General features: G+C 32.8%; 2 protein-coding genes and 1 non-coding gene across 3 annotated transcripts; 1 reads left to right on the top strand and 2 right to left on the bottom strand.

The window, feature by feature from the left end:
* Nucleotides 1–17,100: 17,100 nt before the first annotated feature.
* Nucleotides 17,101–35,793, bottom strand: LOC113861370 (uncharacterized protein At5g03900, chloroplastic). The gene is made up of 12 exons (XM_027494150.1): nucleotides 35,238–35,793; nucleotides 35,063–35,166; nucleotides 34,892–34,975; nucleotides 34,196–34,268; nucleotides 34,025–34,090; nucleotides 33,749–33,838; nucleotides 27,229–27,294; nucleotides 26,761–26,897; nucleotides 26,585–26,671; nucleotides 26,434–26,497; nucleotides 17,929–18,072; nucleotides 17,101–17,526 (listed from the first exon to the last, which is right to left on the bottom strand). Exons 1-12 carry the CDS (start codon nucleotides 35,691–35,693, stop codon nucleotides 17,383–17,385), a joined length of 1,515 nt encoding a protein of 504 aa, XP_027349951.1. The 5' UTR covers nucleotides 35,694–35,793; the 3' UTR covers nucleotides 17,101–17,382.
* An 11,785-nt stretch (nucleotides 35,794–47,578) lies between these two features.
* Nucleotides 47,579–48,392, bottom strand: LOC113862336. The gene is made up of 2 exons (XM_027495425.1): nucleotides 47,914–48,392; nucleotides 47,579–47,636 (listed from the first exon to the last, which is right to left on the bottom strand). The coding sequence occupies exons 1-2, from the start codon at nucleotides 48,390–48,392 to the stop codon at nucleotides 47,579–47,581; spliced, it is 537 nt and encodes a 178-aa protein (XP_027351226.1).
* Nucleotides 48,393–49,539: 1,147 nt separating this feature from the next.
* LOC113864144 lies at nucleotides 49,540–49,646 on the top strand. Its single transcript, XR_003504747.1, has one exon. It is a non-coding gene; the product is annotated as a small nucleolar RNA R71 (small nucleolar RNA).
* Nucleotides 49,647–56,331: the final 6,685 nt, after the last annotated feature.

Below are 56,331 nucleotides of genomic sequence, written 5' to 3'. Positions count from 1 at the left end.
TTGACATAATTAATTTTTAAAGTGAAATAAATTAGATAGAATTTTTATTTTTTAAAAATATATATTTTATTTAAAATATAATTTTTTAATTAATTTTAAATAAATTATTTAATAAAAATGATAAATAAACATATGTATCTTTTACTAAAAAAATATCATAATATTTATTTATTACTCTCTAAACTAACCCACCTTTTTTTATGTATTAAGGTCTATGACATGTATAAGGCTTAAAAAAAGTGAAGTTGTATAATGGGTTAGGTAAGGTGGCTGAGCTATAGCCTATATTGACAACTCTAACCATAGAAGAGAAGTATATTGTTGCCTCAATTGCTGCAAATGAGGTCGTTTGGATCATAAAGTTCATCACTTAACTTGGTATGGTTCCATCATTATGGACTTCATAAGTCTCTATTGTGACAATAACGAAGTTATTACATAAGCCAATGAACTCAAATCTCATCAACAATCCAAACATATGTTTAGGTGATTTCATCTCATCCAAGAGATCATTGAGAGGGGAAATGTTAAAATATGTAAGGTGTATACAAATGATGATGTAGTTAACTATTGTACAACAAAAGCATGATGGTTACACTTAATTGTTAGGCATTAAGCATATGTTTGATTGGCTCTAGTACAAGTGGGAGATTGTTAGTGTTTGTACTAGGAGCCTATATGTTTTAAACAAATATTTGTATCATGTTTACAATTTAATAAAAGAACTATTTCAATTTAATATTTTTTTCAGAAAAATATATTAATATCCTTAAAATAGTAAATATAACTTTGTAGAACATCAAGTAAATGACTTGATCATGAGATTCTATAAAGAATTATTCTTAATTGTGTGCCTAGTCGAATGTTAATATTACAACAATAGATTTCTATTTAGACTAATATATGAGTCGCCTATGATCAAATCTCACGAATTATAGATATGAGATAACAATTCTTCACACAAGTACACATTAAGGGTAATAATGCATTATACTGACCTACCATGAGAAAGTTGCATGTATTGCCTAAATGAGTGTCATAGCTGGTTCTCAATGTGATGATGATATATGTAGTCTTTTGACCTAAAGTCACTATAATTCTTACATAAGAAATGTTTTACTTTAATGACATCAAATGTTGCTTGTAACAAGGTGATCAGAAAAGCAATAATTTGGTTTAGTAAAAATCATGTGAAGGGATGTGAGTGTTGCAGAAGAGATTTGTTCCTCCTATGTAATGAGAGTAATGTTTACGACCACTTGATAAAGTAAGACTTTAAAATGTATGATCATGCTCCGAAATGGTAAATATGATATATTTATTGAGCATGATCATGCATGTAAATCACTCACATCTTTTAACCTGATTTTTTTTATATCTGACTTCCAACTTTATGATCACCTTGCTATATCTGATATTTGATCGAACTAAAATATAATTTATTACGTAAGAATTGTAGTGGTTTCAAGTCAAAGGACTACATATACTACTATTACATTGAGAATCATTTTTCCTTTGTCATTTCAATGTATCATTACTCCTAATGTGTATTTATGTAAGAACTTAATATCTTGTAGCCATGATTCAAGAGACTTAATCATTAGTACACTCATATATTAGTCTCAACACATTATATTGTACTAATAATAATAATAATACTTGACTAGAGATATTTTAAGAATAATCCTAAGTAAGTTATCATAATCAAGTCATCTACTTGGTATCATACAAAATTGTATTTACTATTTTAAGAACATCATCTTGTTCTTATAGAAAGAATTTAATTTGAAATATCTTATTTTTTAAAATAAATTTGTGATATAAAGAAAGTATGTTCATAACATAAAAATTCATTGTCTATGTACTAACATCCAAAACTTGCTTAAACAATCAATTTATTATAGAGACTTCAGTGACATATAAATTATTGAAAATATTGATATTATAAGATTTGTAATTCTTTCTAACTTAGATAATGTGAAGAATATATCTAAATTTTTGAAAAAAAATAAATAGTAACATTAGAAATTTAAGTTTATTTATACTTTTTTCTTTTTTAGTTTATCTTTCAACCAAAGTTATCTTTTTAATTAAATTTTTCCGTAATGGTATTTATTGCAACTATAAATGATATATTGCTAAAAAATAGTTGATATTATATTTCTTTCTCCTTTGCAAGAAAAAATTTTCTTTCATAACTACAAATTTCAAAGCAAAGGTTCCTATAAGACGTTAAGTACCTAATAACAAGGTAATCACTTTGTTAATATAGTTCTAATTTTAATATTAAAATTAATTAAATTATATAGTATTTCTTTAATTTATATACATTTGCAAGTTTTATCTTGAGCTTGATGTCAAATGTTCTATTATTCATCTTACCCCTATATATATATATATATAGGCTCAAGAAAAATATTAGTAATCATAATCTTGATCCTTCGGTTGAAGATCAGATTAATAATCTTCTTATTGAATCTTCTTATGAGGATTCTACTAAAGAAACCAATGAAGATATTAATCAGATCCAACAGGATGATCAAGTTTCTTTCTATGATAGTGATGAAACTCCTGAAATCAATGTTTTAACAAAAGAACAAGATCTTTTTTTAAAACAATTAATTCTATTTCTGATCCATAAGAAAGAAAAGAATTTCTCAGTAAATTCAAAGATGTTTTAGAAATAAAACAAAAACCTAAAGAAATCTTTAGTGCTAATAAATTTGATATTACAAATATCTTCAAAAGATTAGAAAACAGTTCTAGTATCAAACCAATTACTATCCAGGATTTTCAAATTAAGATTAATACTCTCAAGAAAAAAATTCGTGAAATTAAAGATCAACAACAAATTTATCAAATTATTCTTTCACAACTTGATGATTCTGGAGTTGTAGAAGAAAGAGTTCTTCAAAAGAATGATTCTGAGAAAAAAGATTCTGGTGAACCAGAAGAAATTTTCATGAATTTGATCAACATAGTCAAAATTCAAAAAATTTATATTAACATCAGAATCATTATTGACAATTTTATTCTTGATACTTTAGCATTATTTGATACATACATACATACATACATATATATATATATATATAGGCAGGCAGGATCTTTTCATGCCAGTATAAGTCTAAAAACTCTTACATTTGATCTAAGTCTTTCATTTAACTTACATCTAACAGGTTATAATTTATTACTTCACTGATGTTAGATGCAAGTTAAACGAAATGCTCAGATTGAGTGTAAAAATTTTTAGACTTATATTGGTATGAAAATATCATTCCTCATATATATATATATATTATGTGATACTTTTTTTATAGGATGATGGTGATAATTTGAAGTTACCTTCATAATTTTTAAATATTATAGACACTTCATATATTATTTAAGTAAAATTGAATAGTTACTTTGAAAAGTGTGAAAGATAAAATTTTATAACAAATACAATTTTGGAGCTAGTAGTGAATGTAATAAATAAAATAATATTATAATTTTATTATTTTTATTGTTTTGATAATTTTTGAGTTGAGATAAAAGAGAATTTGAACAATTTAAGTATCAAAACAAAAGAAAATATCTTAAATATAATAAATTCTTCAAATGAAGCTCCAGCTATAAGGATGCCAAATTTACTAAAAAAAAAAGAAAAAATAATGTATAAATTTAAAATTGATAATATATTATAAAAATTTCTTAAATCATATAATAATTTATATTTTATATTTTCTTTTACATTATACCTTGAGGAAGAAGAAATGAATTATGATGAACATAAGGCATTATAGGAAGATGTAGAATGTTAAAAAATATTATTGTAAAAATATTTTTATAGTTTTGTAAAATTTTAAGATATATATATATATATATATATATATATGTTTAAATTGATTTTGTTCTTGAGAGAATATTTATCTGTATTATACATGACTAATAAATTGTTATAATTTTAATTGATATAAAAATAATTATGTTAAATAACATATATTTTCTCTTTAGTTTTTACGTAATTTATAATTCAAAACTTTTTGAACTACATATTTATTCTCATTTTATATCATAATTTTAGTGTTTTCAAAAAGAAAATAATTAATATATGATAATTATGTATAATCCATTAACGTAGATAGTATTTTTGTACTATTTAATATTATAATTATATTAATAAATTAATTTTTTTAAATAAAAATAATTAATAATAGTTTATATTTGATGATTTTGTGGTAATATTATATTTGTTAGTAAATGATAATAATAACTATAAATTCAATAAAACATGTTTATTGAATAGATAAAAATAAATTTTATAAACTTTGACACACTGCATACTAAGATATTTTAACTTTCTTACAACATTTGTTTAGTAACAATTGAAAGAATTTATTATGTTAACTCAACATCTTCTTAAATATATTAGTTAAAAAGTTTGTTAAATATTATTAAAGATTGAAAAGTTACAAGGAAATTAAGAGAATAGAAAGAGTGACACATAAAACTTTTTAAAAAATATGTTATGATTTTAGCTTTCTAAACAAAGATAAAGAGTGGAATGATATACCAAATGAATCAAGTCATTTCGTGTTATCTTCTTAATGAAAGAAAATTATTTATTACAATTTTTTTTTTGATGATGTAATAAATGGTAATAAATTATAGAATAACTATTAATAAACATTATAGGATGATATTCTTTATAATAATAAAAAAGTTATTTCATTACTTTAGCCTAAACTCACAAAACAATAAATCTAAACTTGATTGAATTTAGCAATATTAATTGAAATTGAAAATGTGCTCTTTGACTTTAATGAAATGCCTTAACTAAGTAAGTCGTGAGCATAATAGACTTGTTAAAGATAATATTAATTATAATATTGACGAGTTAAAAATAAAAATATTAAATATATTTTCTATTACTAAATTACTAACAATAAAAAATTATATAATAAAGTTATCAATATCATCGTAGAAAGACTTTATTTCATGTAAAGGGACACGAAGGTGCTGAAAAAAAATTTCTGTGTTAAATTATGATTTTTAAATTAAGAGAAGAGAAAAGAATAGTACTTATAATTATTCTCTTGCTTACACTCAATTTTATGTTTTTATTAACTATATTTTTTATATTCAATATGTTTGTACTTGCAATAAATTTTTTTACAAAACTATGTGAGTGTATACTTTTTTTTTATAGGCAAAATATATATTATTAGAGAGAGTTCAAGGGAAACTCAAAACCTATATATACAGGAAAAAAAATTACTACCTTAGAGAAATAAAAAGCAAAAAATACTTATACAAAACTAAGACGGATGCAATTTTGTGAATTCAAATATCAATCAGCTAACAAAATAGTTTAGCCAAACAATTAATAAGCATATCCATTCTCTTTTACTACAGTCAACACCAACCTAAGAAAGCAAGTGAGTCGATATATCTGAAGGCAAAACCAGTGAGAATCCAAGCCAGCGCGCAGTAAAGTACTAGATTTGAGATGAAGCTGAACACATTAAAAATAAATGAGTTAGAAATTCTTCTAAACGATGACAGAAGCAACAAGTTATATTATCAATTTGAACACCTCGATTAATCAGCAAACCCTTACAAGGAAGTGCATTCAACAACAATTGCCAAGAAAATACCAGACACTTAAGAGGGACCTTTCCTCTCCATAGCCTTTGCAAGACATCTGCCGTACACTGATTTATACTATTAGGACCACTAAAAAGTTCAAATAGTCATGAATACGCAGATTGTACTGAATAACAACCTGAAGAATTTGTCCTTCATACCCATTTATCTTCTTGTAGTAACTTAATAGAAACTCCATCCACAAGCTCCAACAAAAGATTAAAGCTTAAGATCTCATATTGAAAGAGTCCTCTTCGCCAACTAACATTCCAAACCCACTTAGTGCCATCATGAAAACCATTCTCCAATACATATGATTCAGCATTCCTCGCCACCGCAAACAATCGCGAAAATGCCTCACACAATCGCACCTTACCTGTAACATCCTATGCTTTGTGTCATGCCTGTAGTATATTAATGAGAAAAATCTATAGTACTTTGTGAGCAGAAAGAAACTGTGTATGTACAGTAACCCCTAATGTCAACAGTGACATAACCCTGATGTCATCGGTGACATCATCGCTTACATCACGTTGACGCTGACATCATCACTTGCATCATGCTGACATCATCGCTTACATCACATTGACGCTGACATCTTCAAAAAATTTTCTATAAATAGGGGGGCTTCACATGAAATTTTCATTCCCACCCAAGGTTCTCGAAGGTTCTAAGGTCATATCTCGCCATTTTCTCCTATACTAAACCTCCTAAACTTAGATTTCTCTTCAGATCTGTGATTCTACGTCCGTTCTAAAGGATTTCAAGTAAGTTTCTCTAAGTTTGAAGTTAGATTCACCGTTCGTTTCTCTTCTTCTTCTTTTTCTTATAGATGTTCATGATGTTCTTAGGAAAACCTCTGTTCTAGAGTTAAATCTTCGGTTAAATCCTTATAAAAGCTCTGTTTTGAGGTAATTTATCATTTTGTTATGTTTATTACTTGTATTCTCATAGATTTTGTCATGTATGTGATTATATGTGAAATAATCCTTGTTTTATGAGAAATAATCGGTGAAAAGTGAGAATAATTAGTTGTTTATGTGATTTTATGATGAGTACATGGTGAAATTGGGATATTATGTTCAAATAGGGCATGATAAGGTATATTGAGGATGGTTGATATGATTTTATGATTTTGTGATATAAAATATACGAAGAGATGGATGTTTCATATTTGAATATATTGTGTTTTACGTAAAAATGATGTGTATTGTGAATATGCTATGGTTTGATGTATATGATGAAAAGTATGTGGAAATACAAAGAAAAATATGTGTAAACATGATAAATGGCATATGTGAACATGTGAATATGCTCAAAAGAGTATTGAGATGGAAAAAGATATGATGTAAATAGTTACAGAGATACACTGGGGAAGTGGAAGATGGAGACGATATGGGATATCTTGGGAAAATGCAGGATGGTGAGTGACATTCGGGATTGTGCACGGAATATTGTGTTCGAATGCACCACATGGCCACACACTCATTTCTCGACTTGACTCCTGACCATTACCTTTGCTAAGGGGCCGTCTATTGCATGCGTTGTATCCGTATTGCATTGGGCCATCCGGCGACTATTTACATGAATGTGTAAGACCTCGGGATAGAGGCATCGGATAACTGTGGCCACAGGGCGCTGTAAGCGCGGATGAAAGTAAAAGAAATTTTGAATCTATGGAATATAATCTGTGTTGAGATGAGAATATGCTATATATGACTGTGATATGTAATGCCATGATGTTTTCTTTAATCGTGATAAGATGTGTGTGATGAATATGTGTTATGTATGAGTGGTAGGGTAGAGACTCACCCTTACACAACATTTTTCAGGAAACCAGGACGAATAGTACCAGGCTCACAGTGCATGGATGGATGAGAACTGCTATAGGACTTAGTTATTTTGAGTTATGTAATGAATAATTTCAGTTCTATAGCATTCTTTTGAAACAGTTGTAAAACTATTCTTTCTTTTTATTGCTAATGAAAATTCTAGAATCTTTTTTTTTCTAAAGTACTTATGAATTAATGAAATTTTACTCTATGAACCTTATATCATTTCCATATCTGTTTCTATTTAGTGAGTTTTTGAAAGAAAAAAAAATACTCTACTATTTAACTTTTTATGAAAATTTATTATATATTGAGAAAAGAAATATAAGGCGTTACACTACCTACCCACTTATCTCTCCAAAAAAGAGTGTATAAACATGCACCCACACTCATATCAAACTTCTCATTCAACCAAGAATTCCCGTGATGAATAACCTCCATCAAATCACGCCACCAAAAAGAACATTTGTTATGGACTGATGGATGCTGAATAGAAGAAGCTAATCTTCTATACCTAGATTCCAACACCCGCACCCACAATGAACTAGAACAATTAACACTTCACCACAACCATTTACCAAGAAGTGCTCAGTTAAACCACTGCACATTCTTAATGCCCAAGTCACTATTCTTTCGCGGTCTACATACCGTTTCCTATTTCACCCAGGGGATTTTAGATCCATCCTTAACACCCTTCCATAAAAAATTCCGTTGGATAGTGACAATCTCCTTTATCACTGACTTCGACACCTTAAAAAAGGATAACGAGTGTAATGGTATAGAATTAAGAACAGCATTAATCAAAGTCACCCTGCCTCCAATCGATAAATACCTATGCTTACATGACGCTAACCTCTTTTTAAGGGCATCTAACACACCCTTCCATGCACTAGGCTTTCTCGGGTTAACACCTAACTGTAACCCGATATACTTTAATGGAAAATTACCAATCTTACAATGGAGGAACTCCGCAGCCAAGTTTTCAAAGTCATCACCAGTATTAATCCCCAATACACAACTTTTATGAAAGTTAATTTTCATACCTGACATTAATTCAAAGCTACGTAATACTACTTTCAAAGTGCACAAGTTCTGAACCGAAGCCTCTCCCATAATCAATGTGTCATTCGCAAGCTGCAGCAAAGAAATATCTGGTCCCTCTATCCTAATCTTCACACCAGAGAAGAACCCACAAGCCACTGCCTTCCGCATAAGAACTCCTAACCCTTCCGCTGCCACAAGAAAAAAAAAAGGGCAAGAGGATCCCCCTATTTTAGGCCCCGCTCAATATGAACCTCCAATGTAGGACAACCATTAATCAAAGCTAATAGGCTACCCCCACTCCACTGAATTATAAGCCTTCTCATAATCAAGCTTTAACACAAAACATCTCTTGTTATACTGCCGCACATAATCAACTGCTTCATTAGCAACAAGCACACTATCTAACATGTTCCTTCTCGGAATAAAGGTTGATTGTTCTTCTGAAATTATTGTATCCAAAACCCCTTTCAACATATTTGCTAAAAAGCTTGGAAACAATCTTATAAAGACAACCTAATAATGAGATAGGCCGAAAATCATATATTTGTTGTGGGCAAGACACTTTTGTCACAAGTGCTACAAAGTAGGATAACAAAGACCTAGGTAGTTTCTCATTTCTAAAAAAATCAGTAAGCATTCCCATCACTTCTTCCTTGATCACTCCCCAAAACTTCTTAAGGAACACAAAATTAAAACCATCAAGCCCCAGACTTTTATCTCCCTCACACTCCAAATTCATCCTTCCCACTTCCTCCTCCGAAAAAGCATTAACAAGCCCCTCATTCTGTAGAACAGAAACTCTCGAAAAATCATTAACATCAATAGTAGGTCGAAGCTAACCTCTACTACTAAAATGAGCTGCAAAATAGGACATCATACCTGCTTTAATCTCATCAACCTCTTTGACACATCTCTCCCCAATTTGAAGTGCATATATATTATTTCGTCACCTCCTCCCATTAACACACAAATGAAAGAACTTTGTATTTAAATCACCCACCTTCCCTCATCTCACCCGAGCTTTTTAGGTTATGAGACTCTCCCTATTCTTCCTAGCCTTCCAAATATCCCTCACTAATATCTGTTGACACTCCTTCTCCACATTGGAAAGTTCCATCATAGAATTTTTATCATCAATCAAACTCAACTCATTTGTCAAATCAGAGATCACCTTATCAACATTTCCAAATACCTCAATATTCTATTTTTTTCAATGCAATCTTAACACTCGTCAACCTCTGGCTAGCTCTCTGGGCAGCCCATGGAAGAGTAATATTTCTTTTCCATGCTTCCTCCACCACCTCCACAACTACTTTACGAGTCAGGCAAAAAATTGTTAAATCGAAACGGCTTTAGACCCCAGTTAACCACTTTGTGTTTAAGAATAATGGGACAATGAACAGACACATCTCTGCTCAGAACCTGAATGAAACCATCTCCCCAGTAATCAAGCCAGGAACTAGAAACAAGGACTCTATCGAGTCTGCTCATCATAGAAGCATCTCTTTTTATCCACGTAAATTTTTTACCCACAAGTGAAAGATTCACAAGTTCCATTTCCTGAATGAAAGAATTTAAGCCATCCATTTCAGAGATACCATGGTTTGCCTGACAACCCTTCCTCTCTTTCACCTGTCGCACAGCATTGAAGCCACCCAATATACACCACATAAATTTGCCAAAACCCCTTCCTATCATGAGCAAATCATCCCATAACTTTCTCTTCTCATTTAGTCAAAACGATGCATAGACATTCACCACAACACATAGGTTTCCAGTAGCCAAAACCTGCAAGCAAACACCTAGGAATCCAGTACCAGAAAAGGAGAAAAGTATTTTACCTTTGGAAATATCCCAAATTGAAAGTATACTCACGCTTCTGCCAATGGAGGGCAAGGCACACCAATCAAAATCCACAGAACCCCACAGACGCGCACATAAGTTACTATTACATGTCTCAAGTTTTGTTTCCTGAATCGCCAAGAACTCCAGACCTTCAGAGCGAACAATCTCACACACCTTCTTTTGCTTTACCTCGCTCCCCAGCCCTCGACAATTAAATGAGCCAATCTTCATTTAGAATCAGAGCGAACCCCATGTTCTTTCGCAATCATTCTATCACGTACCTCCATCTTAATCAATTTCTCTCGAACCTACCCATCGTTCCCATGTACAACCAAACCATCCTTCTTGCCAATGTCTAATAATCTCGACGCTATTGCCTCATCATCACAATCTGTAGTAGCCATTCACTCCCTCACCTTCACTGAAGGATTGGAAGGATGCGAGTTGTAGGAGCTCTTGGAAGCATTAGCTGAGACTTCATCAGTTAGCGATACCTGTCTACTAAGTTGCGATGGCATTGACGCTTCTTTACTGTGATTCCTAAGATTATTTTGAGGGGTTTCTATGGAAATTACGCTCTTATGCCCCTTCCCTCCTTCATTACCTCGACTACCTTTCATAAAGCGTGCCTTTTGAAGGGATTCACGCACATTAACCCTATCTTTCTCAATTCTGGATTGAAAGGGGTTGATTTGCGCTGTCCCAATTGTCTTCATATCCCGTGATTCTGAATTTTCCCAAATCAATGCATTTAATTCAAACGGGTCTGATAAATTCAACCCATCTCTTACTATTGGGACTCCTCTCTCCACATTTTCAGAAGGCTCATTCACAGCATCACAAATAGCCATCGTCAAACCCATAACATCCACACCACCAGCCCCCAAACCCTCATCCACCAAACACCTTTTTGCTGACACTTCACCCCTAATCACATAATCAACCAGACGACCCTTACTTCCGATATCACCTTGCAGCATACCCTCCTCCTCATTAGAATAGTTATCCAACGCTTCCAACTCCATTGAACCAACCTCAGATGAGTCATTGACGTCCTCAGAAGAGTTAGCCACGCCTTCCTCTATTGCGACTACTACATCACAGGCATACTCTTCAAACATGGATATTGAGTAAAAATGATCATTGACTTTCACTATAATGTTTTGCTTGATAAGCTCAGCAATGGTAGTACCTAATTTTATCCTCCCATAATTCAATCGTCGCCTTTCTACCGTGACTTGCTCTATCTGGATAAAATCACCAAGCGAAGAAACCAACTTACAAAAGAATAATTCACTCCAAGCATGCAAAGGGACCCCATAACAACATACCCAAGTCACCCTCCGCGCAGCTATTATACTTGGGTGCCACTCTCGTAGATCATAGAACCATTTCTTCCACCACAATTTGTTGAGCGATACTGTATCATCTAAATCTACCCTCGGATCAGATTCCACCAATACTATATCATCACCCATGGTCGTGAGATTAATATTCAACATACCTTCTCACAGGAGAGCCCATCGCATATTTTTCAAATCCTGATTTCTATGAAGGCGACCGACCATAGCACCTCTACACTCCACAATTCCTCATCCACCTCAAACTCAAGGTGAGCCCAAGGTTTCTTCTTTTCCACCCACTTCTGCCTTATTCGTGTCTCAACTGGACGGAGTGCTTTAAGCTTGTCCGCATACGTATTCCCTGACGTCTTTGTAGCTCATATGACAAAGGAGTGTCTCATTTCACTGCCCTCCATAGACACCTTTGTACCCACAGTTTTCTCCCTTGCATGCCTCGTCAAGTTGATAGACAAGCGCATTCTGCCAATAACAATAGATCTAAGCTTAGCCTCCAAACTCTTGGCATCCACCACATCCACAAAATGCATAAAACCAAAGCGACGTCCTAATTTATCACGCTTTTGAGGTATGAAAACATCAACCACCTTTCCCCACCATTGAAATACCCGCCACAAGGCTAAGACATCAGTAACAAGTGGAAAATTCGTAAAAAAGTAAGACATGGAATTGCTAAGAACTTTTCCAAGATGCCCACCAAATTTACCCCTTTCCCTAGACCTCCATTCCACTATTGAATTCTCCAACTTCTCTTTTGCGTTTCAAATTAAGAAGAGACAACAAAATTGAGTCTGTCGATGAAAGACTCAAACTGATGAACAAAAAGCGACAGCGTGTTCAGATTCAAATATTCTCCGATCAGTAGCGACAAAAGCAATTAACACTCCTCAAACTTTCCTTTTTCTCCCTGCAACCGCGTCGCCATGGCTGAGCGCCGCAGCTCTGAAGCTCTCCCAGCAGAAGCTCCGCAACTCCATCCAAAACCAAACGATTCTCAAGATAAAGCAGAAAACATCAAGGAACGAGTCGCTGAATCGCCGTCTGCCGCTAAGTTGCAACGCAATGAGTTACCGAGTCCTGACGAACCTCGTACGGAGTCCAATTTAAAAACCCTAGCTGTCGTTCCCTCTTTAGTTGAATCCCTTAGCTCAAAAAAAATACATCAACAATCTGTTTGATGAATATAGTTAGATTTGAAAGAATGAGATATATGTGAGTGTATACTATTAGTAAGTTTTGTAGTAACTGATATTTAATTTTAAAATTCAAAATTTTAATTTACAAAAAAACTTTCAAGAGAACTGTTTTTCCCGGGACGCCATCACAATACAAATTCGCTGCCAACAACTGTTAAAAAATAATAATAATTTGGGAATAAAGTGAAAATTAAATACAAAGCAAGAAGTGAATTCGTGAATTAAGAAAAGCCTGAGAAACAGAAAGAAACGTAAAGTAGAAGTGAGAAAAAGATAATGGAAGGTGATTAAAAAAGTAAGTTACTATTTAATTTATATAGATGAAGAATTTTACTATCTTAACTAATTAATTATTTTGCTAACTAACTCTAATATCCAACACTTTTCGTCTTTGTTATGTATTTCTTTTCTTTTTGCCAAAGACATATATCATCTTCGAAGTACACAAACATGTGGCTATATTCTAACATCATATTTCTCTCAAATAAAAAAAGGTTTTGATAATTAAATTTTTAACATTCTATCTTAATTCTAAAATGATACAAGGAGGGGAAAATGATAAAAACACAGTTTGCATAAATTTTTAAACCAACGATTAACATAATGTACTGCAATGGATCATTAGATATTTGAATGAAACTAAATCATTAAAATTGGAAATGGAAAAAGGAGAAAACATTATTTTGAAAATTAAAAAATGACATGATGGCCTGAAAATCTGTTGCAAGTGCCGAATGTGAAGCAAAACGTCAAGTATATTCAATGTCTTGAATGAATCAAAATTAGAAGGGAAAAAAGTTGTAAATGACAATCTGCTCCCTTCCAAAACAAATGTTAAAAAGAAAACTGAATTATTAAATTGTTTAATTATAAAAGATTTTTTTATATTGAACATATGCACACTTCTTATAATAAAATTTTGTCATGTTAGGGAAGATTTTAATTTTAATTTGATTATTGTCAACTAAATTTGAAATTTTTAATTTCATTATTAAAAATTACAAAAATATAAAAGAGAACCGTTGATTTAGAAGAAAAGAAAAAAAGTAAGATTTACCTTATTTTTGTAATTTTTAATAAATTTTAATTAATAATAAAGAGTGTGTAAAAAGAAAGAATGTCTTCAAGTGTATTATTAATATTTATTTTTCTTAATTTTTATTTATATAATATATATATATATATATATATATATATATATATATATGTTTAGCTTTCATTTCATCTCACTCTCTATTTTGAGCGTGGGTTAAGTGGATTGATAGAAACTAATTGTACTTTCTTTTTCATATTAACTTAAAAGTTAAACTTAATAATATCTAATAAATTTTTTGTGTTAGGAAAGCTTCTATTTTTTTTATAATATTTTTTTACTTTTTTATTTTTCCTTTTTTCGTTAATTTAGTTTTATTTTTGGCTTAAATATATTTTAACTTCCTCTAGATGTAAGTGAAGAAGATAATTTAATTCAAAATATTGTCATCAAACAAATTTTTATGTAAAAATAGAGCAAAGTTGTAAGAATACATTGACATGCAAAAAACAAATTAAAGTACTAATTAAATGAAAATAATTAAAAAATATTGATATGAAAAACGAAAATGACTAAATCGAATAAAAAATATTTAAAAGTAATATAAAACTAAAATACAAATTAATATTACAACTAGAAAATTATTTTACCAGAACAAAAATATCAAACCTTTTTCGAACTGCAAAAAAAAAAATCTTAACACACTTGATTATCTCAAATAATGAGACTATGATAGTTTAATTATTTATATAAAAAAAATCATGTAAACATATGGCACTGTAAACATAAACTAGAAAGCAAAATGCATATATTTTATTAAAAAAATATACAAGCCTTAATTATTTGTGGTAGCTTTTCTCTCGAGAAACATTTTTTGTACCTCTCAATAGAACACCTAACGGTGTCACTTTACAATTGTGTGTATTTTTAAAATGCGTAATACAGAAATAGTAAAAAATAAATGAGAAAAATAGTTATATTTAATATCGTATAAAATATCAAATTTAATGGTTGAAATAACAAGATTCTTTTTGCAACTAAATTAGACAATGATTTAACAGGCATGTTGAATTGCGTATGTTGAAATGAACGACCTTAAAACTTGCAAGTATTCTCAACAATTTTTCCGTACCTTCCATGAATTATTTTTGTAGAAATAAAATTTTAAAAAATAAAATATCATTACAATAAATAAATATCTTAATGAAGAATGAAAATATAATTAGAAATAATGACATTATTAATAATGTATATATTGGTTATTGTATATAATATTAAAGAAATAATTTAAAATTGAAAATGTGAAAATAAATTTTTAAATCAATGCACATCATTTACATATTTTAATTTAATATGGAAATTAATTTTCAAAATTGAAAACATAAAATAAAATTACACTAATCTTCAATCTAATATCTTTAAAAAATCTTTTTGATTTAGAAATAAATTCAAATGTAAATTGAAAATAAATTTAAGAAATAATATTGAATAAAATATATAAACAAAAAATAAGATACTTAATATAAAACATCACGGAACTTGATAAAAAAATAAATGATTCTAGAAAATATTTTTACAATTAGATACCCAAATATAAAATGACAAGTGAATCTACGAGTACCTCTGTAAGTGCTTTGAATCTTAAGGCATGCTAAATACAAACACAGAGTAGCAAAATAGACATACAATAAATTTAAAAAATTGTTGAACATAAATGATACAAAGTAAAAAATATAAATTTAATTTTAATATGTAAATATAGAAAAATTATATTGTTAACTGATTAAATATATTTAAATATAATTTTATATTAATTATTATAAATTTAATTATTTTTTAATATAATAATTCAATAATAGTATAAAAATATTTATTGTATCTTTTACCAAATTTTAAAACCAATTTTAAACTATTTAAATTTTAAAAAATAAAATAAATTAGTTTAAAATTTAATTTATATAATTAAATTTTAAATAGATTTAAATTAATTTTGTCAATTTATCCAAATCCAATCTGTACACATTCTTAATTAGACACTAAATATAATACAATACATAAAATTATAATTTTTAATCGGTGACTTAACATTATTAGTTAAAGAACCAAGTATAAAAAATTTATTAAAAAATATTACTAGTACATCTTTTCCATAATTTTCAATACATTCAAATAGATCTTTTAGTATAATTTTTTTTATATTAGAGTACTAAAATAATCAAATATATTTTTTCCATATTAATTTATTTAGTATTTATCCAAAAATGTTTGATAAATGAGTTATTTTGTTAATTTCTAACTTTTGTTTAGACGTTAATTCATGTAAAATTTTGAAGTTATAATTTTTAACCTAATCCCTAATATTTTTTAAAATAATACTAGTAATATACTTGTGAATACATACACTCTGCTGTTAACTAAAATGACGTGAATCTCATTTTTCTTCTATTTTAAATTACTATTTTTTAATAAATTTTAATTAATCATAACGTATGTATTAAAGAGTATATTGTTAATATAATATACTCATTTCTCCTTAAGTCACCTTCACCATATCTAACACCACTATTCCTTGAAGCCCATGTGGACTTTAAAAAATATTGAATCTTTAAAATTAAAAAAAAATTATTACTCCATTTAAATTATTTATTTTATTTTTTATTAAGATATTTAACGCTAAAACAAAAATTGTAGAATTTAAAATTAACTAAAACAACCAAAACTATAATTTTCTAAGAATTCACACAAACTCTAAATGTTAAATTTCGTCAATTTAACCAATAAATAATGTGACATTAACATGTTAATTTTATGCATACTAAGTTATATTAAATCAAATGGTTGTGAACATAATTTTAAATCCAATATTCATTATATTTTTTAAAAGCATATTATACATTAAAATAACTTTAACAAAAATATATTCTTGGAACAACTTTATCTCCATCCATAGGTATGTTATAAATCTAACTGTTGAATTATATGATACTTGATTATATAATCTTGCACAGAAAATTTTAGATAATTCCAACATCAATAGGTATGTTATTTTATAGTCGACATTTGCTTGTATTTTAAAGTGCATAATATCTGGTAAAACGAAAATGATTGATGAAGCATTAATTGATTCTTAAATTATTTGAAATTTTTAAGACTTGATCTACAAGACCATTCAATTTAAAATTGGATTAACAAAATTAAATGTCTATAAAATGTTATCGAACAGAATAAGTTTAACAAGACTTGCTCCAAAAGTAAGTGCATCCCCATCCTATGTAAATATATATACATCTTTTTTAGCTAATAGATTTCAGCTAAAAAATTGTAAACTTTCAACCCTGCTATTTTTGCCAAACAAATCCTAAAATGCAACTGCCATCAAAGTAACAAATTAAATACATTCAAATAGAACTTATGCAGTTTACCTTTATGACTGTTTACCCTTCTCAATCAGATCTCTCAAGTTCCCGAAACTTTTTATCCCATTCGCGAGCCTCATACTCTTGTTCAAGCAAGTCCTTGTCAGTACTATACACAATTTGATCCTGCCCTATGACCGTCTTTTGGGCCATGTCCCGAGCACTAAAAAGCTGAAAGTAATAACAAAGAATTGTCTCAGGAGATTAAGCAGAGTAAAAGCAATATCCTATCCAACCTTCCTTCTCTCCACCCAATCAGACAAGGGAAGAGCCCGAGAAAGCACATAAGAGAGAGAGATAAAGCCATAGCTGAACTGAGCAGTTGATAGTGATACACACTGAATGTGATGAAGTAAACCATAACAAAAAAATAGAAACGAGATTAAATGCATTATTGTAATGATAGACAACTCATTCAAGGAATCATTTCCAAAATCAAGTAACATGTTTACATGGTCGTTCAATTTAAATAGTAAAACTTATAAACTATAAAAAATCATTTCCAAGATGATGACTTTAAAAATCATACTCAGATTCTTCTTATTTTCACAGCAGTAAAATAGATCACCATACCTTCTGCCTCAGTGAAGTATCAGGCAATTCAAGAACTTGTGCATACTGCTTTCTAACTTTGTTCCTCTTTTCAATGTCAGCATTCCTTTTCCGAATAAAAAACCATCGAACAAGAGGAATTGCAAAGAAGGAACCGGCATAAATCTGCAAATATTACCGCACAAAGTATGAAGACAGTGATGCTAAATATTTGTAAAATAATTACCATTAATGCAAGTGCAAAATATTTGTAAAAGTACAAACATATTTTGATCAATAATTTTATATTTCTCAATGCTTTTGTTTTATCTCAAATTTAATTAAATGGGCATGGCAAAGAAAGAGAAGCATCAATCAGATGATGTATTGATCAACCCTCTTTTATTGATTCACTTTTTTTCTCATCCTTTAGGATCAGACGTCTGTTAAACTTCATGTTGATCTGTATGTCAGTAATTAGTTACACATTAGTGATTACAATATCTTAGTTACCCTACTTCTTCCCCTCCTCTAGCTTGTGTTCCTTTCCACTATCTTCCACCAGAACCATCTCATGCTTCTACAAAACTACCTTCTTCGCATCCTCTGCAAGTGTATCACCATTGCAAGCCCCTCTCTGTACCACCAGTGTTAGATGGGCCTACCTTTGACACGCTTCCGATGCCACTCACCCTTTCTCCTCTAGGCTTGCCACCTGAAATTGAACTTCTCATTGCTCTTCATAAAGGTACATACTCTACCTGTAATCCCTCTCGTTTTTTATGTTTCTTTGACTTATCATCATTTGTCTTCTTCTCATTATACTTGTTTGTCTTCCTTGTCATCTGTTTCTATTCCTCAATCTACAGGTGATGCTCTCTCTCATCTCGATTGGAAACAAAGAATGATTGATGAAATGTTTGCTCTTCATAATAGTGGTACTTGAGAACTTGTTCCTCTTCCTCTTCAGAAGTCTCTTGTTAGTTGCAAGTGGATCTATACAGTCAAGGTTGGTACTAAGGGTAAGATTGATCACTTTAAAACTTGTTTGGTGGCCAAAGATTATACACAGACATTTGGCTTCAACTACGGTGACACTTTCTCCCTATAGCTAAAATGACATTTGTCTAGCTACTCATATCTATAGTTGCTATCTGTCACTAACCTCTTTCTCAACTTGATATCAAGAATTTTTTCCTTCATAGTGATCTTGCAGAAGAAGTCTATATGGAGCAACTTCTTGAATTTGTTGCTCATGAGGAATCTTGAAGACTTGCTTATCATCTCCGATAATCCCTTTATGGTCTCAAACAATCTCTAAGGACATGGTTTGGCAAATTCAGCATGGTGGTTATAGAGTTTGGTATGACTCAAAGTGGAGCAGACCACTTTGTTTCTTATCTTCATTCAACCTCATGTGTTTACTTAATTGTGTATGTAGATGACATTATAATTATAGGAAGTGATCATAGCATTGAATGGGTAAAGCAACACCTTTGTCAGTACTTCAAACAAAAATATTGGCAAACTTTGTTACTTTTTGGGGATTGAGGTAGCTCAATCCAAGAGTATTGTTGTGATTTTCCAAAGGAAATATGCAATGAATATCCTTAGAGAAAATAGGATTGATGGGGCCAAAACTTGTTGATACTCTCATGGATCCTAATACTAAACTTCTGCCAAGTCAAGGGAGGCACTTTTAGATCCAGAAAGGTATTATAGAAGACTTGTAGAAAAATTAAACTATCTGATAGTAACTTGCCCAAACATTTCTTTTGCTGTCAATGTGATGAGTCAATTCCTTAACTCTCCTTGTGACGAACATTGGAATGCAATAATTCGCATTCTAAAAGAAGGGAATAGATGGGAAATTCAATAACTAACTGTTTTAGTGGTTATGACCATTGTTGTTAAAATCGCGAGATTGTACGATTTTACAATCTTATACCCTTTACACGATCTTAATCAGGCTTGGGATCGTTTATATGGAAGATCGGATGAGATCCCGATCTTTTCCATCAGGATCGCAGGATCTCCAATCTGATCCAATCAGAGGCCAAGTTTTTTGGGTCAGTTCTGGGTTGGGCTTCTAGGGGGTTTGGGTTTACTGGTCGGGTTTTTCTGACCCAGTTTTAAAAAACCTATCTAGGTTATTTTTCCCCAAATTTTTTCCCACTCTCTTCTTCTCTCATCAGCGTGCCACCCATTCTTTCCCGACACCCATTCTCTCTTCTTCTCTCGTCAGCGCACCATCCATCCTTCCCTGACACCCATCCTTCCATTTTCTCTCTCTTCCGCAACACTCATCTTTCCATTCTCTCTACATTTAACCGTGCCACCATTGGAGAACTTCTCAAAACCCAATCTCTCATCTTCTCTTTATTTGGGCTCTAATTTTGCAACGTCTACACTGTGGCTTTCAGATTTAATTGGTTGGTTTTTGTTGGTGTTTGCTGTTCTGATTTCTTCTTCCCATTAGTTTTGTATTGTTTGGTGGCTGGTTCTACGTGGGTGAGACTATCTCAGTTCTGTGTGGGTGAATTTGTGGGTGTCTCGATTCTACATTTCCCCTTTGTTTTTGTTATTTTCATTGCTGCATAACGAATAATATAAGGAAGGAAGTTGGTGGCTGTGGAAAAGAAAAGGGAATTCAATTAAGTGGAGCTGCATGGAGTGGTATTGTTGGTAGAAATGGAAGTTTAAGATCAAAATCAACCAATACTGCTCCAGGAACAAGAAATGATGTGGTGTGGAACCATGCCATTTTTGTTTTTAAAGATGTTAGACAAATCAAATTCAATTATTGCGAGAATGATTATACTGGAGAAGTTTATCGATTCAAACATCATTTGACAGGAACAGAGCAAAATGTTGGAGCTTGCATGGCTATCCCTGATGATGTTCGAAAACAAATGTGGGACATTGCTCTTAAATTGCAAGAAAAATTTATAAAAAAAAAAAAAAAACACAGCAATAGCTTGAAGGAAAGAGAATAGAAGGTGATGTAGGTGAATTTGAAAATTTGGGCAAAAGAAAAATATAAGGTGATGTTGAGAGTCCAACAACACTTTTCAAGAAAAAAGGAGTGACCACCCAATCTACAATTAATTCAATTTTTAAGCAAGATTTGAGAGAGGATGCATGTTTAGAAATTGCTTCATTTTTTTTACAATAATGCAATTTCTTTCAATGTTGTAAAGAGTGAGGAATTTAGAAAGATATGTGAGGAGATTGCTCGACATGGTATTAGATTTAAGCCACCATACTAACATGAGATTCAGGTAAAATATTTGAAGCAAAAAGTTGAAGAGACCAATAGCATCTTAGAAGAGCACAAAGCTACATGGAAAAAAACTAGATGCACCATAATGAACGATGAATGGACCAACAAAAGGAGGATTATACTTAATTTTTTGGTAAATAGCCAAGCAGGAACTGTGTTTTTGAAGTCTATTGATGCATCTGACATATGCAAAATAGCAGACAAAATTTTTAAGATGATAAATGATGTTGAAAAAGTTGTAGAAGCAAATGTGGTACAAATTGTGACGGATAATGCTGCAAATTATAAGGCAACAAGAAAAATGTTGATGGAGAAGAGAAAAAGGCTTTATTAGACACCTTGTACTGCACATTGCATTGATATTATGTTGGAGGATTTTGAGAAGATATTGTTACATAAAGAAACTATTGCAAACGAGAAAAAAATCACAACTTACATCTATTCTAGAATTGGTCTTATATCTTTGTTGCATACCTTTACTCAAGGTACAGATTTAATTAGACCTGCAGCTACACGTTTTGCAACTTCTTACTTGACTTTGAGATGCTTGAATGATAATAAAGGATCATTATTGAAATGTTTACATCCAAAGAATAGAAGGATAGTAAGTTTGCCAAAACGAAGGATAGAATAGCTGTAGAAAATCTAGTCATAAATAAGGATTTTTGAAAAGATATTCTAAATTGTTTAAGGGATGCTTATCCCTTAATTAGAGTGTTGAGTTTGGTAGATTCAGAGGACAAGCCAGCCATAGGTTTCATTTATGAGAAAATGGATCGAGCCAAGGAGAAGATTCAAACAAACTTCAATGGTGTTAAAAAAAGGTATATTAGACTCTAATTTAATTTGATAATTTATAGCTTTGGTTTGAAAACTCTTTTTTTTTTCATTCTTTAATCTCTAGTTTCATGCCACTGTAGGAGATAATTAATAAAATATGGGACAACCAATTGCATAGACCTTTGCATGCTGCAGGCTACTACCTTAACCCAATTTTGCATTACGCTCCGAATTTTGAAGCTGATTTTGAAGTTAAGTGTGGATTATATGAGTGTTTAGAAAGAATAGACGAAAACATAGATGAAGTTAATAAAGTTGATGGTCAATTGAAGTATTTCATAACTAAAAAAGGATATTTTGGAACAAAATTAGCAATTACTGGAATGAAAGTGAAAACTCCAGCATAATGGTAGGAATCTTATGGTGGAGAACATCAAGAGTTACAAAAATTTGTCATTCGTATATTGAACTTGAAATGTAGCTCACCTAGTTGTGAGCGTAATTGGAATACTTTTGAAATGGTAAGTTATTTTTTAAAACTACCAAGTGGACTATTTTAATTATTGTGTTAAATTATTAATTAATGTTGATATTTAGATTCACACCAAAAAAAGAAATCATTTAAAGCAAAAAACGATGAATGATGTTGTATATGTCATGACAAACTCAAATTTAGGCAATAGTATCAAGAGGAGGAAAGAGCCTAACTTGAAAATTGAGGATGTTGCTTCTAATGATGATTAGATTGTAGAGGAGAATGAGCTAATATCATATATGGATTTAGATGAGAACTTGATTCAAGATGGAGAAGCAAACAGTGGTGTTGGTAGTGTAAATACACCTATGGATGATTTGGACCTTCCACCTGCTAACGATGATGAGACTAATGTGAATGATATTGATAAAGATGACTACATAGAAGATGATTATCCTGATTGGGGCTTGCAAAATTTATTGTAATAGATTAATACTAATTTGACTAATTATGTGTTGTATTGGATCTAGAATCTATGACTTTTATGTTTAATTAAATTATGTGATTTATATGTTTATTTCCTTATGTTACTTTTTATGCTTATATATATGTTTAAGTATAGTTTTATATGTTTGGTAGGATCTTACGATCTATTTTACGATCTCATGATTTACAATTTTTGACCTCCCTTCCAATCCTAGGTAAGATCCCGATCTTGACAACATTGGTTATGACAGCTATATTTTTATATTAATTACTTTTATAAATAGTCATATGATGGATTAGTGGAGTAATTATGTTTATTGTAATTAATTGGGAAGGCTTGGAGAGTGGGTGTCTCTTGAAAAACCCTGGTGGTAATCAGTTGTAATTCCTTTGCCCAATTCTAAATCACTATCACTTTGGTACTGATTTGGGAATTATGGTTTTCTTAATAAAATTTAGAAGTTCTTTTCAGTAATTTTGTACCAGTTCTATCACAGTTACATCAATTGCAAACAACAAAAGAAGTCGAGAGTGGTTCTTGATCTCAATGGCTGTCACCAACATGAATCCCGAGGCTCATTTAGAGGAGCTGCAACTGCAGGTGGAAAAGTTGCAGCGAAGAATATAAGCAAACCAAGAATGGAGCGAGAAATTTGTGAGACCAAGGAAGCACTGAAAATGCTGGTCCAAAAGATAGGTGAGAAGGATGCAAGTCTGGAACAGGTCTGAGTTCCAACAGGTCGTTAGTGTTGAAAGTAGACCATCCAAGTGCATTCTAGTGGGACTTCTCAAAGGCTTTGCTCAAGTGGTTCCAACTTGAGTACCATTCAGATTTATTTGTATCTATTGGGGATGAGGAACCGGAATTTTGGGTGCAAGAAAGTAGAAAAGATGAGAATCTTGATAGAAAAGAACCAGGAGCTTGGAGACCAAACCCAAATGCAGAAAAATGTGCAATTGTCCAAGAAAATGTACAGAATCATGGGAGCCAGAAATCTTGGAAGCAAAGATAAAACAAAGAGGGAGAAATTCAAAGGAAACAAGTTCACATTTTGGGTCAAGAACCAAATGAAAGAGTTCAATGGATTGGGACAAACGGTTGAGTAGAGACAATTGGGTCCTGAGAGGTCTGAAAGGAAACTTGTTTTTGTGGAAGGAAACCATCTTTTGAGTCGTGATATGGAAAAACACATGCAGCATCATTTGGGTAATGAAGAAATAATAACAACAAACCATGATTTTCCATGAAAACTTTGGATTCTCAGTACACTTGTAGAGTGATGTGTGTGTATTTAACATAAATCAATACCCAAATATTGCATAATCATGCATTTTATTTAGATTTAGCATGCATTTTCCTTAACTAGTTCAACCTTAGACATTCTTCAGAATACATAATCAAGAGACGTTCTGAGGTAGGATTACAACTGAATTTGCAAGATAGGGTAGAAACAGAGTTTTTTTATTTCTTGTTTCTGTTCTCTTATTCTTCCTAATCAGGTCTAGATTCATTCTCTTGGGTTGTAATATGATGATGACTTAGTAGTTTCCTTGTTTTAGGGTTTAAGAGTAGCCTAAATTAAGATTGACAACAATGTAACAAATCGTTTATGATCTTTTGTTAATCTTGATTTCTTAATTTAATTCTTAGTGTTCTTAATGCTTGTGAATATGTTGGATCCCTTATTTACATTATTTTATATGTTGTTAAGGAAAGGACTGAAAGGTGAATCTTAGCATTGGAAACTTCAAAATTGAACCTGGGATTTTAGACCATGAAAGTAGGTTAGGTTTCTTGAGGAATTACACAAATTGAACTTAATGGGTTTAATAGGATTTAATTACCATGAAAGTAGGAGTTAACCTAATTAAATACATATTCTAAATGGAAACAATAATCCCCTTAGGAGAATTCGTCTTCTGGATAAATAAATAAATAAATAAAATCTTAGTTAAATTCATCAATTTTAATTTGCCGTAAAATTAATTCCTAGATGTTTGTTCAAATTTGAATTCATCAATACTATGTAATTGCATTTTTTTAATTCCTTTGCCTTTTCCTATTTTATCTTTACATAATCTTATCAATTGGTAGCGTTGAGATAATTAGGTTGAAATTAATTAGTACTTAATAGTGTAGTTCCTATGGATACAATACTTTTTAGACTACTCGACAATAATTGTATACGTGCACTTGTATCACAGGGCTAAGAATACAAAAGAAAAACAAAGCTTGGAAGAGTTTGATTGCAACCACTTGTTTGTGTTTAACCTAGGAGGTATTAAGGCTATTGGCTGCAGAAGTTGGGTTGGTTTAATCATAGTGCATCAAACAAATGAAACCTAATAGAACTTAGCTCAACTGCCATAGCTATTCACCTTGAGGATAAGGTGTCTTTAGGGGGGAAGTATTGTTAGGTAACTAGTTGTTAGTTACCCATTAGTGATTACAATATCTTAGTTAGTTAGCCTAAATTAGTTAATTAGGCATGCTGCCAATAAATAAGTAGAAGGGATGTGGGGGAAATGGCTTGTCAACTGAGAGAGGGTTGGGGCCTTTGTGCATTGGGAGAGAACAAATACCTGAATTTTATTGGTGTTTCTGTTAATAAAGACAGTCTTTATTCAATATCTGAATCAGTTTCAATCATGATCAAAGCTGCATCAGGTTTATGGAGTGAAGCATAGTCACAAACAAATACTATGGTGGCGCTATATGTTTCTGGCCCCAGTTTTCATATTATACAGACTACAGAGGTTATGGCTGGAATAGACCTAATGTAAGGGGTTAAGGTCCACCTTACAGTGGAAAAAGGTTTGATACAAGTCAAGAGTGCATTTTATTGATCACTTTATCTACCATGTTCTCATAGAGTAATACCTTATCTTTCTATTTTTTTCTTCCTTCATAAATTACATAGATTTCTGAAAATTTAAATTTTGACTGAGCTCAATGGCATCGTGTAATTCATGTAGTTAACATAACCTAGTGGAATAAGGCTCGGTTATTATTGTCGTTGTATAAATTACATAGCTGTCAAGATGATGGCAGAATTCATGTATACAGGAAGTATATCATTGGAGCCACCTTAGGTTAAACCCAAATAAGACCTGCCTAACTAATATGATACAGTTGAATGGATACATAATGAATTGTTATTATAATTCATGTACCTGAACATTTATGTCAAGGTACACAAGTGTTCAACTATCAATGGGTCCCATCTCTACCATCATCTCAATAATTGAACACCATCTTGCTCCATAATACAGAACTAAAATTTGTGCTTTCTTGTTTCAACCCTCAAAACTTAAATTCAAACTCTAAAATCATGATTCACTATGAAACAGGGTCAAATGAAAAAGTTATCATCTTCAATTTACAGCAACAAATTGCCATCAAATTCATAAAATTTCCAATATCACATCTATATCTATATGCTCCTTCAAAAAAAATAATTTGAAATTCCCTTCCCAATGTTAAACAACTTAATTGTTTGAAGATAGAAATAATGATCATTACCTGAAGAAGAGGAAATATGTCGGCAACAAATTTAATGAAGCTACTAGGTGCAACTGCCACATCTCTTTAGATCAATGAAAAATAGAAGTGAGGGCGCTGAAACATCATAAGAAAATAACTAATGGTCTAATGCATCATGTGAAGAGCATACTTTAACATGGTTCCAAGAATGATAACTCCAAACAGATTAAGGCCACCAAGGCCAATGACCATCGCTCTCTCTGACTTGCTAGTTTTACTGCAATAGAACAATCACCCATGAAATGTTTTAATAAGTGGAGATGGATAACTAAAACATAGGTAAAAATAAGAAAACAAATAAACAACCTAAATTGCCATTTTTTCTCTTTGAAAAACTTCTCAACTCCAACCCAATCTGCCCATCTCCTTCCAACATATTCTTTCCTCTTACCCTTTTGGGAAGCTGTCCTCTGCAGAGATGGAAACCTATATAGAATATTTCCCTGCATAACAAGCAATCTGCAAGTATATATAAAATGAGGGGAAATAAGGAAAAATAATAATTCTCAGCAGAAAAAAAGAAACACAATATAATCTATACTCATTGTAGCAGAAAGCATTACTCCATATGAGCTAGAAATCAATGCTTTACTTAAAAACAAAATGACTACTAACAATTGTATGTTGCATCCTTAAAGAAATTTGGTTTAGTTATGCCAACTAGTGGGTAGCAACAAAGAGCATTTTTAAGGACTAATATACTCAAGGTCATCTCATAAACATCATCTGTGAGAAAAATAAGGAAGCTAGGCAGAAGTTATCGTCTCAATATACCTCCTCGTCAACTTCAGGCTGACCATCAAATCTTAAAAGCACAGGTAAGATATAGGATTCATCATCCTGGAACCATCCAAAGATACATGGTTAAAAATTAGAACAATAAACAAAATCAGAATGACATTATTTCATAAAAGTTGAGAGAAGGTAGATCAATAAACAAGAACAATATAGAAAAACATCAGAACAATAAATGAGGAAATGATCACAAGGTCAACCATTTGAGCTTCATTACAGAGAATCTTGCAATCGTCATGCAAACTAAGGTAAGTAGATCAACTAGGAATGCATTATGAGCAGTGTAGAAAAAAAATTAGGGGAAAAAAAAAAAACACAAAAATGGGATCCCTATCAGTTAGAATTTATAAGGGAAAATCATGAAGTCTCACAAATTCTTGCAGTAAGACCATTGCAATACTCTTTGCAGAATATGGCTGCTTAAGTGGTACACTATCAATTTGCATACTTGATCAACAATCACCATAATAGCATCATAGCCTGTAGATTGTAGGAATCCTACAATAAAGTCCATTGAAATCTCCTCCCAAATCTGGTCTGGAATTGGTAACGGCTGCAATAACCCACTAGGAATAGTTACTGCACATTTCATCTTCTGACAAATCTCACAGGACTTGACAAACTCCATAACAGCTTTCTTCATTCCTATCCAATAAAATTTTGCTGCTAATCGACAATAAGTCTGGTGATATCCAGTGTGCCCTCCTGTAGCTGTTGAATGTAACTCTTGTAATAAGGTGGGGATGAGAGTCAATTGAGCAGAAATGAAGTCTTCCTTTAAAGAAAAGCACTCCATTTTGTATAAAAAAAAACCTGGGTGATTCCTAGCATCCTTAGTTTTGTCAAAAATAATTTTCTAAAGTGCAGGATCAGCATCCGCCTCTCTCTTGAAATCTGCATGTGACTGCCAAATTGGGAATGAAATTAAGGAGGCCAATTCTCCTACAGTTGGCAAACAAGACAGCACATCTGCAGCCTTATTTTCTAACCCGGGTTTCCACCTCAAATTGAAAGCCCAACAATTTAGCCAACCAATTCTGTTGATCTGCACATACCACCCTTTGCTGCAATAGATACTTTAAGCTTTACTGGTCAGAGTATACAATGAATTTAGACCCCAACAAATAATGCCGCCAATGCAGAATGGCTAAAGCCACAGCCATAAGTTCCTTCTCATAGATAGATTTGGACAACTGGGTATTAGTGTATTACATAAAGATTTGCTGAAATATGCTACTGGTTTTCCTTGTTGCATTAATATTGCACCCAGCTCGGTTCCTGAAGCATCACTCCATAGCAAAAGGCAGTGAAAAATCAGGTAGGGACAACACTGGAGATGTAGTAACTGCTCTTTTTAATGTTTCAAAAGCCTGCGGAGCTTCAAACCCCCATTTAAAAGACTCCTTGGTTAGCGCTATCAATGGCTTCGCCAACTGTCCATATCCTTGAACGAATTTCCAATATTATCCAGTCAAGCCCAAAAATCCCCTAACTCCTTCCACATTTTTTGGTTCAGGTCAATTGATGGAGTTGCTGGCCCAAATGACCAGTTATTGGATCTGAAGGAGAGGCCCAAAGCATGGAGAGTATATGTGAGAAAGAAAAAGAGTGAGAGAGTAAAAAAGGAAATGTGGTGTATGAGTTAGTCATAGGAAAAAAGAGTATATTGGTAAGGGGGAGCAATAGAGGGGGATATGCTGAGGAGCAGGATTTTTATTTCACAATGGAAATCTTGTAGGAGCCATAAGCTCTGGTGATTGTTGTTTTAGCCACATCCTCTTCCCTCTTCCTTATTTGATGATAAACAGATTTTAGATCCAATTTAGGAAAAAAAACTTGCTCCAAGTAGTTCATCAATCAACTAATCTATGATTGGAATAGGGAATTTATCCTATATCGTCACTTTGTTAAGGGATCTATAATCCACACACATCCTCCAAGTAGGGTCTTTCTTTTCAACAAGAATAACAAAGCTTGAAAATGGACTAAAACCATAGCTTTTAATCTTGAATGTAGCAGATGACCCTCAAAACACTATCGTGGGATAGCGCATAACAGGATTACCGCTAATTAAAGTTTAATTATGAGAACCAAACAGATAATGGGCTTGAGGAAGCCCTGGTCCAGGAAGCAGCAAACAAGCCCAAGGAGTTGATTGTTTATTATAGGAAGAAAAAGAAATCAGAAAAGAAATAGAATTGCTGATTAAGCAAGTTACTTAGAGGAGAGAAAATATGTTGCATAGGCTGCTACATTATCGTGAGGGAGGTTATGGGAGTGTATCCTTTTTGCAATTCTGTTTTGTGGTTTGGATAGAAAGCCTTTAGTGCTCTCTATACGGAGCTGTGCTCTGGGGCTAGGTGGATTATTCCTTCTTGCATGTTCTGTCTTATCTCTTAATACAAACTATTATCCATTTACCTTTCCATTTGTGTTTTCTTTGTTCGTAAAATTATTTCTAGAGCGTGGGTTTGTAACATTTTTTATATGGATATAAAATATATACATATGCAAATAATTATGTATATAATAATGCTAAACAAATATGCATAAATTGCATAACATAACAGAGGCAGGACTGTAGAATCATAGAATAGAGAGAAGAAAGGAAGTGGCTTTTGCTAGAGAAGTCATCCAAGATGAGTGACTCTGTTGGATTGGAGATTGTTGCAAATCAGAAAAGAGACAGAGATGGGAGGAGGGAGCGTCGAACAGAGAAGGGGAGAAGAAAAGCAGTGTAGAAAAAGTGTGGTTTCGTCATGTCTCTAGTTGCAAAGCAGAACAGCAAAGATGAGAGAAAGGGGTGTCTAAGAGAGAAAGGAAGAAAAAAATGCAGGGAAAAGTGAGGTTAGGTCAGAAGACTATTTTGCCCTTAAAAAAACCAAAAGATTGTGTCATCATAAGGGCAAAAAGGGAAAATCAGCTTATTTCTTAAATAGTAAATCTTTTTTCCCTTAAAAAAACCCTAAAACTCCTTCATTTTGAGGGTGGAAAAGAAAAGTTAATATCTTTCCCTATGATGGCGCTATTGCGCCACGAATGGCCGCGTTTTGGGCCACAAATACAGCTGCGATTGGTCATGATGGCCACGACAGAAAAAACATGCCGCTATGCCAGATCTCTAGCAGCCGAAGGCTGCTCTGCCACACACCACTGCTATCGCGCACTATTGACATCTATGACTAAAACTAGGCCAAATAATCCCTTGCTGTAGCATTCATGGACTTGATGATTAATTTCATTATTTTTTATGGAACGGATACCTATAAGACCTCACATTGATCAGTTTACAGCCTTCCTTTAAAATAATAGAGTAAGCAACTCTGCAAGGCAGATGCAACCCGCTCATCTTTGCCAAAACCTCTGGAAACTCTTGCAGAACTTGTTCTAATTCCAACTATGGCTGCAGACTTATTGTTTTGAATCTGTTGCACCATTTTCACCCTTCAAATTCCACAATAAGCACCCCTGCATCATTTCCAATCGCTCCAAAGTACCGAGAAAAGAATCAAAAGTAAAATTTTGATTACTTGGAGAGATGCATCTTGAACCTGGGACAGCAATTCCCTGCAACTCCACAATCTCCTTCCTTGACTTAAAAGACAGCCATATTTCTCCAATCTATTTCCGCCTTTCTCAATGTTTCCAGCCTAGCCAATCCTAAAATCATATCTACTCCACCCAATTCCAAAACGCACAAATCAACAATCACATCTGTTTTCCCAACTGTAAAGGCAAATTGGAACATTTTCCCTTAGTATGGACCCTATGAGAATCCCCCAATCTCATCCCGAATCATTTGGCAAAATCTATTGGAAAAGTTAAGGAATGAACCACCCCTGGTGCTACAAAATAATGGCTCACCCTGCTGTCCACCAAAACCAGAATCAGTACCCCTTTCCTATCCAATCACATAATTTTGCATGTGAACAAATCAGAACCACGTACTCCCATAAAACTCATGAGATTACACTCTAATTCTTCTCCTTCAATACCTGGTTCAACCTCCATAGCTAAGAGTCTAAGACTTCCTTTGTTCCTTCATCTCCTTCTTCATCCCCCATTATCAGCAACTTCAGGCTCTTATCAGTGCATTGGTGCAAGGGGTGATATTTCTCACCACAATGAAAACACAATCCATTCACCTTCCGATCCATCAGCTCCTGATATGACAAGGGTTGCACTCCTTTTGATTTTCCCTATATGCCACGTCCCTCTCCTTCCCACTTACGAGGAGCAGTGTTCCACATTGCAGCAGTTGTACCCCTTGCATATGCACTGGGTTGATGAGACAAACTTGACTTTCCGGTTCAGATGTAACCCCATTTCGCTTATTTGATGGAAAAAATTGACCCAAACATACTCAGAAGGATGCTACATTGGTACCAACCCCCATTCCATTGATTTCACGCTCCATGTCACAAGCATTTTGCATTGCTTGCCAACCTGCCATGAAATAACCCAAATACTAAGGCGCTGTTAAACACGGCACTTGAGCTGATACAATCTCAAATAGTTCAATATAGTCATCTACTGTTCCAGATTGATGGATCACCAATAACTCTTCAAATGGATTACCATAAACCTTTCCCCAGCAGAGCATCAACAAGGCTTGTTTCAATCTCTTCCACATCAATTGTTCTTCTGATTCATAATGTAAACCAGTGGATTGTGCTTCCTTCCATGCATAGACAACAGAGCTTCACCTTCTAGTCATCTGAAGTGTTTGCACTTCAAAATATATTTCAGCTTACTGAATCCAACTCATAGGATCATCCCCTTGGAATCCGGGTAGTTTGACTTGCTTCACTGAGATTCAAGTTTCATCTAATTTCTCCGATGACAACCCAAAAAATATTTTTGACATTCCCCCAAACGTGCTCTTCCCTGACATCTTCCCTCCCAACGATTCTACCTCTGCTCCCTTGTATCCAAATAGCTCCATTTCTTTCTTGAATGATAATTGCACTTCTTCCTGAACTGAAATTTGTGAAATCTCTCAATAAATGAACGCTGCATATCCAACTGCAACTTCTGCATTTCCAATATGGCATCTTGAAAGTTGCTCAATGAATTCTCAACACCCTCCAAGCATGACCCACAAGCCTCTATTAGATTAATCCAAACCTCCAAAGCATCACTTCAGTCAGTTTTATATGGCATGGATCGAGCAAATCGGACCAATTGAGAAATTCAATAAAAACGAGACAATGTATTATAAATTTTAATTGTAAAAAACAAAACGCAACAGCAATCACCAGAGCTTATGGCTCCTACAAGATTTCCATGACAAGAGAAAATCCTGCTCCTCCCAACAAAAGGAAAAATCTCAACATATCTCCCACTAATGCCCCTCCTTACCAACATATTCTTTTTCCCATAACTAACTCATACTCTACATTTCCTTTTTTACCCTCTGATACTTTTTCTTTCTCACATACACTCTCCATGCTTTGGGCCTCTCCTTCAGATCCAATAACTGGTTATTTGAGCTAGCAACTTCATAAGTCTCCCAAAGAACAAGACACAGTAGTTTGTCTAAGCTCTCTCCTTGCTATTTACTTTGTATGTTTTGTCTAAGATTTATGACTTCTTATTGTCCATTATTATTATGTCATGAATTTTGAGAATATTTTAACTTTTTAAGCATTTATATGTAATTATGTATGTAGTATAAAATATGTTATCTGTATAAAAATAAATTCAGAATAGAAACATTCCCACTATGCAGTATAAAGCTATATCATTTTTAGGGTCAGCTGTTATACGTCACTATCTGAGATTAATAACTGTGGTGAATAATGACAAGTGGGTCTCATTGTGAAAGTATTATGTACATGCTCTAATTTTCTATTCTTTTTCACAAGTTTTGAGTACGTTTCCATTTGCATCCATAAAAGTTTTCAGGCCTCTTGCAGTGTATTTAACTCTGACATCCTAAAAACAATTAGTTCAAAGTTCGAATTTTGATTCCGTAAATGCCAAGTCTACACAGTCAATTGGAGTGCAATGAACAGAAAGATGGCATGCAGTGAAATAATGCAATAATGTAATTTTCCCTAAATTATTTACCAAAGAAAACAGAGAGGAATTATCATGAATTATTAAAAACCAACCATAGAAACCTACACTTCATAAAGGCAGTAATTATGTGAAATTCAACAATTATTTCAAAATTGTTGGTTCTCGTCAATGTGAGTTAAAAAACAGCAATTTGATATTAAGCAGCAAGTTTCTGTACCAACAGTCTACAAATTAGAGAAAATTGTTTCTACATTTATATTATTGAAAGCTGACAATGAAACAAGGATCACAAAAAATAATAATAAACAGAAATGTACATAAAATATGTCATGAAAGTTAATCATGTCCAATTCCTAGTGAAATGTGCTACAAATAAGTAGGTTGTATAAATCCATGGGCAGAACAAGAAACATATTTATGCTAATTCAAAATTTTTTTTCTTTATTAAAATAACCTTGCTAAACAAATAAATTACCTTAAGTCCCTCTGTAGAATCTATATCAAGATATGGAACTAGTTCTTCTGCTGCAACAACACCACCATTAGATGCTATGTATTGCCCAATCTGCATATAAGATGAGTAAGTGGAACAATGAGGAAATAAACATGCTAAGATAAGGGACAGTTCAATGCACAGAACTTTGACAAAGGATAGAATTAACAAAATAAAGTGGAAAATGGAAACAAAAAATGAAGCAAACAAAAAATCATCAAAGGCAACGGACCACTGACTTCAGTCCTCAATTATTACCAACTTCCATCTCTCTTCTTCAATTCCTTGATTGGGATCGCCATCTCCAAATACAAAGGAGAAGACCTACCCAAAAACAAAATTATAATCTCTATTAGAACATGGAAAAGTAAAAAAAAAAAAAAAACGAAGGAAAGGAAAGACCAATTTCATTTAATTTGCACCACGCACTGATTCAACAAAGTTCATTTTGTCATCATCAGTTTGTAACCTTCGCCTCCTATAATAATACGGATCCCAGTACCTTCATGGTATATAAACAATGAATGAAATGTCACTAAACATTTCTCTTAAAAGAAATGTTTTGCTTTAGTTTGCATGAAATTAGATAAATATGCTATAAACTGAGAATATAATAGAAGAGGTATGAAAATATATCTAATTCAACCGAAAATTTGAACAGCAACAATTCAACTCCCCTATACTACCACAACAATCCACTTAGGCTCATAAAAATGTTGGGCATCTTTGTATCATACCAACTTCTTAGAACCATGTTCTGTAGCAAATGAGATCATTGCATGAATATTCTCATATTACATGACTGATTTTCTTGAACGAACATGCAAACAACTTTTTTTATACATGCAAAAGAATGTATTAATATAGGTAGCATATGATGAATCAAAAATCAGATCTGAAAAAACAAAAAACTTCATGAAAGATAGAAGGGGGAAAAGGAAACCCATCTGGTGATCCTTTTCTCTTCATTTTTCTCAGGCACATGATTGTTTATCAAAACATTCTTAGTAACCAAAAACATCCAATTTTCAGATACTGATCAGCAAAAACCAACATGAACCATGAAGAAAAGCATTCAATTAATTTCATATAATATGCAACTCCTACACTATAAAAGAGAATTACCAGAATAAATCAACCGGATTAAAGTAGAAAGTGACCCCTGAATCATATGATCTGCCTACACGCCTTCCCCGATTGTCTTCATCACTGCAATTAAACAACATTAGTCACCAATTGACACCACAAAAGTTTTCAGGATAAATTATAATTCGAGACATCAAAGTTACGAAGTACCTTTTACTGCTAGTTAAAAGAGCAACTATTGTAGTGTAAACAATAACAATGGATGCAATAAGCGCGGTCCCAAAAGAAACCCTTATCAAATATTCTGCGGCGGCCTGTAAAAGTCAAGGTCATACAACAACCACACTCACTCTAAGCAGAGAAAATGAAAAACAATCGTGAATACCTTAGCCTTTTCAACAATAGGTTCAACTTTAATCCTAAATGACTTGGAACCGAGCCTGGATCGATAATCTTTAGGAAACACGTAGAGAATGTCACCTTCCTCGGAAACCTCTAAGAAGCCATCGGCATCAGCAGCGAGAGCTTGGAGAGCCTTCTGAGCTTGATTCAAGCTGAGGCCAGCCCTGCTAGCCACATCGCCAATGGTCACTCTCCCTCCGCAACCATCCACCGCATCCATTGTTCGCTTCCTCACATCCGAATCCAACTTATCGGTTTCCACTATGCCCCCCGGTCTCGCCACCAAAACCCTAGAATCCCAAACCCTCTTAGGATTGGCATAAGGGAATGCCACTTTCGGAGGCTTCGCAAAACTTGAACACGTGTAGGATAGTAGCCGCGGGCGTGAGCTGAGCCCAGAAGTGGGAGCTACGGTCAAGCACGTCGACATGGTCGCCATTTCAGTGTTTGGACATGGAAGATCGTTGGCTTGCGATGGCCCAGTGTTTGCCACACCACACAAAACAAGGCTTTTTCAGGATTTTGGCATTTGAGAAAATAAAAACTAGTAAATATTGCACGGATGAGTTTGTATTTCGTCCAGTAGGATAAGTTGTTGGCGTTGGATAGGTTGCTCGTGTTGTATGCGAAATAATCCGCTATTTCTATATTAAAAAATTGAAATAGAATATTGAAGGTAATACAAAATAAATAAAATATATGTTATGAATTATTATACAAGTAAATATTTATATTTATAATTTTTTGTATTTTTTATAATTTATAATTTTATAATTATTTTATTTAAAGAGATGAGATCATTTGATTATAAATTTAGATTTATAAAAATATTTAGATTTATAAAAATATTTTATATATATTAAGACGATGTAATGTGAAATGAAATTAAGATTTTTTTTCTTTTTATATCACTGACTCTATTTTTTTACTTGTTACTTATAATTTTATATTTATTTAATAATATATTATCAGCATGAGGCTTTAATACACACTTTTGCAGGGAATAAACATTATTAAATAAAGATACGATAATATTTTGTTTTTATTTTTTTATAAAAATATATCATAATTTATTTATTTTAATTATTATATTTATGAATTTGTGTTCATAAGAAAATTTACTAGTAATTTTATCTCAATTAAAATTGTGTGAAAAAAAATTTCTAATAAAGATAGTTAGAAAAAACATTATTGATTTTTCACGCTACAACAATAATATTATAAAAAATGAATCAAAAATATTCTGAATTAAAATTTTGGTTCCTTGTAGCTGAACAAAATAATGAAGTTTTGATGAAAAATCATGAATCTTGTTTAACTGGCTTTGCTCCATTCCCATAAGTAAATGTAGCAACTTTTAACTATTGTAACTAAGTACAAACTTACAATTGTTGTAATAGTTATGGACATGGTCATGATGATAACCAGAAATATATATTTTCACACCAAAAGTGAAAAAAATGGTGAAAATATGAAAAACATATTCTATCATTGTTGAAGCAAAGGTCATTGGTCGTGTATTTGTTGTACACCAAAGCATCTTATAGACCTTTATCAAGAATCACTTAAGAAAAAGATAGAGAAAAATTTTGTTTGTGAAAATGATAATGATTCTATTTACGATGATATGAACGTTACTTACTTAGATGTTACTGATTTTTTGCTACTCCAAATGAAAAAAAATTGACTTGTCTCATTCGTGATAGAAGTGTTAAAAAATAAATTTATTATTATTTCTTGATTGAGTTATTATTATTTTTCTTATATGTTAATTTATATTTAATGTATTTTTCTTTCTTTGCAAAAAAAAAAAATAGTAATGGTTAAAATGAATTGTCATGATTACTGTTGTTCTTTCATTGATATAGTTGTTATTTGAAATAAATTTTAATATAGTCAATGTAAATAAATAATAATAACAATAATAATAAATTTTTACCATTTTTTTAGTATCTAATTTTTTTATTATTTATTTTTGCAATGAAGAATGAATGTTCTTATGGACGACACTAACAATGAAGATATATGTCTTGTTGATAATGTAACAACTCGCACAATTCTCAAAAATAAAAAATATTTTTCTCATTTAATAATGCAACAAGCTAATGTGAGTACTATATATAGTAGTACAAAGATTATTGAAGGCTCCAGTTGAACTTAATATATTGTTGCCTAGTGGAACAAAATTACACATTGATAATGCATTATACTCCACTAAATCTCATAGAAACTTATTAATTTTCAAAGATATATGCAAAAATGAATACCATATTGAAATAACAAATAAAGGAAAAGAAGAATACATATATAACACACAATAATTATCTCGAATAAAAAATGTGTGTTAGAAAAATTATCTTTTTTTTTTTTTATATTACAGACATATAAATATAATTGAAACCCATATTATTGTAATCCAAAAGTTTACAAATCATGATAATTTTTTTTATTTGGCATGGTTAGGATATCCTAGATCAATCATATGCAAAAAATAATTGAAAAATCATTTGGACATTCATTGAAGAGCCATCAGATTTTTCAATCTAATAATTTCTCATGTGTTGCTTGTTCCCAAGGAAAATTGATTAGTCAACCATCACTAACTAAAATTAGAAATAAATCTATCATATTTTTGGAACGTATACAAGGTGATATTTGTGGATTAATATACCCATCATGTAGACCATTTAGATATTTTATGGCTTTAATTGATGCATCAACTAGATGGTCACATGTTTGTTTGTTGTGAACTCGCAACCAGGCGTTTGCGAGATTACTTGCACAAATAATTTGTTTAAGAGCTTATTTTCTTGATTATCCAATTAAGAAAATATGCCTTGATAATACTGGTGAATTTACATCTTGAGCTTTTAACGATTATTATATGTCTATTGGGATTGATATTGAGCACCCTCTAGCACATGTACATACTCAAAATGGACTTGCTAAATCATTAATCAAGTGTTTAAAATTAATTGCAAGAGCATTACTAATGAGATCAAAACTTCCAATTTCTACTTGGGGACATGTAATCTTGCATGCTACAATACTTATTCACATCAGGCCAACAAGCTATCATATATTATCCCTTTTGCAATTAGTTTATGGTCAACAACCAAAAATTTCTCATCTTAGAATATATGGATGTGCAATGTATGTTCCTATTGTTCCATCACAACACACTAAGATGGGTCCTCAAAGAAGGTTAAGCATATATGTTGGCTATGAATCTTTATCTATAATAAAGTACCTTGAGTCAATGGCAGGAGATTTATTCATTGCTCGATTTGATGATTGTCATTTTGATGAATCACTTTTTCCTACTTTATGGGAGAAAATAAGCATTTGAAAAGGGAGATAAGTTGGAATGAATTATCTTTATCTCATCGTGATCCTCGAACAAAATATTGTAAATTAGAAGTTCAAAAGATAATTCATTTGCAAGATTTAGCCAAGTAACTATCAAATGTGTTTACGAATACAAAAATAGTGACTAAATCATATGTGTCGACTGCTGATGCTCCAATAAAAATTAATGTTCCAATTGGACAGTTTAATGTTACAAATCAAGTTGAATCGCGTATGAAGCATGATAGACCTTTTTGGTTCCAAAGATAAACATTCTTGAAAAAGAAAAAGAAACTAAGAATTAAGGCAACCAAAATGAGGATGTAAAAACTCCAGAAGAGTCATTAAACCATAATGCCCTTGCACGCATAAAATAGGTGGCAATGAGGTTTCATTCCACGTTGTATCTTCCAGCAAGCTTTGGGCTAGAAATTGCCACCCTCCACAACTAAAACCTTGAGCACTCCCCCCATGCTTACAGAAGTGTTTTCTCACTTTTCCTTCTACAACACTTCAACCTATAACCTCCATTGCACGGAAAATCATTTTTCCCTTGCATGTTGAAAAGGAGTGTGTTGATTACTCTCTGAACATCCAAGCAAAGGAAAAACACTCTTTCATCTTCTTTTCTCAATGTTTTCACCAATTAAAGCAATGAGATGAAGTTTTTGCACCTCTTCCATAGAAAAGCTTGGAACTTTCTACGTCTAGCCACTGTGTGAGTAAAAATAAACATTTGTGAAAACTTTCTCTTCTTTCTTTTTGAAAATAAATGAGTAGTGTAACTCTAGCCATGTAATGGTTAGAACTTAAAGAAAGAGACAAAGCTAGTGAGCTTGGAATACTTAGAGAAAGTGCATTGAGGCAAAGGTATAAGTATTTGCCAATTCTGTATATATATGTTTCTGAATAGTTGATGAAATGATGTTAAATCTTAAATTTGGCGAGCGCATGTTTGCGTGATTAAGGGAGTGAAACTCCAAAAGTGTGCATGACTATTTAGAAGGCAAATGTGTGCGAAATTCCACTCCCATGTGAAGGAAGTCATGAGATTATTTTATAACTGCTGTTGGTGAAATATAGGAAGGACATCGACGTCTAAGAGATTTAGAGGTGGGTAACTTACCAATAGTCCTATGAGCGTCATAGGCCCCAGAACTCCGACTAAGAATTGCCACACGATGTTCCTTTATCTTGACATTCTCCTTAGGCTTATCTTGTTGGTCGAGCTAGATCGGTTGGTGGAGGTTCGAGTCCCCACCACACATGTGAAATGTAGGCTGGCTAGTGAAACTTTCAACAACTTTTGAACAATAGGATTGTTGTGGACCCAGAGTCACATAAGCATGGAAATGAGATTTTGCCAAACCAAGAGTTATCATTTGCATTAATCATGCATCATGTAATTAGACTTGCATTTTGTTAGATTGTAAAAGTTACAATTGTGTTAATGTGATGTCTGCTCGTATTTACTTTGTTTTGTTTCTTTTGTGAAGGTTATTTAATTGGAAATATATCTCACTCCTTCTTTTCTTTGTTGAAATATGTTGTGGTGTTGAATATTTTCTTTTAGTTGTCATAGATATTGAGGATGGCCTTTCTTCGTCTTATTCTCCATGTTGAATTCAATTTGAGGAGGATTCTTTGGATATCGAGGAGATAGAGGATGACCCTTCCCAGGAGTCCTGATTGTTTTTTTGTTATTTCTTTTGGCGTTTGCTGCTAGAGGACTCCACTTGTTGTATGGTGGAGGACTAGATACCTTATGTTTTATTTTGGTAACTTGGATGTAATATACCTTGTTTTAGTACTCTGATACTCTTGGATAATTCGTAATTACTTTTATCAATTGTGAGATTTATCTATATAACTAGGTTTATGTTATCAGTTATCTTCTTATTTTAATTTGGATGGAATTAAATAGGCAGGAAATTGATTCTTGAATGCATGTAGGTAATGAATGTGAACTCTCTAGGTTTGTCCCTAAGAGAGTTCTAGTTGAAGTGATAAACCACATGTTGTATCTCATATTATTAGTAATTGGCTCATGAGCATATGAAAAATATTGGAGTCCACTTGCATGGTTACGCTAATACATGGTATAACTATACTATTCAAGTGGTACTTACTAATATCATGAGTTTCTAAAGGTTTTGAGTATGTGTAATAAGGAAATGGAACCTCATGAGGAATTACTAGTAACAAGAGCATAATATGTATTTTTATAAACTGTTGTCTATCAGGTGCATGAAGAATCAAGATTCATGTCGTGACCGCATGTCACTTTAAAATATATTAAAAGCAAGTTTTTCAATACTCAAGAATGATAGTGGTTTCCATAAACCAGGTTAAATAATCTTATGTACTTATGTTATTAAAAAAAAATTCATTTGGTCCAAGACTCTTTACAGCAATTGGTATACATTACACGTCGAGATATCTAAAGGAAAGGGATAGGAAGTAGTACGAGTCTCGGTCTCGCCGTTACACGAATGGTTTGCCAAATTTGGTCCTTCATACGCATCTAAACTCCACCGCAATCCTTTGTCATATTTTATTTAATGCGTGAAACTAACAGGAGTTGCAAAACATATCTATTAAGTAATAAAAACTTGAAACATTTTTGGTTTATAATGTCAACTTGTTAACATATTGATAAGAAAATATTAAACAGGTTTTAGCATCACAACTGGTGAATATATGCTATGGAAGGACATAACCATTACAATGACTGACAAGGATATAGAAGTAAAAACCCATGGCATGAGGCTGAAAGGAAAAAATATAATGTTTTTTATGTAGGGTGTAAACATGGATTATATGAGAGTTGGCCTGAATGTAATTCCACGTACCTCGATATAGTGGCGCTTACTTCGAGTCATTTGGCAATGTTGATTATGCCAACAAATATTGGTTACAGTACTGCGAATTGGAAGTGCTGAAGTTATAAGACAAGCTAGCATGAAGCAGCAATGGTTCAAGATGTCATCAAAATACAAAAAAAAAAAAAAAACAAATAAGAACAAGGCTTAGGAATGTGGTTATATTGGCAACAACAAAAATTATGAATCCAAAGCATCGACTGATGTCAGTGCACAAAAAACAGAATTAGGTGGCATTGACATGACATTCGTGCAAGGCATGTTAATTGGTATGATGTTGGGGACAAAAAAGTAGTTACACATTAGCGTTTGTTAGTCTTTTTGGTAGCAATGGTTAGTGGTTAAGCCAACCATTGTTAAGTGTGGTTCATTTTGAGACTGCTTATGTTAATCAACACAACTATTTATGTAGAAATTTGACATTTTATGTTTTATATGATTTTGTAAGATCTTTGCAGAATTTATTGTTCATGCCAATTTTAATGACTTAGGAGTTAGGCATATTTTGTTAATAGAGTAATTAAAGTGGTTTAATTCATCACGCACGAGCATTATACACAAAAATCTCGTTGTATAATAGGCAGCAAATATATTCAATTATCAATACATAAGTGTTGTCATACTAAGTGATAATACAAATGACAACAAAATAAAAATAAAATTACCCTAAAACATAATCGACTATCTTAATCTATACCAACATAGTTACAATGTAACCATTACTTGTAAAAATTGTCACATTTCTAAGTATAAGTGTGCCATTCATTCCTTTTTATTCTCTAGATGCATTTAATGCTTGTTGATATCGTATTGGACACAGTGCATCATTGTTAATGAAAATAGTCCCATCTAGCATTATTGTTGCCCTTCTGATATGATGACATAACGAAGAATACTATGAAGGAGAATACACAAGGTGTTTACTTGTCGTGTAACATGATCTAATAAGATATTTTAAAATAATCTAAATAAATGCATCTACTTAAACGTAAAATTCTATTGACATATGTTAGTCAAACAAAATGAAAATTGAAAACATGAGTAACGACGATGTTCAAGACCAACATTTCGTCCAAAATTCCAATGCAAAAATGAATTCCAAGGTTAGAAAGTTGAGTACTTCTATCTCTACATTCTATTCTTAGATTATATTAATTGTTGTACGTCCTGTTTCATTTGATATCGCCTGAACAAATGTAATGCACTCAAGAAGAAGGATCATAACCCATATCGAACATTGATTCACATGTATGGAAAGATGCCCTTCAAATGATATGCGTAGGTTTCATTTGTTTAAAAATCTCATTAATATCGTATACCCATGTTTTTCATGTTGGACGTGTGATGTAATTTTTTAGATTATATATTTATTATTTGTAGAGCCTAATTTAACATAATAACTTCACAAATTGCAGTCTTTGGAGAAGAAAATTTTGGCAATACAAAAAAAAAATAGAAGCAATCGAAGTTGGAGTCACAATGATGCAGATAATTATTTGTAAGGCTAATCATTTAGAGAATGAATATCTTATTGGTAAAATAGAATTGAATCCCGAAACTTCAACAAAGAAGCCAAAAGTCCCAACTCCCATAGTTAAAAGGAACTTCCCAATATCATCCCCCGCAACACATGTTGAACCTCTTTTGTCAGCGCATCAAAGAGTAACAATATATAATCCTTCCAATGTGAGGACGATGATACAAACATTATGGTGATGTTGTTTGAGGAAGAAAACATTAACAAAGATAATATAGTATTCAGTGGGCCACAAATAACACCACAGACAAACACGACTTAGCAGACAAAGATGAAATTGACTTCATCACCAAAAAACTTCAAAACCAACGTACAACAAACATGTGAGCAATTTGCCAAGGTTTGTTACTACGTTGTATAATTACATTAGGACTATTGTCATTGAAAAGCTATATGTCCAATTTCTTTACATGCATAATGTTACTCAACGGTACCTTGTTAAGACATACCGACTGCCATGCAAAGAGAATGCTAAGAAGCAATTCCCCACCCATGAGGGTCCCAAAAAAAGGTACTCCAAATTCAACTTATATTTCTTATTAATGACACAGTCAAGCTAGAAGTCATCAAAGTAGTACCCATTCTAAAGTTCCAAACACCAAAAACTTAATGTCATTTGTAGACCTAATGGATTCATTTTGCCTTCAGTAAAATGACATGTAACAATATTCCTAATCTTAAGTAGATAAAAGGACAATGAACTAAATCTATAAATTTAAGTGTGAATATATGTACTTTTCAATGCTTGTAAAATTCAACAGTTTTCAAGTCAAAATTTAGGCCCACTGGTGATATGGGTCTCAGTAAGTTTGAGATGCAACTTTCAGCTTATGTGTCCCGCAACAATGTAGACACTAGGTGAGTATTATCATGTTTTATCCTATGACATTATTGTATTGAATCCTATATGTACATTATCATATTAATGTCATTCCTAATTATAAATTTGCTTGCATTGGTTTTTTGGTGAAATGATTTTTGTACATAATACGAACAAGTTGAGAATTTGATTGCTTGTGTCCCTCCAACAATATCAGTGAAAAGGTAAGAATGGCGACTCCTTGATATGTGTATATCATTGGCTCAGTGAATATTAGATTATTCAACAGTTATATATGTGTTAACATTTGGTAATATATGTCAGTGGTATGTAGATAATTGAACTTGTTGCAATGGAAATGATTTAGATGCAAGAAGACCTTGGTGAACCTATCACATTGTGGTTCTCTTTGCCTTCATTTGTGGTATCATCTTATCTTATCATTTATTTTACTAACATGGTCACATGATCCACTACGTAAAGAATTAATGTTGTTTGTTATGTATGAGACACGCTATAATAAAATTAATTTACATTGCAGCATCATATTATGGAAGCAGATCGACTTAGGGATTCATTGACACATTATGTCATTGACTAGATGTCTTCAAGTACAGACTTATCATATACTAGTGAAAATTATGATCCTAAATTTTTTATTGCTATTAACAAATAAAATCTATGATTAAAATATTGACCTAATTACATTATATTTGAATAGATATACGTCTCGTTTCATGAGTAAAAAACTCACTATTACTTGATGGTCATAAGTATGAAGGATAAAAAGAGTCTCTCATTTTGATTGTTTTCCACATGTCAACCAATTGGACAAATAGAGAAGGAACAAGATGAACATTATAAGTACATTGTAAGTACAATTAGTCAAAAACTTGTTTGGAGGGCAAGTGTACCCATCGAAAAGTAATAAAGGGTTCTTAAATTAAGTTCCCGAAATATCGTCCCACAAAGATTATTTTTCAATTACTAAGAATTTTCTAATTAAATTATTTAAGCTTCAAAGATACGAGATTAATTAAAAATAAGAATTTATAAAATCAATTATAAAACTAAGAGTAAAGAATACAGTGCACGTCTTGGTTAAACTTATCGGAGAGGAACCTAGGGCATACGGGTTTTCTCATTCAATCCTTTATGTTATTTTTCTATTTAACTATAAATCCGATTTCCTTGTGATTACCAATTATTCATACAAATACTATTAATACCCAATGGTCATGCAATATTAATATTCTTTTCTCTAAATTAATATCTCCAATAGTCATGCAAGATATCAATTTGAGAAAGCTTAAGGAACCTATGAACTTGTTAATTTAATAACGATTATAAGAGAAAGATTGGTTTGGTCCACCTAATCCTTTGTCTCGTTTTACCCTATAGATCTATTAATTAACCAAGGTATAGTCGCCTAACAATATAATTAATTAGGATTAAGAAAGAAGCACAATAGGATAAAATCTAATCATAAAACAGAAATCAAATTTAAATTCAAATATCAAAATTCCATAAATTCATAAACAATAGTTCTCATAGCCCTAACTATGGACTTAGTTACTCATGCTAAAGAAAAGAACTAAAACAATCATAAACAAAGCCATAATCAAAAGAAATAACAAACTAGAGTGTGAGATGTATTCTCGGTCTTTAAGTACGATCGCTTAAAGCTCCAAGTCCCGCCAAGCATGTGCCAAGGATCCCGTGCAAGCGAGACGAGATGAGAGATGTATCCCAAAGCAAAAGCCAAGATGTCAAAACGGTCTTCCTAATGGTGCCTCAGGTCTTCCTTTTAATAGGGTTTGAAAGCCCTAAAAACTCTTCATAATTGGGCTTCCTGCTTTGCACGGCCGTGCATAGGCTTAAAGCACCCTCGTGCTTGTTGGAAAGGTCTGGGCGTGCTAGTTGCTGCGAAGCTCTAATCTTCTATCAATTTCGGTCCAAAATGCACCCAAAATTCACTTGCGGCCTCTTTATACCAAATTACACAATTAATATATAAATTAGTGTAAAACCCAAATAAAATAAAGGTCAAATATGAATATATAGGTTGTAAAATAAGGCCTAATTATAGACTTATCAACTCCCCCATACTTATCTGTTTGCTTGTTCTCAAGCAAAGTGCTGGTTAAGTGAATAACATAATAACTTAAAAGATAATACCACACACGAAACCCGAAACAATGGAGATAAAGAGAGCAACAAGAGTAATATCAGTGAGAATAAGCAATCAAAAGGATTCTCAATTAGAATCTTATAATTCCATACTTTTCACTCAAAGGTTAAACTAAAGTACTCTACTTTCGTCTCTTATTAAGGGACAAAATGAAATATCACTCAGTTTTCCTAAAGAAAAGTGTACTACCATAGGCTTGACTATAAACCGACTTTCCACTAAATAAATTAAATGTACGTAAAAATCATGAGGTCTTTTTCAGGTTCTAATGTGGCCAAGTGGTTATAATAATTTGAGGTGAGATAAATCAAAGAAAGGGGATATACAAAGGGGTAATAATAAATAAAAATTATAAACATCCCCTAAGTTTACAAATGAAGCTCTTGGAGTATTTTTTATATTTTTGTATATGAGCAGTATCTTTACTCCTCTCTCCTTTCAATCATATATAACCCTTTTCCTTTTCTTTTTTTTTTTTATTTTTTTATTTTCTTTTTCATACTTTCTTTCTTTCTTTTTGCATATGAGAGATATAGAGGAGAATTAATCAAACAATTCAACAACTCAATTGCTTCATTCATAAACTCAAGGTCATCAAATATTTTATAAATTTAATGCAAGGGACCAAGAAAATCAATAAAGCTCAAACTGGACAACTAGTTATATCTTAAACATGCTGAAAGCCAAGAATAAAAATCCTATTATGCCTCAATCATATTAAAAACATGTAATTAAAAAGAGAAGTCTTAAGTCGGTTCCAAGTCAAGTTCTAGATCACAAAACCTAAGGAGATAATCACACAAAACAACGAGAAAAGGGGTACAATTAATTAAATTAAGCTAGAAATCCCTTTTAAGGCTCAAAACTCACATCTGTGGGTTAAAGTTTAATGTAGAGCATAAAAGTAAGGAACCCAGCTAATTATTAGTTTCCAAATAAAAGTATAATGCCAATAATAATTACTCAACATGCACTTCTATCTGGAAAAAATTGGGTTCCATGAGGGAAAAAGTTTTCAATTATCATAAAAAATAGTATAGGCATTTTACTTAGTAATATGCAAATAACAATCATATAATTAGGAACTACTCCCCCATACTTAAAGCGAAACATTGTCATCAATGTTTGAAAGCAATTAACTTAAAAGCATGCAAAGAAGGCAATTGAATAAAAAGGAAAGAGGTTCCCTAATAATTCTTGGCGCGACGACTTCAAGTGAGGGAGCACGACCATGCTGAAATCTTGAGCACGCCCATGCTTATAATGTAAAGCTTTCTCTCACAACTGCGACTCAATGCACGATTGTGTATGTGATAGAGCACGGGCGTGCTTCCAAATCAAAGCTCAAAAGTGTGGAAACAATCAACTCCGTTCTTGCAATTTTTCAATATGCTTATTCTTTATTCTAAAAATAAAATATAAATAGCAAAAATTAAAATAAACAAAAAGAAATAAAATAAAAGACACAGGTTGCCTCCTGGAGCGCTTGTTTAACGTCACGAGCCTGACGTTCCTATTAAATCATGGTGGGAAGAAGGTATGAGTCTCAAAAGTGACTCCTTCGATATGCAATTGTCTCCCGAGCAGCTTTGCCTCCCCAACACCTATTACATCAGAAAAATTATTCATAAGATAGGATTAGAATAAAGTGAAGAAAATTTAAGCTTCGAATTAGGAGGCTTATTAATGGATGATTTAAGCTTTTGTCTTTTCTTCTTCTTATATTGCTTCCTCCTTGGCCTTTTTCTTGTGGTTTCATGCTTCACATAAATTGGAGGAGGAGAAGTAACATTCATAGTGCTCACAAAGTGACAAAACTCTTGGCTAGAAGGGTACTTGAAAGAATTGAAAACTTGAAATACAACTTCCTCATCATCTAGCCTTAGTGTGAGTTTCCCTTGCTGAACATCTATTATCGTTCTTCCTGTGGCTAGGAAAGGCCTCCCTAGTATGATGGGTACTTCGTCATCCTCTTCCATGTCAAGGACAATGAAATCTGCAGGAAACATGAACTTATCTACCTTGACTAGGACATCCTCCACTATGCCCCTAGGATACGTTATTGAACGATCAGCAAGCTGTAAAGAGATTGAAGTTGGCTTGGGTTCTTGCATACCCAACCTTTTAAACACAGAAAATGGCATTAGATTGATGCTAGCACCTAAATCACAGAGCGCTTTATCAAAATAAGAATTGCCTATAGTGCATGGAATTGTAAAACTCCCTAGATCCTTAAGCTTAGGCGGCAGCTTCCTTAATAAAATTGTTGAGCACTTCTCATTCAATCTGATTGTCTTAAATTCTTCCAATTTCTTTTTGTTGCCTAGCATCTCCTTGAGAAATTTAGCATATTTCGGCATCTGTGATATGGCTTCAACAAAAGGAATATTGATGTGGAGCTTTCTGAGGATCCCAAGGAACTTATTGAACTGAGGGTTTCTCTAGCTACTCATCAATCATTGTGGAAATGGAACTTTCGATTTTGTCACCACTGGTGCATCTTCCCTTGTCTCCTTTTTCGCATCTAGGTGGTAAGCACGGCCTTGCTCATCATCCAGCACAGGCGCGCCTTCGTTGAGCACGACCTTGCTTCAGTCTAGCATAGTCATGCCTTCGTTGTCTACAAGGACGTGTTGTTCTAAGCACGACTGTTTTGTTTCAGGCAGCATGGGCGTGCAAGGTGATGCAAGGGTGTGCTCCTCCTTCAGCACAGGCGTGCATGACTTATGTGTTTGCGTCCCATTCAAATTTTTCCCACTTCTTAGAGTAATGGCATTGCATTGCTCCCTTGGATTAGGCTCAGGTTGAGATGGTAGTGTTCCCATCACTCTTTGACTCAGAAGATTCATAATTTGCTCCAATTGTGCACTCATCTTAGAGGAGCTAGCTTGTATTTCAGATTTGACCTCTGTGAACCTCTTATCAGTTCTCTCAATATGTTGGTCCAACTTGGATTCAAGCTCTGTCATCCTCTTATCAGAGTAATGCATAGATTACATCATCTGTTCTTAAAAGTTAGACTAAGATCTAGGAGCTTCTTTTCCTTCAGGTCTTGCTCCCTGACTTTGCACATGAGGAGGGCGATTAACACTTGAATTTTGACTTCCAAAGCCATTCCCCCAAGAGTTAGGAGGATTACTCCTCCACCCCAAACTATGATTGCCCATGAAGTTTGCCTCTTCTTACTTAAATTTTGGGCTTGCAGAAGCTCTTACAGGTTGGTCTTGAGCCTTCATTAAAGATTCTAGTTGTTTTGCAAGGGCTGTCATTTGGTTGATTAGTGGGCTGCTGCTATTTACTTGGTAGACCGAAGCAGTCTCTTTCCTCTTGATATCGTAATAGTCAGCATTGTGCCACTGAAAGCTAGAAGATGTCATCTCATCTATCAGCTTCTATGCATCATTTGGATCTTTTCTTATAAGGGACCTTCCTGCTGCGGCATCAATTGTAGTCATGGTAGTGATTGATAAGCTACTGTAAAAAATTTGTACCTGTCTCCACGTTGGAAAATCATGATGAGGACATATCCTCAAAAGCTCTCCAAATCGCTCCCATGCCTCGAATAAGGATTCTACTTCATGTTGTTGGAAGCAACATATCTCCGTCATAAGCTTAGAGGACCTTGATGGGGGAAAATACTTTCCCAAGAATTGTTGAGTGAGATCCTCCCAAATTCTAATGGAATTGGCTAGGAGTAAGGCGAACCAAGCATTCACCTTTTTAGATACTGAGAATGGGAAAAGACGGAGTCGAATAGCATCATTGGAGACTCCATTGAACTTGATGGTATCCGTCAATCAGAGGAACTTTGTCAGATGAAGATTGGGGTCTTCATTAGGCATGCCTCCAAACTGTATCGAGTTCTGGACCATGGTTATAAGTGTTGGTTTCAATTCAAAATTGTTGGCCTCCACATTTGGTGCCACAATGCTTCCATGAGTGCCTCTAGCAGTGGGTGTCATGTAATCTTGGATCGATCTCCTTCCCTCTGCCATTCTTTACTCTCTCACTTCTTTTCTTTGTCTACGAACTGTTCTTTCAATCTTCGGATCAAATAAACAAGATGTAGAGCACTTAGAACGAGTGAGCATACATTAAAAGAAATTGTGAAGTAAAAAAATTAAAATAAAATAAAAAAGAAAATTATAAAATATAAAAGAAAAATTTAACAATAAACAAAACAAAATAAAATAAAACACAAACTGCTTAAATTAATTAAATTTGAGATTTTCTTAATATTGAAAAAGCAATCCCCGGCAACGGCGCCAAAAACTTGTTTGGAGGGCAAATGTACCCATCGAGAAGTAATAAAGGGTTCTTAAATTAAATTTTTGAAATATCGTTCCACAAGGATTGTTTTTCAATTACTAAAAATTTCCTAATTCAATTGTTTAAAATTCAAAGATACGAGATTAATTAAAAACAAGAATTTATAAAATCAATTATAAATCTAAGAGTAAAGAATACAATGCACGTCTTGGTTAAACTTATCGGAGAGGAACCTAGGGCATATGGGTTTTCTCATTCAATCCTTTATGTTATTTTTCTATTTAACTCTAAATCTGATTTCCTTGTGATTACCAATCATTCATATGAATACTATTAATACCCAATGGTCATGTAATATTAATATTCTTTTCTCTAAATTAATATCCCTAATGGTCATGCAAGATATCAATTTGAGAAAGCTTAAGAAACCTATGAACTTGTTAATTTAATAACGATTATAAGAGAAAGATTAGTTTGGTCCACATAATCCTTTGTCTTGTTTTACCCTATAGATCTATTAATTAACCGAGGTATGGTCGCTTGACAATATAATTAATTAGGATTAAGAAAGAAGCGCAATAGGATAAAATCTAATCATAAAACGGAAATCAAATTTAAATTTAAATATCAAAATTCCATAAATTCATGAACAATAGTTCTCATAGCCCTAACTATCGACTTAGTTACTCATGCTAAAGAAAAGAACTAAAACAATCATAAACAAAGTCATAATCAAAAGAAATAGCAAACTAGAGTGTGAGATGTGTTCCCGGTCTTCAAGTACGATCGCTCGAAGCTCCAAGTCCCGCCAAGCATGTGCCAAGGATCCCGTGCAAGAGAGACGAGATGAGAGATGTATCCTAAAGCAAAAGCCAAGATGTCAAAATGGTCTTCCTAATTGTGCCTCAGGTCTTCCTTTTAATAGGGTTTGAAAGCCTTAAAAACTCTTCATAATTGGGCTTCCTGCAGATGAGCAAAGCTGTGCAAGGCCTTAAGCATGACTGTGTATGGGCTTAAAGCACCCTCGTGCTTATTGGAAGGGTCTGGGCGTGCTGGTTGCTGCGAAGCTCTAATCTTCTATCAATTTTGGCCCAAAATGCACCCAACATTCACTTGCGGCCTCTTTGTACCAAACTACACAATTAATATATAAATTAGTGTAAAATCCAAATAAAATAAATATCAAATATGAATATATGAGCTGTAAAATAAGGCCTAATTATAGACTTATCAATATACGTCTCGTTTCATGAGTCAAAAACTCACTAGTACTTGATGGTCATAAGTATGAAGGATAAAAAAAGTCTATCATTTTGATTGTTTTCCACATCTCAACCAATTGGACAAATAGAGAAGGAACATGATGAACATTGTAAGTACATTGACCCAATTTTTGGCATGACATAACTTATCAACCATTTCCACCAACGAGTTTTTGTATACAATACAAAAAATATTAATCTTTCACTAACCCTTCATTCTCTGCAAGGCTAATGGTGTAGACATTGACAATGTTGATAACAAGTTTGTCCATAATTCCCAAACATTGAGACATGTGGCAACACCAATTTCAACAACATATAAAGAGAAAAGAGTATTATTTTCTGACGAGCTTCCCTGTCAAACGTCAGTTAGGAGTGCATCAAAAGATTCGACAAAGTACATCATTTGTAAGTCAAGAAGATGACACTGACACAATTATGATGCTATCCGAAAAAGATGAGGACATTGACTACTTAAATGTTGTAGGTGTGCCAAATATTAGAGGGAGGAAAACGCTACAACCAAACAAACCACACCAGCCCACATCTAGCATTAACGATTATATGCCAAACTTGGCTAAAACATCAATGCCATCGTTAACCAAGGTTTGTAAGTATTACCATGTTGTTTCTCTTGTAACATGTAATTACATTTTTGTGCATAATGGTAAGACAATATTATTTGTACTATGTAAATAAATTTTATTTTCCCATGTGCAAGATAAATGTCTATGGGAAGAGGTTGTTGTCATGATATTTGCAACCACCGCAATGATCTGTACTAGATACAAGAAGTTGTCCAAATATTCCTTTCGGACGATGTAGTTAGGCTGCATCTCATCAATTCATTACATTTTCAGCAACTACTACTAGTAAACAAGTAAATGTGCAGATCCAATAGATTCATTCTACCTAGGGTAATAATACAAGCCACATCATCCACAAAGTCTTTTAACAGTTACTATTGTATAAAATCATCTTTTATGTTATTAAATGCTTCAATGTTTAATATGTCATCTCTTCTGACATCTTAGTTTGTAAAGTCTAAATTCACAGTAATAGGAGATATAGGTTTGACAAAGTTTGAGATGAAAGTGTTTGCCTTTGTCTTTGGAAATGATTTAGACACGAGGTGAGTGACAATGGGTATAATGTTTAAACATTTTTCATTTACATGCTAACACAATCAACTAATACTCCTCTTTCTAGCCAAATTATTTTCCAACATAAAACCAACGAGTTCAAAAGAGGAGACTTTCATTGCCTCTACCTGGGTAACTATATATTTGAAAAGGTCTATACATTATTAACATGCATAATTGACGTGTTTGGTCAACCTATTACAAACTCCTCTGCCTCCTGACTCATCACTTAAGAAGCCTTTTATGGATAACTAAATATGTAAGATATTTAACCTTGTGGCAATGAAAATGATGTGGATGCAAGAACAATATGGTGATCCCATCACACATTAGTTGTTTTTCCCTTCTTTTATGGTAAACTTCTAATATACTTGTACTTTACTAATTGTTTATTATTGACTAATATGAAAAAAATTTTACTGAGAAAATAATAATTAAGTAAAATTTATGTATGCAACATAATAATCTAAAGAAAATTACTCAGCCATTTAATTACAAATTATGTCATTGACTAGATGCCACTAACGTTAGACTTGTAATACATTAGTGTCATGTTATTTTAATAATTATATTCAATACATAACATGGCGATCATATAGTAAAATTGTTCACTTCCTAACCTTGTATATTAAATGCTAAAATAGATATATGTGCCAATCCGTGAGTCCTTTCACTCGTACAGTCGTACTTAATGGTCATTAGTATAAAGGAGAAAATAATATATCATTTTGATTCATTTCCTGAGGTCAACAAGTTGAAAGAAGGAGAAAAAAACATCAATAGCGTTGTAAGTAAGGACGATCACATATGACATTCATTATTATTAAGATTCATTGATTATGAAACCTTAATATTTATATTGTCAGTCAAAAGGAGGTGTTGTATGTTGAACTAAACTTGGTTTTGGATTCCAAATATTTTTCTTCTAAAATGACCATTGGTGGTGATGATGCTGATTCATGGCCAGTCGTTGAACTTAGGGAGATTTCAAATTGCAGTGATAGGTATTTTGCTTCATTAATAATTTTTCCTTATTTTACCTATCATCCTCACATTTTATAACCATAATAATGACTATCGTTGTTATTAGTTATAGTGCTAACTCCACAACTTGGGTTCTTCAATGGATATCCATAGGTTATGCCATTCATAGTAATATCTTAAGAGTGGTAAGAATGTATACACACACACACACACACACACACACACACACACAATATTGTTGTAGAAATAGTACTGTTATATTTGGCAAGGTTAGTAACACAAGTTAAATGTAAGTGAACCACGACATAAGAACGGTATTGTCATTGTTATTACATCTATTCAATTAAATACAACGTTGGTTGTAACACTTTAAATTTAATCTAAAATATCAAAATTCAGAAAAAATGGGAGAAAATAAAGTTTCATTCAAAAAGGTTTTTCTCCATATATAGTTCGTTAAAATATTCAAAATAAGGATAAGTTACAACTTGTATCAAATCATTGCTACAGGATTAATTCAATTATATCAAAGTTTTAATAAATTTCTAATCCTATAGCAGTTTCATCTATCCTTCACTGAGTCCAGTGTTGATCGTCTTGGTTACCTGAAAAATAAATATAAGGGTGAGTACTCTACACTACTTGACACACACAAACACAATTAAACATAGAGTCTCATCTCACACATATTTCGCACGATTCATAATACATTGTACACAAGTATAATTGCAAATAACAAGATTCAATAGTTTATTTCAATTTACGACTGATGCACTCACGACACCAAAACATTTTACACGCTCATTGTGGTACTGTGATCATAGATTCACACCATGAACGGTCGTTGGCTACCCCCGCTTCACGAATATCGCGTGTGCAGTCACAAGTCGCACAACAAAGGTAGTGGTCAAGGTCTAGTCGGGAGGAGAGTGTGTGGCCTGTGGTGCACCCACGCTCACTGTTGGTGTTACCACCACTCTTTCTTCACGCAATGTATTTCTACCGTCCTCATCTTCTACACCTCCAATGTATCGCTGAACCATCCATAGCATCACTACAATGACATTTATCATATCTCATTCACACACATTTCTGATTATACACAATATTCATGTCTGCATACGACACTCAAGCCCACATCCATTCACATTACACGACACTCAGGCCCATACTCATTTACAGCACACGACACACAGACCCATATTTAAATCACTAATTGATGGCATTTCACAATACACAATCACCCACGACGGGTTCAACTATCTCATCATTCATCACATTGTATTCATTACACAATAATTTTCATCAACACATATTTCTTACCCTCTACTATCTCAGCCACATTGCAATAAGTGAGTTTGAAAGAGTAATCAGTTTTTGAGACTTTTCTCTGGAGAAAAGGAAGAAAGAGTTTAGAGAAAATAGTGGAGGAATGTGAGTTTGGAATGAAATCAATTTTTCATGCTGGAAATTTCTTAAATACCCCTCAACCTCGCGCGTTCTCGCTTAAGTGAGGAACAACTCACTTGAACGACAAACATCTCGCTTGAGTGAGATATGCAGACAGTGGTCTCGCCCAACATTTTCTGATATGTTTGCTTGAGCGAGTTCCATCTCGCTTGAGCGAGATGACGTCTAGAGAGTAGGATGTTTGTCCTGTGAGTCCTCGCCTGAGCAAGATTACTCTCGTTTAGGCGAGGTGACAGTTGAGCTGAATTTATCCTATCTCACTTAAGCAAGAATCGTTTTGTTTGAGCGAGATAGCCCTGCAACATCATATTTTTGGGCGCTTAGTCTCACTTGAGTGAGATTTGCCTCCCTTGAGCGAGACCCCCTGCACCAGAATTTCTCTAAAAATCCTCTATACTTTCTTCTAAATGCACTATAATACTACTTAATATTAAACAAAACATAATTTACCGAATAATGAAAAAGAGTGTTACATTAAGTTGTGTAATCTGAACAGTTAACGTACGGTAATGTTTGTTTATAATGATATAGTAGCATTGCATAATTTAGCCATGTTTTGTAACTAATACACATAAACTCGTGTCAACAGAAAGTATTAGATATAGGTGTCATGACTACTTAAATATAACAATCAACACTGTGGTGGTATTTTTGGAAGTGATGTTCATTAATCACCTGCTCAAATTCAAAGTAATTCTTGGTTATTAAACAAAACCATCTTAATGATACAGTCAAATAATATAAATCATCAGCCATATATTTGTTTGTCATACACTAATGTCATACGATATGCAAAAATTAATACATACATAGGGGTAAAAAAAAAAAACTTTATATTTCTACAACTGGAAATCATCATACCAATTTAATGTCAAGTCTCATTAAAATAGCAACATCTGCATTACTCTCACGAAGGCATTAGGTGACAAATGCATACACGGTGTTTATCGTGCTTAAAGTTAAAATGTCAATTATATAAATAACAACATATCAGTCATATTACACCCAATAATTCATAATTTTCCATATTATGGAAGCCAATATTCAGTTATTTAAAATAACAAAGAAACATTACCAATGCATAACAGAACAACATAACAATCCAACATAAATAAACAACACTCAAATTACTCTCAATGGATTCATAACAATTAGACTTGAACAATTTCATC

Source organism: Abrus precatorius, unplaced genomic scaffold (genome assembly GCF_003935025.1).
Source record: "Abrus precatorius isolate BTA unplaced genomic scaffold, Abrus_2018 Scaffold3, whole genome shotgun sequence".
In the NCBI taxonomy this organism is placed as follows: Eukaryota; Viridiplantae; Streptophyta; class Magnoliopsida; order Fabales; family Fabaceae; genus Abrus; species Abrus precatorius.
Note: the sequence above shows the minus strand (reverse complement) of the source record. Positions and strands in the feature narration are given on the sequence as shown.

Coding starts and splice junctions, on each gene's coding strand:
- LOC113861370 (XM_027494150.1), bottom strand. CDS start 35,693: ATGGCGACCATGTCGACGTGCTTGACCGTAGCTCCCACTTCTGGGCTC. Junction 26,898..27,228: donor AGCCTGAAGTTGACGAGGAG/GTATATTGAGAC, acceptor CTTGTTATGCAG/GGAAATATTCTATATAGGTT. Junction 26,672..26,760: donor GAGAAAAAATGGCAATTTAG/GTTGTTTATTTG, acceptor GTTCTATTGCAG/TAAAACTAGCAAGTCAGAGA.
- LOC113862336 (XM_027495425.1), bottom strand. CDS start 48,392: ATGCCGAAATATGCTAAATTTCTCAAGGAGATGCTAGGCAACAAAAAG. Junction 47,637..47,913: donor CAAGGGAAACTCACACTAAG/GCTAGATGATGA, acceptor CTGATGTAATAG/GTGTTGGGGAGGCAAAGCTG.